The sequence below is a fragment of the Danio aesculapii genome, chromosome 19 (assembly GCF_903798145.1).
Source record: "Danio aesculapii chromosome 19, fDanAes4.1, whole genome shotgun sequence".
In the NCBI taxonomy this organism is placed as follows: Eukaryota; Metazoa; Chordata; class Actinopteri; order Cypriniformes; family Danionidae; genus Danio; species Danio aesculapii.
Window position 1 is genome coordinate 46,012,137 of NC_079453.1, and position 72,089 is coordinate 46,084,225.

The 72,089-nt window shown below is 35.1% G+C and overlaps 4 protein-coding genes across 5 annotated transcripts in view; 3 read left to right on the top strand and 1 right to left on the bottom strand.

Moving 5' to 3' along the window:
• Nucleotides 1-12,202, top strand: part of kiaa0319l (KIAA0319-like ortholog) — a 46,684-nt gene extending 34,482 nt beyond the window's left edge. Inside the window, exons 16-22 of the mRNA XM_056479741.1 lie at nt 2,090-2,228; nt 2,442-2,601; nt 6,020-6,162; nt 6,659-6,781; nt 6,868-6,958; nt 7,066-7,154; nt 9,413-12,202. Of these exons, the coding sequence (XP_056335716.1) occupies nt 2,090-2,228; nt 2,442-2,601; nt 6,020-6,162; nt 6,659-6,781; nt 6,868-6,958; nt 7,066-7,154; nt 9,413-9,609 (942 nt within the window). The 3' untranslated portion in view covers nt 9,610-12,202. The remainder of the gene's footprint in view (nt 1-2,089; nt 2,229-2,441; nt 2,602-6,019; nt 6,163-6,658; nt 6,782-6,867; nt 6,959-7,065; nt 7,155-9,412) is intronic.
• A 9,236-nt stretch (nt 12,203-21,438) lies between these two features.
• cap1 (CAP, adenylate cyclase-associated protein 1 (yeast)) lies at nt 21,439-56,438 on the top strand. Its single transcript, XM_056479445.1, has 13 exons — nt 21,439-21,547; nt 28,447-28,554; nt 37,055-37,155; nt 37,241-37,318; nt 39,565-39,708; nt 42,308-42,393; nt 42,788-42,893; nt 45,796-45,973; nt 48,737-48,909; nt 51,916-52,039; nt 52,116-52,198; nt 53,592-53,735; nt 56,094-56,438. Exons 2-13 carry the CDS (start codon nt 28,449-28,451, stop codon nt 56,175-56,177), a joined length of 1,407 nt encoding a protein of 468 aa, XP_056335420.1. The 5' UTR covers nt 21,439-21,547; nt 28,447-28,448; the 3' UTR covers nt 56,178-56,438.
• A 3,251-nt stretch (nt 56,439-59,689) lies between these two features.
• Nucleotides 59,690-69,353, bottom strand: ppt1 (palmitoyl-protein thioesterase 1 (ceroid-lipofuscinosis, neuronal 1, infantile)). 2 transcript variants are annotated; one of them, XM_056479469.1, is made up of 10 exons: nt 69,231-69,353; nt 68,791-68,919; nt 67,228-67,337; nt 67,021-67,148; nt 66,321-66,391; nt 63,736-63,838; nt 63,562-63,652; nt 62,764-62,862; nt 62,622-62,693; nt 59,690-60,089 (listed from the first exon to the last, which is right to left on the bottom strand). In XM_056479469.1, the coding sequence occupies exons 2-10, from the start codon at nt 68,903-68,905 to the stop codon at nt 59,967-59,969; spliced, it is 912 nt and encodes a 303-aa protein (XP_056335444.1). In that variant the 5' UTR covers nt 68,906-68,919; nt 69,231-69,353; the 3' UTR covers nt 59,690-59,966. The 2 variants fall into 2 exon arrangements, with proteins under 2 accessions (XP_056335444.1, XP_056335445.1); XM_056479470.1 differs by lacking the exon at nt 69,231-69,353 and adding an exon at nt 69,033-69,200.
• Nucleotides 69,354-69,801: 448 nt separating this feature from the next.
• si:ch1073-513e17.1 (sialin) overlaps nt 69,802-72,089 on the top strand; it is a 20,656-nt gene continuing 18,368 nt past the window's right edge. Inside the window, exons 1-2 of the mRNA XM_056479505.1 lie at nt 69,802-69,876; nt 70,071-70,129. The gene's annotated coding sequence lies outside the window, so the exon portion shown is untranslated. The remainder of the gene's footprint in view (nt 69,877-70,070; nt 70,130-72,089) is intronic.

Consider the following 72,089-nt stretch of genomic DNA (forward strand, 5'->3'; position numbering starts at 1 on the left):
GCCAGTTCTTGAACTTTTTGCTCAATAAAATAGTTAGTCGTCAGTATTTTCTAGTCCATCGTCTGTATTTACATTCACTCACTGGCAGCCAAAACCCACTATGAAGAGTGTATGCACTGTGACTACTTTTATATTGCTGATTAGCAGCTGGCCATTTCACTCTGTCTCGCGCTGAAGCCTGTCAGTGTTGTCGACCAATCGCAGCAGGCTGTCATCGGTCCAATCAGCGCAGATTAGCTTCGCGCTGAGGAGGGGTTTGGGAACAAATGAATCGCTGAACGATTCATATGGGAGTCGCTGGGATAATTAGGTAAAAATAAATGCAGATTATAAGACCATCAAAGTGTTGTTTGACCTTGCATGCATATTAGACTGTTGTTGGAGACCCTTACAACCTAAATATGACCCTATTTCATGTATAATATGGGCTCTTTAAGCATGTAAAATACCAGCTTATCAGCTTTGTTCACAGCACCAACTGATCAAAAGTTGTTATTCAGCACCACCTGCTGGAGAAAACTGAATGTGCATTTTTATTCAGTCTGCTGTTTTTTTTTTTTTTTTATTATACAGGTTTGTTTTATTCAGGATTATTTCACACAGCTAAGTCAGACTATTATGTTTTTGATATTGGAAATTACACAATATATTTACTCTTAATTAAATATTATTAATATTAAAAAAAAGTCAACAGAAAACATAAATGGTGAAAAAAATATGTAAATCATCCATGAAAAATCCAAATCGGCCCATTACAATTCAGCGTTCATAACTGTTCACAACTGTTGTTTCTATATAAGTGAGATTTTGAAGCAATTACTTTTAAATGTTTATTCTTTAAAAACTGCAGATTTTTATTTTATTTTCTTTTATTTCTTTTTATTTCTTTTTTTTTATTTTATATCTTTAAAAAAAACTGTTTTAGATTTGTATTTTATTTACATTTACATTTAGTCATTTAGCACACGCTTTTATCCAAAGCGACTTACAAATGAGGACAAGGAAGCAGTTTACACAACTATAAGAGCAGCAGTGAACAAGTGCTATAGACAAGTTTCAGGTGTGTAAAGTCTAAGAAGCAAAGCATTAGTAAATTATTTTTTTATTTTATTTTATTTTTTTGAGAGAGAGAGAGTACAGTTAGTGGTATCGCCAGAGAGGCAGTTAAGATTAGGAAGGAAAGTGGAGACTAAACAGTTGAGTTTTTAGTCGTTTCTTGAAGACAGCAAGTGACTCTGCTGTTCTGATGTAGTTAGGGAGTTCATTCGACCAACTGGGCAGATTGAATGCGAGAGTTCGGGGAAGTGATTTCTTCCCTCTTAGGGATGGAACCACGAGGCGACGTTCATTCACAGAACGCAAGTTTCTGGAGGGCACATAAATCTGCAGAAGTGAGAGCAGATACGAAGGAGCAAAGCCAGAGGTCGCTTTGTAAGCAAACATCAGAGCTTTGATATTGATGCGAGCAGCAACTGGCAGCCAGTGCAAACGGGTGAGTAGCGGAGTGACATGTGCTCTTTTGGGTTCATCAAAGACCACTCGTGCTGCTGCGTTCTGAAGCAGCTGAAGAGGTTTGATAGAACTAGCTGGAAGCCCGGCTAGTAGAGAGTTGCAATAGTCCAGTTTGGAGAGAACAAGAGAACAAGTGCGAATCTGCAAGATCGAGCAGTTCTAGAAATGTGCTCAGAGAAGTTTAGTTGGTCATCAATCGTTACTCCAAGGCTTTTTACCATTTTGGATGCAGTGATGGTTCCCCCATCCATCTGGATTGAAAAGTTATGGTGTAGAGTCGGGATGGCAGAAACTTCAAGCATTTCCGTTTTCGCGAGGTTAAGCTGAAGATGATCATCTTTCATCCAGTTTATATGTTGTTTATGTATCTTTATTGTTATAACTCTGTTTTATAGAATAATTATTTATGAACTGTTTTGCATTTTATTGAGTTTATGCCATAAAAGAGCAGTTGAAGCTGATTTGGCAATATACTCTAAAACTCTCTCATCTTTATGAGCGTCCTCCTCATATGTCTTATTACTGCATAAACTAACCACAGTAGTTGGTAATATGTGTGTGTTTTTTTCTCTTCCAGGATGTCCTGAATCACTCTGACCACCAGGCTGTGCTTTTTCTTGGTAATCTGGTGGAAGGGAAGTACAGTTTCACTCTGACCGTCACTGACAGTAAAGGAAAGACTAGCTCTGACGGTGGCGTTGTAGACGTTCGGCCAGGTCAGTGTGCTTGTAAAGGAGAATCAAATTAAAGTAGGATTTCTAATAACGCTTAGCGACTAGAATCCACACAGAACACCCTAGCAAATGCCTGTTTCAGAATTTTGCAACGGCAATCCCCACTCACATTTTCTTAGGGATCATCTAGTTTACAAAATGAACACCATACTCCGTACTGTAGATTTTGATTATTCCTCTCACGCTGTTCCTCAGATGTCTACGAGCGGGATTTGGTGGAGCTGATCCTGGAAGTGGCCGTGGCTCAGGTGTCCCGCAGACAGAAGGATATGTACATCAGGCAGGTCGGCGTCCTGCTGGGCGTCCTGGACAGTGACATCACCATTCGAGAGATTAGCGCCTTTAATGAGCACAGGTCAGTCCATCTTAGCGCAACTGCAGGCTTAATCACAGTGCTAAACTTAACACACCATCTCCACTGAGCTGATTTAATGGCTTCACTGCACTGAAGAGAAAATGCATGGCTACTTCTGATTCTTATTACGCACATTTATGTGACCCTGGTCCCAAGTCATGAGTGTAGATTTTTGGAAATTGTAATTTTACATTGAAAAGCGGGAAAAAAAACATCTTAATGCTGCATAAATAAGCTTTACATTGATGCATATGGTATACATCAACATATGCAAAACCCTCTAAATCCATCTCTTTTCTTGTAAACGAGCATTTTCTATCAGGCTCTTCTGATTAGGTTCAGAAGTTTCATTTTATAGGTAATGATAAGGTTATTAGCTGGTAAATAAAATAACTTTTTTTTAAAAATGTCACTTTAGACAATTCTTTGGCTTTTAACAAGGTAGATTTTCTTTGGCGTCAAAACCAGCTGAATCCACTAGTGCTTTTTATGCAAAAACCTCTAAATCCACCGATTGAGACAAGACAGTGTAATTAGCTGAAAAATCACTAAAGATGCAATTAGAAGTTATTTTAACAATCATAAAACACATGACACAAACCACCTGAAATGTAAAATATATAAATCTGTCAAGTACGTGGCGGTTCATTCCACTGTGGTAACCCCCGATAAACCAGGGACTAAGCAGAAGGAAAATGAATGAAATCTGTCAAGTAAGTGCATTAACTCAAAACACTAAAATTGACATTAATTAAATCTTAACAATCTGTTGTCATTTCTGATATTTGCGATTTAGATTTAATGTAAGTACAGCATTGTAAACACTGTAAACTAAGCTTGTTAGATTCAAATAACGTAGTATAAAACATTGTGAAAGATCAATATCTGTGCATTGTCCATTGATAAAGTTGTATCATTTATTGGAGTAATATAAATAATGTAGAGTTTTATACATTATATTTATCTTTTAAAACATAGCTTACATTAGCAAATAAAACACAAGGTAAGGCCTACTGGCCATAAAAGAGGATATCTCTCAGAAGCTGTTATTTATTCATCCTCGCCATACTCAAGGTCTTGGTCTCTTTTTCGTCTCTTGTTTATCCTCATAGCATCCATGCCGGATTAAAGAACGGAATATTATCTTTGTCTGTCATGAAATGGAGTTGCTGTTTAATGTATAGTATTCAAAGTAGCGCCGCTGCGCAAACAAACATTATGAATGCATGCTACACTTCCGACTGTACATTGTTTTTTTTTTCTTATGACTTTTGAGGTATGGGACGTTTTCATTTGCCATTCACTGACAGTCGGACAGGATCATCCGGTTCATCAAACTTCATCTTTTAAAATCGGAAGCGGAATAAAACAGTCTCCTCATAAAAGCTGGTGCATCACCGCTGCTACATTGAAAACTTATGATTCGATTCGTGCCTTCTGATTGGTTCTCGGAACATAGTAGCTTTTGCTGTCAAACAAACTGTTATTTCTGAATGTGCTGGCGCTGCGATTCAGATGATTTCAAGCAAAACTATTTGTTGAACATGTACTATGTGCATCAAGCATTCACTCAATGCCATTATCTCATTTTTGGCGAAAATGGTGTTTAGCAGCTTTTGCAACTGAACTCTTCATATATTGTTATAATATGACAATATTTGAAATTATGTGTTTAAAAAAAATCTTAATACTGAGAAAATCACATTTGAAGTTGGCTAAATTAAAATACACATTAAATCACAATTTATAAACATGGACATTACTGATAAAAAAATTTAGTTTTTATATATTTACAGTGGGAAATGTGCAAAATATGTTCCTGGAACATGAATTTACTTGAGAAATTTGTCATTTTAAACCAATACAATGTATTTTTGGATATTGCCAACAATATACCTGTGCAACATGAGACATTTGTTTAAAGGGCCATGAAACCCCCCCTCTTTCGGTTCAGTTCAAGTCTACCTCAGAACTTTAAAAAAAATGCTCCGAGTTGGCCGTGGAGCGCTGCGAGCAGAAGGGAGGAGTGGACGTGGCCAGCAGAGCAGGGGAAAAAAGAGTGGAGTGAACAACTGTTGTCAGTTGGCTCACAAAATAAGACACAAATCGTGAGGAGACGCATGATTTTATAGTTTACAAAGTTAAAATGCAAAGTAATTGTAATTTAATGTCCTGCTTCATTTGTTATTTCTAATTTCATATATACATAATCACAATTTGTTAAATCATTATAAAGAAAATCATGTTTATATAAACACTATAAATTAGAAGGACTTCTCTCCTTCTCAATCCCCGGGTCTGAATGCAGACACAGTGGATAGCAGTGCAGCAGGTCTCTTGCCCTGTCTATTTCACCCATTAACCCTGCAGGTAATCTGGAGGATTTTAAACATGGGCGAACACAGCAGCACGGATAGGTGATGTGTCTGAATGGTGACAAACTCTACTGATAAAAGACAAAGTCCACCATTCTCTTGGTTTAATAATCACTACTGAGAGTCCAAACACTGAAGAGCAAATCCAACGATGCGCAGCTCTACAGATCCCGAACCATACAAGCTAGTGGCGACAGCGGAGAGGGAAAAAAAACTTTGACACTAATTGGCGAAAGTGAAGAAAAAAAACCTTGAGAGATACCTGACTCAGTTGGGGACGACCATTTTAATTTCTCTGCTGACCAAATGTCTTGTGCACAGCTGCAGTCTCAGCGGCGGAGGCTGGAAGCTGGCCTCAGCGAAGACTCCTCTGTCCCTGGAGCGTCACAGGAATCAGTCTCATGTTCTCCACTCCTCCATGACCACCACAGTGGTCAAAACACAGCATGAATGTTCAAAATCATAACTCGTAAAATTCCATTTCTAAATTTGACCTTACATTTATGACAACAGTCCTTTCTTTTATGATCCAAATGTTTAAAATCTTGACTCAGAAGCTTCTTATAGTTAGTTTTATTTACATGTTACATATAGGACAATATTTTTTACTTTTAAAATTATAACCCAGAAACCTTGTAAAAGTTGCTTTATTGTACTTGTTACATTTACATTGAGTCTGTCAAATAAGAACAGGTTAAGTAGCCTTAAGATCATTGGTTTTAACCAAACTGTTCCAATGGAAGTAATTATGTTTTGAAGAGAGCTCAGGGTATCTTATGCGCCTCGGATCACCCATTGTATTCTGTGTTTCAGCTGCTGCCATCAGGACATCGTTTTAGAGTTCCTGTTTTCAGGACAAACAGAATTAGAAATTCTTTTATAATGGCGGCAACTAGGTCATTTAATCCAGCGAGGAGGGAGATGCATGATGTATGCTTTGTGGTAATAACTTGGTAATGTGTACATGGAGTTTCACCTGTGTTATGGCACCTTGCTGCAAAGTTATATCTGAGTTTATGACATTATTTTTTTTTCTTTTACAGCACTCGTTTGGTATTCCTGGTATCAGGAGGTCCAGGAAGGCCTCCATTAACTGGGCATAGTGTCGCTATGGAACTACGCAACAAATTTCGCAAGCAAAAAAACGACTTCCTCATCTTTAAGGTTCGACGGGTGGACACAGTTAGTGAGTATCCATCAAAATGCTCTAAAGACCCCTGTCACAAGACTGTTATGACGTGTTTAACGGTCATCAGCATCTTAAACCATTGAAAGTTTTTAATATTTCTCATTTTTATTTTTTTTAAATGTATGAGCATGTATTTATGTATGTATTATATCATCTGTGCATCAAATTACAAAAAACGAATTACTGCATGTGCAACGTGTTTTTAATCCAGAGCGTATGGGGACAGGACAGGAAATTATTCTCTCTTCTGGCTGCCGTTATTAGTCGCACACTATTTATTTTCCTTTTTCTAAAGTCTTGATAACATCATTGTGGAGATTTATTATTATTATTTCAGCAAGTATCATTGTAAACATGTATTTGTTGTACTTTCCTGTTCAATCCGCTCTAAATTAACCCAACTATGACGACTTCCGCTACTGAGAAACCCGGAAATGTGAAAAGGGTCTATTAACACATCAGTGCCTGATCTGACTGTCTGATCCTCCTCCAGTATGCCAGCTGAACTGCTCTGGTCATGGAGAATGCGACTCTTTCACCAGACGCTGCGTTTGCCACCCATTCTGGATGGAGAATTTGTTTAGTACTTATTTTGGAGACGCTGAGAGCAACTGCGGTGAGGAAAAGCTAAACTATTGAATATTTATGATTTATTTATTGTGCAGTCTGATGATCCGTTCATGTTGAATGTTTTGCTTTCAGAATGGAGTGTATTATATGTAACGATAGCATCGTTCATGATCGTGGTTGCCACAGCCACTGTAATATGGGGCTTTGTGTGCTGTTGTCAAAGGTAAGGGTTCGGAAGATGATAATATATGTATTTTTTATCGTGATTTGATTTTAGATTTTGAAAGGTTATTTCTGTTTTTGTTTCAATTTTGCATCTTTATCATACAGGCGAAAAAGCAAAGTGAGACGAAAAAGCCGTTATAAAATGCTGAACGAGGATGATCAAGAGACTATGGAGTTAAAGTTACCTAGGCCTGGTAATGAAATTGTTACTTTTAAACAAAGTATGTTATTATTTTAGGGTTGTCATCGCTAAATTGGATTTTATTTGAATAAATTACATATTTAATTGCGTATGTATATATATATATATATATATATATATATATATATACATACATACATGCATACATTTTTATGTATAAAGGTGGTGGATTTTTGTAGGAGTGTACAGAATGAATATACACTAATGTTAATTGTTTTAGCATCAGTAAGATTTTTATTTTTATTAATATTTTTATTTTGCATGCATGACTTAAATTGATGAAGAATTACAAGAAACAACCTGCATCTTGGTCTTCTTAAATATTAAGCATGACAACTGTTTTTAATACTAATAATCTTTGATGTATTGTTACTGAAGGATCGTGAGACATTGAAGACTGAATTAATTACTCTGAAAATTCAGCTTTGCATTATAGGAATGTTCATTCATTCATTTTCTTTTCGGCTTAGTCCCTTTATTAATGTGGGGTCGCAACAGCGGAATGAACCCCCAACTTATCCAGCACATGTTTCACGCAGCGGATGCCCTTCAAGCCGCAACCCAACACTGGGAAACACCCACACACTCACATACACTACGGCCAATTTAGCTTACCCAATTCACCTACAGCGCATGTGTTTAGACTGTGGGGGAAACCGGAGCACCCGGAGGTGCCAACACAGGGCGAACATGCAAACTCCACAAAGAAATGCCAACTGACCCAGCCGGGTCTCGAACCAGAGACCTTCTTGTTGTGAGGCGATTGTGCTACCCACTGCGCCACCGTGCTGCCCATTACAGAAATATTAAAACATATTAGTAAACATAATAAACAACCGTGTTTGTTGATGGTAAATGATAGTAATGTGGATAACTCTTTGTTAATGAATGCTACAGAATACTGTAGTAAAGTAAACTGATAAACTGTAAGAAATACTGTAATGCTAGTTTAAACTGTGGTGTATTGTGATGGTGTATAATTATAGAAACTGAAGCCTCTTGAATAAGTTGTTTATTACTACAGTAGTGTCGTAACACGGCCACAATATAATTGCTATGACAGTTTAATTCAAGTAATTATCTATAGTTTGGTTTCAAACACTATAGTATTTACAATAGTATTTGTTCATGTAACATAGCTTATACAGTATCTCTCTCTCTCTCTATCTATCTATCTCTCTCTCTCTCTCTCTCTCTCTCTCTCTCTCTCTCTCTCTCTCTCTCTCTCTCTCTCTCTCTCTCTCTCTCTCTCTCTCTCTCTCTATATATATATATATATATATATATATATATATATATATATATATATATACATACATATAACTCTATACAGTATCTCTCTTTCTCTCTCCATATATATACAGTATCTCTCTTTCTCTTCTCTCTCTCTCCATATATATACAGTACTCTATACAGTATCTCTCTCTCTCTCTTTCTATATATATGTGTATATATATATATATATATATATATATATATATATATATATATATATATATATATATATATATATATATACACAGTTAAAGTCAGAATTATTAGCCCCCCCAACACATTTCTGAACATAATAGTTTTAATAACTCATTTCTAATAACTGATTTATTTTATCTTTGCCATGATGACAGTAAATAATATTTTTCAAGACACTTCTATACAGCTTAAAGTGACATTTAAAGGCTTAACTAGGTTAATTAGGTTAACTAGGCAGGTTAGGGTAATTAGGCAAGTTATTGTATAATGATGGTTTGTTCTGTTGAAAAAATAAATAGCTTAAAGGGGCTAATAATATTGACCTTAAAATGGTTTTAAAAAATTAAGAACTGCTTTTAATCTATCCGAAATAAAACAAATAAGACTGTCTCCAGAAGAAAAAAATATTATCAGACATACTTTGAACATTTCCTTGCTCTGTTTGGGAAATATAAAAAAAAAAAAAATAATCAAAGGGGGATAATAATTTTGACTTCAACTATATATATGTTCAATATATATTCAATATGAAGCAAATATACTTTAGTTTCGTAGACAGCTCTGCTCTCTTCATGATATAAGGATCATGCCCAACATATGTGCTAATTTTCTATTTATATCTCCTTTGAAATATGGTATAAGTCGCAAAAATACAGACTTTCCTCTCTCTCTCCCATTAAGTTTTTACTTCCTGCCCTCCATCTGAATTTAGCACCTCATCAGAACCACATGATTGAAAACAACCTATTCTCCTCATCCTGCTGTTGTGTGTTCCTCCAGGTCGACTGAAGTCTGTTCCAGCTCCCACGTCTTCTGCGCTCATGCACTCGGACTCTGATCTGGAAAGTGACGACGGTCAAGCAGGAATCCCCTGGTCAGATCGAGAACGCGGGAAACTCCTTCCACCCCAAAACGGATGTCTGCGTAACGGCCAGGGTCCGCATAAACCTAAAAAACCACGAGAGGAGCTGCTTTAGCGCAGCTCCCGTACTGCACCAACACACTGTATTCACCCCTCATCCGGCACGTGGAGGAACTGCAGGACTTCAGGAATGGATTGAAGCGCAGCCCTGAGCCAACATGAAAAGGCATTAAACCCGACAGGTCAGATCTGTAAAAGCCTTGCAACTCGATAGACAATGAGAATGTACCTGCTGTAATGCAGAGATAGTGTCCGGTGAGTGAATATCTGAGAAACGTGTCAAAAACTGAGCCTCCTCACTGTCATCTTCCTATGAAGCTTCCTGCGCTGCTAAAAATGGTTTTCTTGCTTTAGTTTTCGTCTTGTTTCTAGTCCAAATATCTAACAGATCTTAAATCAAGAAGCATTTTTTAGACAAGTAAAAACTGTTGTTTACTTTTCAGAAATAATGATTCCAAATTAAATGAGTTTAAGCTAAATTATCTCCCAATGAGGGAAGAAAAATAGCATTGTTTTTGGTTTACTTGAAGGAGTGTTCATAAGACTGTTATCAAACCTTTATAATCATGACATGACAAGTTGTGGATGTGATTTAATGCATGCTTATGGCAACTGCCCTAAATGTCATTCAGTTATGACATTTTAAATGCAAAGATGACATTGTTTGTTATTAGTGTTGTCACGATACTGGAATTCGGTACCGGTCGGAACTGAAATTTTAAAAACGTCCATTTCCCGCTAACATTTGAGCGCTGTTGAACGCATTCTTAAACAGCGCCTATTTGCCATTGTTTTTGCCATTTGCCAAACAACTCGCCTCTGTTTACTGAGTGTAAACACAGATGCAGGGACACTGGAGCATTTTAAAGCAGCAATTTATTAGTGGATCGCTCGTGTATCAGCTTATAGACAAACCAGCTGGTTGACGTGACTTTGAAATGCTCCAGTGTCCCTGTATCTGTGTTTACACTCAGTAAACTGCGGTGAGCTCAGTGAACTGAACACAGCCAATCACAGTCATTTCTGTTAAACACGTGAACACAACGGCAAATCAGCGCTGTTTAAGAACGCGCTCAAATGTTAGCTGGAAATGAGCATTTTTAAAATTTCAGTACCGATTGGTAAATAATTCTATCACAACTCTATTTGTTATGTCAACTTGACAAACAAATACATCACATCCTGTTTTTGACTTTGTCATGACTACTTGACATTTCCAAGATAACAAAACTTCCCATAAATCTGTCATGAAGCCATAATAAATGTGTCACGAATTTTATAACAGCGTCACTAATATATATTTTTGACCTCAATTACAGTGATACAAGCTGAATTTATCATTAAAATGTCATTAAATATTAATGACGCTGTTAAAAAGTGTTTGACAAAGTAATGAGACATTTCAATTGTTCGGTACCAATTGATACTGAAATCTTAACATTTGAGTGCTGTTGAGCATGTTCTTAAAAAGCGCTGATTTGCCATTGACTTCAACAGAAATGACTGTGATTGGCCGTGAAGTTCATCAGTTCACCGAACTCACCGCTGTTTACTGAGTGTAAACACATATACGGGAACACTGGAGCATTTTAAAGCTGCGATTCATCAGTGGATCATTCGTATGTCAGCTTATAGACAAACTAGCTGGTTGACGTCACTTTGAAATGCTCCAGTGTCCCTGTATCTGAGTTTAAACTCGTTAAACTGCGGTGAGTTTGGTGAACCGATAACCTTCACAACCAATCACAGTCATTTCTGTTTAACACAATGCATGTGAACACAATGGCCAATCAGCGCTGTTTAAGAACGAGCTCAACAGCACTCAAATGTTACCGGGAAGTAGATGCTTCACATTTCAGTATCATGACAACCCTATTTGTTATGACAACTTGACATTTCAAGTTGAAATGACTGTAATCATCTCAACAGAAATGGCTGTAATTGGCCGTGAAGGTCATCAGTTTACCAAACTCACCCCAGTTTACAGAGTGTAACCACAGACGCAGGGACACTGGAGTATTTTAAAGAAGCAGTTCATCAGGGGATCACTCGTATGTCAGCTTATTGACAAACCAGCTGATTTTTGTGGCTTTGAAATGCTCCAGTGTCCCTGTATCTGTGGTTACACTCGGTAAACTGCAGTGAGTTTGGTGAAATGATGACCTTCACAGCCAATCACAGTCGTTTCTATTGATCATGTGGACACAATGGCAAATCAGCGCTGTTTAAGAATGCACTTAACAGCACTCAAATGTTAGCGGGGAAATAGACTTTTTAAATTTCAGTATTGAGCTCCAGTATTGTGACAACCCTATATGTTATGACAACTTAACGTAAACAAATACATCACATCCTGTTTTTGACTTTGTCATGACTACTTGACATTACCAAGACGGCAAAACTTGTCATAAATCTGTCATCAACATGACTGTCATGAAGCCATTATAAATATCTCATGAATTTTATAACAGCGTCATTAATATATATTTTTCACCTCAACTAGAGTGATACAAGCTGAATTTGACTTAATTAAATATTAATGACGCTGTTAAAAGTATTTGACAAAGTAATGACACTTTTAATGAGACATTTCGATGACAAATACAGTGAAAACATTATCAGAAAAATATTCATGACACGTATATATTATATTACATTACTAAATATTATTATATTATATATTATGTTATTATATTATATACTATTGTATTATATACTATTATATACTATTATATTATATTATATTATATTATATATTATGTTATATTATATACTATTATATTATATTATATTGATTTGATCATATTTTTGTAATGTATTTGTGTATGTAAAGTTGTCATAACAATGTCATATTTGCATTTAAAATGACATTACCGAGCGAAATACACTTAACGACAGATAAAATTAACGCACACAAAAAATCCCATTTACTTTCCTGACTTGTCTTGTAATGATTATAAAGGTTTCATGACCAATGAAAATCTAGTAAACACCCCATTCAAGTAATGCAGGGGTGTCCAAAATCAGTCCTGGAGGGCCGGTGTCCTGCATAATTTAGTTCCAACTTTCTTCGACACACCTGCCTGGAAGTTTCTAGCATACCTAGAAAGAGCTTGATTAGCTGGTTCAGGTGTGTCTTATTGGAGTAAACAGCGGCCCTCCAGGACCAAGTTTGGGCTGTTACCAAATTAATGTTTATTTTACTTACAGATTATTTAGCTTGTTTTAAGAACAAACTTCTGACTTATTATGTCTAATAACAAAACTATATTTCTCATTTGACTTGTCTAGATATAAAATGCTTCTTAATTAAAGTATTTTGACACATTTGGACTAGAAACAAGACAAAAACTCAAGTAAACAAATCATTTTTTGCAGTGTGATCTGACAGGTATCCAAACACTGCCTGTCACGTCTGTTCATTTGTATATTTTTACATGATAATAATGCAGAGAAATGCACCCCAAAAACGCCATGTATGACTGCATGAGAAATCAAGATTTTTGTTTCTACCTTCTCACTTTTTTATGGTTTGCATGTATTGAAATGTGCGTGTGCTACTCTGCTGTATGTCTGGGGTGCGTTTTTGCCCCTTCGAACACCAGCAAACGTGACGCCTGCAGCATTAAAGCCATGATAGTCAAGGCTTACTGTAATTTTAAGAATGGAAATCGTACACTGGAAACCGCATTGGGTGTTGCACTATAGAGCTAGCTGCTAGTTTCCCCCCCCCTCTGGTTTTGATATTGAATATAAACAGGACGGGGTCTGGCTCGCTCAAACTGGAATAGCCACCAATTCATAAATCATCTTTTGTTACGCTTGCCAAAAGCATTGTGCTCTCTTTGGCTTTCTGATGATCCCTCTTGTCAGAAATCGTCATTTAGTTTCGTTAGGAAAAGGCTGAATGTTATTAATGACGTGTGTGAGATTTATTTTTCTGTTTCCCCGCTCCCATCGGAGTCTTGCACATTTTGAATGCACAGGGGAAATGAAGGGATTTTTTAGTTTTAATTCATGTTTTCTGTTTGCCTTCGGATGTTTTTAATGAAGAATTCCCTGTTTCATTTGACTTGTCTAATTCGAGTGGAATAAATAAAAAGGAATATATTTACAGCTGACCTTTTGTCATTGGATAAAGAAGGAAAGACAACTAAAATTATTTATTATAAACACTATTTAAATAGCTTTTCCCTGTATATTATCACAGTGGGGGAAATAAGTACTAAATACGTCAGGTTTCTTCCTGGGAATAATGTTCCTAAAGGAGCTGTTGATATAGCCTTTAACCAGATTTTGATAAAAACCCAAACAATAGAAACATAAAAATAAAACAAAATAAATCTGAACAATAAGTTATGTGTAATAACAATAAAATGACAAGGAGAAAGTGCTAAACTACTGAAATGTCTTGATATAAAAAGCTTTTTTTTGGTGACGGCAGCTTAACGACCCCTCTCATATGGACAATGAAGGCACATCCACTGCTCAGGTGTGAGTTTTTCACAGACTTTAACAGAGTGTAAAAATCTTGATGCTTCTGTGGGTCTAGTCTATCAAATCTGAGCTTTATTTTGTATTTTTTAATTGGATTTGGGTCAGGTGATTGGTTAGGCCATTCTACAGCTTGATTTTCTTTCTCTGAAAGCATTTGAGAGTTTCCTCGGCTTTAGATCATTGTCTTTCTGAAATGTCCACCCTGGTTTCATCTTCATCATCCTGCTAATGTAGATGTTGGACTGAAGCAGCTAATACTCATTTACAATGATGAAGGGCAGAGGGTTGCTGAAGAACTACTAAGAGATTTCACCTGCTGTCTGAGCTTTCACTGCCTTTCTACACCTTCCTTTCTTTATGCATTCAATACTTCTTCCTTGTGTCATTTTATTTTATTACATATAACTTTATTTTAAAATGAATTAGCTTTGTTTTCTTTGCATATATGGATTTCTTTGGTTGTTACTAACATCGGGTGAAAATTTCAAGTCAGCGGCATCTTTAGAAATATGTTTGTATGAGAAAAAATAGTGACGTGTTCAATACTTATTTCCCTCGCTGTATGTGTCCTGTTAAACCTTTTTTTTTTTCTAAGCAAAAAACATTTAGACTGACAGACCATGGCCATGATTTGCAGAATACACCCTGTAAGATGTCATTCTGTGTAGCATCAATGTATTACAAAACATCGTATCACTTAATCACTTGATGACCACATTAGTATAACATAGTCATTAATTGTCATTTTAAATCGTTATGCTTTTCCTCTATCCAATTGTTGGCAAAACATTTTGATCACTTATTCTTTCATCTATTTTAGTACAAGTAGCATATATTTAAACACAAGTAGAATAAATGTTTTATTTTCACATAAATATATCTTGTTAGACTGAATGACGGTGGAATATTTGACCCATATTCAGACACAAACATTACATGACACATTGAAGACAGCTTTCTTACATTTTAAATAGTTTTCTGTGTATATAAAAATCACTGCTGTGAATTTGATTTGATGCAGAAATCATAATGGGACGTCTCGGCTTTGATTTCTGTTTTGTTTGAAATTTATTATGCCAACAAAAAAAGCCTTTTCTGCTTTTTTAATGAGACCAAATTAGATGCAATCTGCCTATATTTTTTATTTTAATTATTTAACCTTTTTGTGTCTAAAATTTATTCCTAAAACAAGTGTTTATCTTCTGACTGGATTTTCATTTCGAGATTAACATATATATATTTTTAAAGGGACATAATGAGAACTTTAAGGTGTCTTTTTTACAGTGAACTTTAAAAAGTTAAGGTTTTCTTTAAGGGTTATTTTGTGTTTGTGTGTATTTATGTTACTGTAAGTAAATGTAAGATGCATTAAAAAAATGTGTGACAGTAATAGTGTTGGAGATGTACAGCACACCTTTGAAAACTGTCCATTAAAGTTCACCCAAAAATTAAAATTCTGTCATCATTTACTCATCCTTCGCTTGACACAAACCTGTTTTGAGTTTCTTCTGTTGAACACAAAAGAAGATATTTTGAAGAATGCTAGAAACGGGTAACCACTGACTTGCATTGTATTTCTTTTCTTCCATGGATGTCAGTAGTTACTGGTTTTCAGTATTCAAAATATCTTCATTTGTGTACAGCATAAATTAAAGTACTCATAAACGGTTATAACCACTTAAAGGGTGAGCAAAGAGTGAGTATTTTCATTTTTGGGTAAACTATCTCTTTAATTGAAGCTTAGTGCAAAAAAAAAAAAGCTGTCACTTTTTTCAGAAATCAGAAAGAGCTTTATTGCCTGGTATGTTCACACATACGAGGAATTTGTTTTCGTGACAGAGCTTCTACACTTATAATTCAAAAACTGGTACCCATTGATTCCCATAGTATTTTTATTTCCTATGGATGTCAATGGTTACCAGTTTTCAGCCTTCTTCAAAATATCTTCATTTGTGTACAGTATAAATGAAAGTAACTTTGTAACTACTTAAAGGGTGAGCAAAATAGTACATTTTCATTTTTGGGTGAACTACCCCTTTAATTGAAGCTTGGTTAAAAAAAAAAACAGTCACTTGTAATTCATAAACCAGTAACCATTGACTTCTATGGTATTTTTATTTTCTATGGATGTCAATGGTTACCGATTTTTATTATATATATTTTTTTATTTATTTATTTAATTTTTTTTTTAAGCTTTCTTCAAAACGTCTTCATATGTGTACAGCATAAATAAGAGACTCATAAGTTTTGGAACCACTTAAGGGTAAGCAAATAGTGAGTAAATGTTCATTTTTTTTTATGTCAAATGTCCCTTTAAATGAAGCTTAAAATAAAAAGTCGCTTGTAATTCCATGCACTGTTTTTGCAGATCAGAATTGTGACACACCAACACTTCCTGTTTGGGCAACGAGGATCTGAATCTCATATTTATCTTCCCCCTCGGGCTCCAGAAATACTTCAGAACTGCCAGTGTAGACAGGACAGGAGGAAACTGATAAGTATTTTTTCCCCAAGTAAAAGATGAAAATATATAAAGAACATTCAGGAGAAGATTATAAAAGAAGGAAAACACGAGTCGCATTATCTGTGTGCAAAGAGAAAACAAACATAAATATGGGTAGGTGTTATAATAATATAAAAGTGTTTACACTCGCCGGCCACTTTATTAGGTACACCTTACTAGTACCCAGTTTGGATCCCTTTTTGCCTTCAGAACTGCCTCAACCCTTCGTGGCATAGATTCAGCAAGATACTGCAAATATTCCTCAGAGATTGTGCTCCATATTGACATGATAGCATCACGCAGTTGCTGCAGATTTGTCGGCTGCACATCCATGATGCAAATCTCCCGTTCCACCACATCTGAAAGGTGCTCTATTGGATTGAGTTCTGGTGACTATGGAGGCCATTTGAGTACAGTGAACTCATTGTCATGTTCAAGTATCCAGTCTGAGATGATTCGCACTTTATGACGTGGTGCTTTTTCCTGCCGGAAGTAGCCATCAGAAGATGGAGACACTGTGGTCATAAAGGGATGGACATGGTCAGCAACAATACTCAGGTAGGCTGTGGTGTTGACACGATGCTCAATTGGTACTAATGGGCCCAAAGTGTGCTAAGAAAATATCCCCCACACTGTGAGTGAGCCTGTGAAAATTGTAGCCTCAGTTTCCTGTTCTTAGCTGACAGGAGTGACAACCGGTGTGGTCTTCTGCTGCTGTAGCCCATCCGCCTCGAGGTTGGACATGTTGTGTGTTCAGAGATGCTCTTCTGCAGACCTCTGTTGTAACGAGTGCTTATTTGAGTTACTATTGACTTTCTATCAGCTGGAACCAGTCTGGCCATTCTCCTCTGACCTCTGGCATCAACAAAGCATTTGTGCCCACAGAACTGCCATTCACTGGATATTTCCTCTTTGTAAGACCATTCTCTGTAAACCCTAGAGATAGTTGTGCTTGAAAACCCAAGTAGATCACCAGTTTCTGAAATACTCAGACCAGCCTGTCTGGCACCAACAACCATGCTACGTTCAGAGTCACTTAAATCCCCTTTCTTCCCCATTCTGATGCTCGGTTTGAACTGCAGCAGATCATCTTGACCATGTCCACATGCCTAAATGCATTGAGTTGCTGCCATGTGATTGGCTGATTAGAAATTTGTGTTAACGAGCAGTTAGACAGGTGTACCTAGTAAAGTGGCCGGTAAGTATATATTAAACACATTACAGGAAAGCTATCGTGTCAACTGATAGAAGTTCTTATAATAACAAAACTCTGACACGATTTTTGTTGTACACGATGTGGACATGAACCCATAAATAGTGTTTGAAAATTAAAATAGAAAAAATACAGCATTTTCAATGAGATAGCTGAATCATAATTACGTTATTACGTCACATTTCGTCATGGCAAACCGAAGGAATCCTGCATATACTGTGCAGTTATAACAATAATGTACAAGTGTGTACGAATAAAAACAAAAATCTGATCCGTTGTCGGCGCCAGTGGTGTAGTGTTAGTGTGTCAACACATGCACTCCGGTGCTCACGACGACCTGAGTTCGATTCCCACCTCGCGGTCCTTTGCCGATCCTTCCCCTCTCTCTGTTTCCCACGCTTTCCTGTCAATAATCTCTACTGTCCTGTCAATTAAAGGTAAAAACCCTGAAGAAAAAAAAATAATAATAAAAAATCTGACACGTTTAGTTGTCAAAGATTTGAACAGAAAGTCGACCTCAATGAAAAAATGTAGTGACTGAACCCATAAATATTAGCGTATGGATAAAAGATTTGATAATATAAATAAAAAAATAGCCTATTCAATGAAACAGACATAATTACAACTCATAATTACGTAATTATGTCACATTTCTTTATGGCAGACCGAAGGAATCCTGCACATAATGGGAGCCATTCCATCTGGCTTATATATACTTCTGAGAAACTGTGGATGTTCTCCAACAGTTAAAGTTACAATTTCCCTTAATCCCTGTCAAATTAGTTTTTTGGAAGAAAGAAACAAAAATCACAAAATAAGATCGCTATTTCTTGACAATCTAACGTCTACTCCACACAGTATCTTCTTTTGGAAAAACCTTTATGATAATCTTAACTGGGAGAAAATCTGGTCACTACAACAAAAAATCTTTCTCACAATTAAAGTAAAAGAGGTTTCTTTTAAACTGATACATAGACTTTATCCTGTCAAGAAATTTAGACAAAAGTTTGGAGTTGACACAGACTTGAGCTGTTCGTTTTGTGTGAATGCTGATGAAACGGTGGGACATTTTGTTATGGTCACGTCATTACGTTCAGGAGTTATGGATTAATATAGATTTCTTCATTAAGGTGAAGATTCTGCCAGAATTTTCTATACAAATGAAAATGATTATTTTTTGGGTATTTAAACTCCACAAAAGAAAATAATGTTTTTTAAATCAATTTAATTATTTTCTTAAGTAAATTTTACACTCACAAATGCAAATTCGCAAGTGGTAAACCTGCCTCTGTGGTCTTCATTAAAGATATGGAGAGTTATATAAAGTTGATTTCAGGATCGTCTAATAAGAAAGCTTTAAAACTGTTAAAATATGCTCTGCTTTTAAGATCTTCGTATAAGTAACCTTAAATTAACCCTTGTATTTGCAAAAAAATCTTTTTTTTCCCTTTTCTCTTTATCTCTTTAGTTATCTTCATCTCATAAGTTATTTTTTCATTGTTTTATACTGTACTGTACGTTTTGTCAATGTCATTTGTTGATTGATGCTGTAATTTTTGTTTTATGTACTGTTATGAATGTACGTTCCTGGTTTCAGCAATAATAAACAATTGAAAGAGTAAAATAAGGAATCCTGCACATACTATTAATTGGCTGGAGTGTGTGCAATCATAACAATAATATACAAGTGTGGATAAATAAATAACGGGGAGGAAAGCTATCTAAACCTAACCAGAGTCAACTCATATAAGTCCTTCATGTGTGTCCTTAAGAATCTGACAGGCTTTTTGCTAGACCGATTTGAGTGTAGAAATGTAGGGACCTTGATTGAGAGTTGTGGGCCAAATATATATACCAAACCTGTATATATTAAATTTGCCATGGGTAATTTCCTAATTAATTCGCTAATATTTGAAAATATCTAGAAAACGTTGCTTTAAATCGTATTAACTAATGCAGCATCATTGGTAATATTTAATGATGAACTTCACAACTCTCAATCAAGTTTGCTTTTTGGCCGTTTATAGGAAAAAGTTTGGGCACCCCAGATGTAGACGTTCGTTTTCTGCTGGAGATACTGTTGCCCTAAAAAACTAAATAAAATAAATGTGAAAAACATATATAAATCTTGCATATATCTTAGGAACGGTTTAACAGAAAACTCTGGCGGTTTTAAAACCTTGACTTTTTCAAACCGCGGTAAACCTTGACACCGGTCATCGTCACATGCCTACATATGACTTCTCATTAGCATTAGTAAACCAAAGGGAATGGCTTTTGCCACAGAGTTATACTCTTTATATTTAATAGGGATTGACCATCTTTCCATAACATTTTTGTAAGAAAGTAAATTAGCTGATTGGTGTAAAATTATAGAAATTAATACCTTTATCTGTCCAATTTTGGAATTTTTGTCCAATTTTTTCCGGTTAACAGTAATATAAGAATTATGCCACAAAATTGCTTTTTATAAATATGAAACTTTTTTTTAACTAAATTAATAATACATATCATCGTTTCTACATCCAATGATTTTAAGAGTTGACAGGGGAATCAAATAAGTGTCATAATAACTGATGCATATCTCAGATTTCACTTTAGAAATATTCATTCATTCATTTTCTTTTCGACTTAGTCCCTTTATTAATCCAGAGTCGCCACAGTGGAATGAACCGCCATCTTATCCAGCATATGTTTTACGCAGCGGATGACCTTCCAGCTGCAACCCATCTCTGGGAAACATCCATACACACTCATTCACACACATACACTAGACCAGTGTTATCCAACCCTGTTCCTGAAGGCACACCAACAGTACACATTTTCAAGCTCTCCCTAATCAAACACACCTGAATCAACTCATCAGAACATTAGAAGAGACTCCAACACCTGAAGTGAATGGGTGAGATAAGGGAGATATCCAAAAATATGTTCTGTTGGTGTGCCTCCAGGAACAGGGTTGGGAAACAATGCACTAGACAGACAATTTTAGCCTACCCAATTCACCTGTACCGCATGTCTTTGGACTGTGGGGGAAACCGGAGCACCCGGAGGAAACCCACGCGAACGCAGGGAGAACATGCAAACTCCACACAGAAACGCCAACCAGCGACTTTCTTGTGAGGCGACAGCACTACCTACTGCGCCACTCCATCGCAAACTCGATACAAAAAAACTGTAAATGTGGGAGATGATTTAGCAAATTTCTGTTTGTGTATGTAAAACTTTGCCAATAAAACAAAGAGTTTAACAATATATTCAAGACATTTGTTGGATTTGTTTTCATAATAAAAAATAATGGCTTTTAATGTAAAATAATAACTATGTTTTGTCTTTTAAAAAATATATTTGGCTAGATCCTTCCAGAAATTGTTTATAAAACTGAAACTTAAGCACTTTCATAATTACGTAATTACGTCACATTTCCTCATAGCGGACTGGAGGAATTCTGCACATTAAACTGCATCATATCAGCTTATCTCAATAATGTAACGTTCATCATAACAATGAACAATTTCATTCTCATTCTTGAATCTTCCTGTTCCTGCTTTTCTCTTTTCATCACTCCATCACACACACTCCTTCTCTGTCTCTCTTTCTCTCCTTTGTCCTTATAAGGAAGTGGAGCAGTTGGTGGAGTTTGGGCGGAAACGGCGCGCAGTGACAGCTGGGAACTTCAACACGCTCATACAGGAAGAGAACGCAGACGGAGAGCCGAAACACACCCATTCAACATCCCAACTAAAGCAGCACCACCGGAACATTATTCACACGGCGACGGTAAGCGGAACACACCGAATGCATTGTTTACAGGATCAGATATCTGTGTGGAACCACTTGCCGGCGGAAATCTGCGCAAATCATGACAACTGAAACGGGCATCGCTCGCTATATGCTACAATACGTGCATAATACATACTGTGGGATTAGGCTTTGTATGTTTATCATATATGCGTGTATATGTGTGCACATTTCATATAAGCACTGTAATGCGTCGGTTGGAAAAGTTCCTTATCTTGCAGAGCTCAGCGGCTGTGATGGGAAGTCGGACTCTCTTCTGCGAATCGATTCCTTTGAACACTTCGAATTGTTAAACGATTCTTTGGTGGCTGTACGTCATTCTCGTTTCGTGTTTATATAATTAAGTCATGAATGATTCAATTCGTTGTGTTTTAACTGGAATTCAAATCTAACCCATTCGTTATTTTTGGTTTCCGTTTCTGAGGTGATTAGGCTGGAGAAACCGATTCAGTTCAAGTAATAAAGCTATGTTCGGTTTAGCCGATTCACTCGAAGATCCGACTCAAATGAACGCTTGAAATCGCATAGACAGCGAATGTAGGAAGTGGGGCGGGCGTCAAGTGCAGGAAATCTAAACACAAGCTCGTCAAGGACGATATATTGCTTCCGTTTTCAGGTTATTTTCTATAAACAGTCGCTTTTTATTGTGTGAACGAGCTCGCGAGCGTGTCGCCCCTGCTGGCCTGATTATTCAGTCAAATCACATCACATCAAATCTCTTGGCTTGACTCTTGCCTCGTATCCTGTTGCAATCCAATTAATGGCTTGATTTCCTGTCAAGAAACACAGTGAACGTTTATTGTGTCGCGTGTTTTTTTTTCATTTTTATGAATGTGGCACAGCTCATCCTGCGCTATGCCGAGAATGGATGTGATCTGGCCTAGTTTTGAAGCGTAAATGACCTGTTTTTGTGTCCAGAAGCACAGCTTGCACCAATGTACTTGGGGTTTGAATGTCGCCTCTGAATACACTGTAGTTTTATCGTGTTTTGTGTATCTTTAGAGTGTTTCCTACAGAGTTTGGTGCAGGTGTATTGCAGAGCTGCTGTACTAAACTGATGCAAACTATTGCCTTCAAGGGTCAGTTCACCCAAAAATGTAAACTCCTTTACCTTTTGATCAAACTCAAGTGCTTATACATCTTTTTTTATTTTTTATTTCTTCCTTCGGTTAAACAAAATCAGATATTTTGAAAAATGTTGTAAACTAAAAAAAGCATTCATTGAACATGTAATTCTATTGAAGTCAATGGCTGTTTCTTTGTGTTCCTTTGTGTTAAACAGAACTCAAACAGGTTTTTATAAATGAAGGGAGAGTCGATGATGGCAGAATATTTGGGTGAACTATGCTTCTAAGTCTGTCTTAACGCTCTAAAACCGGGGTTTTACACCTAGTAGAGTTAACGTCAAAGTTCTGGCCTTTTTCCTCTGAACTGCAGATTTATTTCTTGCATTTCTAAGTAAAATACTTAAGAGATATCACCTTATAAAATTCATGTTTTTCTCTTCAGAGCAGTATATCTTGCAGTTCTGATTTTTTTTTTTCAACTAAATTTGTGTTTCTATTCTAAATAGACATTAACTTATTCTTGAATAGATAAAATTAAAATAAAAGCAAAATAAAACAGCAAAATAAAAGTTGTCAGACATGCGAATAGTTAAAATTGCTTAAGTTCTGATGCAGGAATAGGCTTTTATCAACACCAACTAACCCCCAAAAATATATTTTAATAATAAATTTGAAGTCAACCCAAATTGATCATTTATTTAATGATTTTTCCTTTCTAAATGGTTGATAACTTTAATAACATTTATAATCATTTTCAAGAGCATCTGCAGATCTAGATGGCTGTTTCTGGAATATTTAATGCCTCCTTATTTGTGTGTTTTTAGTCTGTGAACACCAGGATCCAGTCTAAAACAAGGCAATTTGACTAAACTTATTTGAATGTGTATATTTTCTTACAATATGGGAGAAAGAAAAATGGCGAAGAGAAAATTTGACTCTAGTTTGACTCCAGTCTGCATTTGCACTTCTGCCAGAGCTGCTATCTGTATTATATTTGGCCAAAGTTGGCATTCTGCTCCGTGTTTGTATGATTCGCTCATATGTTATTATTTCTTTAACAGTGAATTTGCATCTGTGATTTCTTATTATATATATTTTTGTCCTGTGTTATCAAGTGTTTTGTTCATTACAGTTGCCTGAGTATTTGAAAACAGCCACAGTAGGGCTGCACAATATATCGTTTCAGCATCGATATTGCAATATGTGAGTCTGCACTGGTCACATGGCAGAATCTACAATATCAACTTGGGATTTTATTTATATATATATATATATATATATATATATATATATATATATATATATATATATATATATATATATATATATATATATATATATATATATATATATATATATATATATATATATATATATATATTATATATATATATATATATATATATATATATATATATATATATATATATATATATATATACACAGTTAAAGTCAGAATTATTAGCCCCCCTGAATTAATAGCCCCCCTGTTTATTTTTTCCCCATTATCTGTTTAACGGAGAGCAGATTTTTTTTTCAACACATTTCTGAACATAATAGTTTTAATAACTCATTTCTAATTACTGATTTATTTTATCTTTGCCATGATGACAGTAAATAATATTTGACTAGATATTTTTCAAGACACTTCTATACAGCCTAAAGTGACATTTAAAGGCTTAACTAGGTTAATTAGATTAACTAGGCAGGATAGGGTAATTAAGCAAGTTACTGTATAATGATCGAAAAAACTATCGAAACTATGTATAACTATCGAAAAAAAAAAAAAATTTCATCTGTGCTTGAATTTGTTTATTGTATGTATATATATTTTTTTGATAATTTTGTAAATTTTATACAAAATCATGCCAACGATCATTCAAAGTAAAACAAGGGCTGTCCTGATAACCGCAATATTGTAATACCACGCTATTGTCAAGCCAACCGCAAAGGAAGCATCACAAAGGAAGCAGAGTTACCACAAAAACCGCATCATCATCTTTACCTGCCATCATAAGATGTATACTTATGATAAAATAAATATTTGTCCACTGATGTGCTATAAATGCAATTTGTGTATGATTCAAATAATTTCAATCATTTTTATAATCAAAAGCGATATGTTTTGCGTATCTCCTGTTTACAGAATAGGAAGTGAGGTGAGGAAGCACCAAGCTGTGCCTCCCGTCAGATTGTGCAATCCCTTGCAAACTGGGTTTAGTGCGTAAGAGAGAAAGTGCGTCCCAAATCGCATACATGTGCACTATTCTGCGCCATTTTGTAGTATAAATAGTGTAAGAAGTGCGTTCACACTGAAAACTAGAAATAATAAGTGCACTTTAAAAACCCGGATGATGCACTCATTCAACCGGTAAAATATAGTGTGCAATGATGGACACTTCACGCACTCAACAGTCGCAGCTTTGCTCACGTAGCAGAAGGGGCGGAGCTTTCAGGCACACATGTTGGATTACTTAATAATTAAGTTCTTTTAGGTGTAACAAGTTTTAGTTGTTTATTTTAGAGAACAAGAATGGAACCGTACATACAGTACAAGTAATTTCCTTCCCATGTTAATATAATAGAAATTTTATTACAGTACAAATAATTTCCTTCATGTTAATATAAAAGTAATAATAATAATAGTAATACTTGTACTTGCCATAAATCAGGGCTGCCCAAACTCTGTTCTGATGGCCGGTGTCCTGCATAGTTTAGCTCCAACTTGCTTCAACACACCTGCCAGGAAGTTTCTAGTATATCTAGAAAGAGCTTGATTAGCTGGTTCAGGTGTGTCTAATTGTTTGGAACTAAATTCCGCTGGACACCGGCCCTCCAGGACCAAGTTTGGGCACCGCTGCTATAAAAAAAATAACTAAAACTTGTTAGACCTAAAAGAACTAAGTTTATTACTGAAACAGTTGTAAATTTAAGTTTGTCAAACTTAATTTATTTAATTGTAACAAGCCAAAGTAATAAAATAAGTTTATATTTTTTACAGTGTAGAACTTAAGTGTATATATGCACTCACACTATAATCTGCTGTTTTACACAATTGAACTCCATATAAAAGCCAGAAACATTTTTTGCCTAGGCCTATCTAAAGGGTTAATGCTGTCAACTGGTGATCAACAGTAAAAATGACACATTTTACCTCTTCCCAACCGGGAAAACCACCAACAATCAAGGATGCATGATTATATGGGGTCACAGCTTTGCAATCAAAAAATGTCATTATAATGGTAGTCAATGGGGCAAAAACAGCCACCAACATAATGAAAGGGTCAATCTGAACAATACACTAGAGTTAAATGCTAGTAGTATTTGATCATGCACTCATCATAAACTACACTCCTAATCGTGTCGTTCTACAGCTATAATGCAGTTTCTGAAAAATTGTAAGTTATAAATACTTGGAATTTTCTCTCAGGAATTGGTGCAACAAACTCTCATTAGTGATTATGGGCTCATATGGAGACCTGTGCATTATTTCCCTGTAGAGTCATTGAGGGGAAAGGAGAGAGCGAGCGAGTCAGTGAGCCAGATTCATGGATCAGGTTTCTGTTATGTAATGTGTTACCTGTGAGTGTGTGTTAATGTGAAGGGGCAGTAAAAGAGGGACTCGCCCTTTGAAAGTTGCCCAAAGAAGGCAAACAACATCTACTTCCTGATTATTGCATATATAAATTGAGAGTTTAGCCATAATTTTGCTTTTCACCAATTGCAGATTTTTTCCTTCAGCATTTTTGTGCGACATGTTAAGACACGTCCTGCATTCTCTTCATAGGCTTTGGTCACATTCACTCAGTTGTGTTGTGCTTTATTTTTAACTTTTTTGTGAGTGTGTACTGATGGTGTTGATCTTGCTAAAATTATTACTTTGAGTAAGGACGTTTACCCTGCACACTCACTTTTTTTATTATCTTGCCAGAAATATGATTCAGAAGGTCATGATTCACATTCATTAAATAATTGTTTTGTATAATTTTTATTTTACATTCTTCAGGTGATACAAATCAGACATTTGGGCACAATGCCTTCCTCTGTGTGTGACAATCGCAAAGTGAAGTTTCATAAACTAATTTCGAGAGGAGCATGTGATATGATTGAGCACGCTGGCCACTCATCTGTAATCAGTAATAATCCAATCAGAGTGATCCTAGTTTACTGTAAATGGATCATTTTCTCCCTACTGCTCTATCTTCATTTGGAAGAATCCCCCCTTCCACCCCATCTCCTCCTTTTCCTCCCTTTTCTAAAGGGGGAGCTCTCGAGACCTACCTAATCTCGGATCTCCTGATATGCTTATCGACCGGGCGGGAGCCCTGGGCTCAAATATCTCCGAGCTCAGGTTTCTCTCCTGGGACAGCATGCCAAACCTGCTTCATACGCCAAGCATATCTAAGTGGGAACTCTTGAAATCTAGATTAATTGAACATTTTAACTCCATTGAAATGTAATGAACGATTATTTTATTTTTTGTTTATTTAATTTTTTTTGCCCTCATAGTTCACTGACAAGTTTTGTGCAGTAAATATGCTCACATATTACAAGTTAGAGACTTTTGAATGAACGGTGCATTACTTTTAAAAATTTTTAAATAATTGAGGGAAACGCACACTATTCACCATCTATGATTATTTATTGAACATCAACATTAAACAACTGAAATTAAAACTCACTGCCTAAAACCAACAATCACTTTTTTTTCTCATAAAAATATGAAAATAGTCGGCGCAATAACCTAGTGGTCAGTAGCACGTCAGGGCGTCCCGAGTTCGAATCCCGGCTCGAGGACATTTCCCTACCCTACACCCCCCCCCCCCCTCTCTCTCCAACTTTGCTTCCTGTCTAAATACTGTACTATCTAATAAAGGCAAAAATTAAAAAAAAAAAAAAAAAAGTGAAAATAACTTTTGGAAACAAAATAAATACTTTTAAATGTAAAAAATATTATAAATAAAATAACTTTTATATTCTGTAAATATTATTTTAAACGGTGCATTTCTTGAGTCTTCTGTAAACAAATATTTTATGTAAATAATAACTTCTAATAAAAAATATGCTGTCTCAAGGCAATATCTGGCGCAGCTTCCAATCATCGTCAATGTAGTGCAAATGTGCGAGGTGTAGTTAATTTTTTGAGAGGTGCATGGGTACCAACCATACTTGTGCGTTCAACACAGAAGTATAAATCAGCCTTAACAGAGCTGGGTCATGTGATGCCAAGCCCTAGGCTTACAGTTGGGTTTATGCACTTCTACATGATTGTTAGCCAACTGTTATTCCCCTCTGGTTTTGGGAGTAATTTACAGTTATGGTTGGGTTTAGGGGGTAGGGAATAGGTATGGATTATATGGGTTAGTATGGATGTTCCAGGATCAAAATAGATTTACTTGGCAAAAATCATGAAGTGCTTATAGTGATTATGTAATAATATGCATGCATAAATATATGATGCACAAATAAGAAAAAGATTAATATGATTATTAATAAGATGATGAAAGAAAACCATTACGTAAAACACACAACAGTACGATCATTCAGATGGTTTGAAATCATCGCTCTTTAATGAAAAAAAGGCTTTATTAGCATGAGAAATGTATTGCCAAAGCATTTCTAAGGTTTGCTTTAAAAAAAAAAAACATCTGTCTGTCCATAGGCATGTACGTACATAAACACAGTAAATAGCAGTAGTTTAAAAACAATTAGAATAAACTGTACATTTAACAATCACCATTTTAGGATAAAACGATAATAATAATCCGTATATTTCCAATGATTCATTTCTAACCATCTCTCTCTGCTCAGGCATGGCAGATCTGGCGGGTCTAGTGCAGCGTCTGGAGGTGGCTGTGGGCCGTCTGGAGTCCATGTCCAGTTCTGGCGGTGGAGGCGGCCCTGCTGCTGGATCTGGAGGTAATAACAACTTCTGTCTGACGATAATTAGTGGCGCTTACAAACTGACTCTAAAACTTTGCTGTTTAAATGGTCTGTCCTGTCTCAAATCTCTTATCCAAGATGGCGCCGATGACGATGGCAGCCTCCGTGTTGTGCTCTGCAGTAGTGTTTGTGTTTTTGTTAGTTTGTCCTGTCTCGAGTCATTTTCCTACAATTAGTTTCACCAGAGACGAATTGTTGGACATTCGGGCACATACACCACCGAATATTTTTCCATACCTGGATTTATCTGATGTTCTGTTGGACATCGTAGTCGGCGGAGCCGCAGTGCTACTCAAACGCTTTCAAGCGCGCAGACGAGGAAAGCGTGCCGGCGCGCTGGTGAAACTCAGACAGCGCAGATTTTGGACCGCGTTGCCTAGCATCCATCTAGCAAATCTCCGCTCTCTACCCAACAAAATAGACGAACTCATCCTGCTCTCTCAGACAAACAGGGATTTTCTGCATTCAGCTGCTCTGTGTTTCACGGAAACCTGGCTGAACGACACCATACCGGACAACGCGCTTCACCTGCCGGGCTATCAGCTGTTCAGAGCGGATTGCGACGAAGAATCAACGCGGAAATCACGCGGTGGCGGGACGTGCTTTTACATCAATGAAAGGTGGTGTACAGATGTAACAGTTTTAAAGAAGATGTGCTGTCCAGATCTCAAAGCACTGTTTATTAACTGTAAGCCTTTTTACTCCCCGCGCGAGTTCTGCTCGTTCATTCTCGTCAGTGTTTACATTCCTCCGCTCGCGCACGCGAGTCTGGCGATACAGAAACTAGCTGATCAGATCACGGTGTTAGAGCAACAACACCCGGACTCTGCTTTAATCATTCTCGGGGATTTTAACAAAGCAAAACTGTCCCGTGAACTGCCAAAATATAGACAGCATGTTACATGTCCCACAAGAGAAAGCAATATTCTGGATCACTGCTATACCACAATAAAGGATGCATACCGCTCCGTCCAACGAGCAGCTTTGGGACACTCTGACCATTGTTTGATTCGTCTCATTCCAACCTACAGGCAGAAACTGAAAACAGCCAAACCTGTATTAAGATCTGTGAAAAGATGGACTAAGGAAACAGAGCGGGATCTACAAGCCTGTTTCGACCTCACTGACTGGAGTGTTTTTGAAGCTGCTGCAAACGATCTGGATGAGCTCACAGAGACTGTAACATCTTATATCAGTTTCTGTGAAGACGTGTGCATTCCTACCAGGACTCAACTCACATACAACAATGACAAACCATGGTTCACTGTAAAACTCAGACAGCTACGTCAGGCCAAGGAGGTTGCTTACAGGAATGGGGATAGGGCCTTGTATAAGCAAGCCAAATACACACTGGAAAAGGAGATCAGAGTCGCAAAAAGGAACTATTCTGAGAAACTAAGGAGTCAGTTCTCTTCCAGCGACTCAGCATCCGTGTGGAAAAGTCTGAAAAACATCACAAACTACAAGACACCATCCCCCAGCACTGTAGACAATGAACGACTTGCAAATGACCTGAATGAGTTTTACTGCCGGTTTGAGAAAACCCCCCACACCCACTCTGAACTGCTCTTCACGCCACCATTAACACCTCCACCACCCCCCGCCTTCCTCATACCTGCCCTACAGTTTAACGAAGACGAGGTGCGCCAGGTCTTCCAGAAACAGAAGAGGAAAAAAGCACCAGGCCCAGATTTTATAACACCAGCCTGTTTAAATCCTGTGCTGACCAACTGGCCCCCATCTTCACCCTGATCTTCAACAGATCACTGGAGCTGTGTGAAGTGCCCTCCTGCCTCAAACGCTCTACCATCATCCCCATCCCAAAGAAACCCAGACTTACAGGACTAAATGACTACAGACCAGTGGCACTAACATCTGTGGTCATGAAGTCCTTTGAAAAACTGGTGCTGGCCCACCTGAAGGACATCACTGAACCCTCACTGGACTCTCTTCAGTTTGCCTACAGAGCAAACAGGTCTGTGGATGATGCAGTAAATATGGGACTGCATTATGCTCTGCAACACCTAGACAGACCAGGGACCTATGTGAGGATGTTGTTTGTTGACTTCAGCTCGGCGTTTAACACTATCATCCCAAAACTTCTCCTGCCCAAATTAACTCAGCTCTCTGTGCCCACCTCTGTCTGTCAGTGGATCAACAGCTTCCTAACGGACAGGCAGCAGCTGGTGAAGCTAGGAAAATTCTCATCTAGCATCCGCACAATCAGCACTGGCGCCCCCCAGGGGTGTGTCCTCTCCCCACTGCTCTTCTCCCTGTACACGAATGACTGCACTTCAAAAGACTCCTCTGTGAAGCTCTTGAAGTTTGCAGACGACACCACACTTATCGGCCTCATTCAGGACGGTGACGAGTCTGCTTACAGACAGGAGGTTAAGGAGTTGGCTGTCTGGTGTAGCCACAACAACCTGGAGCTCAACACGCTCAAAACAGTGGAGATGATAGTGGACTTCAGGAGAAACCCCCCTGCTCTCCCCCCACTGAGCATCATGGACAGCATTGTGGCAGCAGTGGAGTCATTCAGGTTCCTGGGTACCACCATCTCTCAGGACCTGAAGTGGGACACTCACATTGACTCCATTGTCAAAAAAGCTCAACAGAGGCTGTACTTTCTTCGTCAGCTGAGGAAGTTCAACCTCCCAAAGGAGCTGCTGAAACAGTTCTACACCTCCATCATTGAATCAGTCATCTGCACATCAATAACTCTCTGGTTTAGCTCAGCTACTAAATACGACCTCCAAAGACTACGTCGAATAGTTCGGACTGCTGAGCGAATCACTGGTACAACCCTTCCTACTCCCCAAGAACTGTACTTATCCAGAGCGAGCAGAAGGGCTGCCAAAATCACTCTGGACCCCTCACACCCAGCACACTGCCTCTTTGAACTTTTACCTTCTGGTCGACGCTACAGAGCACTGTGCACCAGAACAGCCCGACACAGAAACAGTTTCTTCCCTCAGGCAATCCATCTCATGAACACTTGATGATAATAATTGCGAAACCAACATCACTACTTGCTATACACTTTTATACACATATACACTTATTTAACAACACACTTTACATGCCAATTTGCACATAACAGCTGCACATATAACGTTGTATATAGTAATAAACACGTACATACACTTGTCATCTGTATATTTGCACTCACTACTTCTATTTTTTTAAAATATATTTATTATCTGTTTTTTGTCCTGTCTCTGTTATCCTGTTGCCCTGTAGAAGCTTTGTCACGAAAACAAATTCCTAGTATGTGTGAACATACCTGGCAATAAAGCTCTTTCTGATTCTGATTCTGAAATTATGCAGTTAACTGAAGGTGGATGTGCTGTAAGTTTTTAGTTTGTGGCATTGCTAAAAAGCCTGTCTCAAAGTGACCAGGGTAGCATAATTAAAATTGTACTTTTGTTTAGCTTAGACTTCTAAAGATAAGCTTTATATAGTCACTGTGAAGATCATTTAGAGGTAAAATACTGTTAAACACTAAACCAGGGGTCTCCAAACTTGTTCCTAGAGGGCCGGTGTCCTGCAGATTTTAGCTTCAACTCTAATCAAACACACCTGAACAAGCTAATCAAGGTCTTACAAGGTATTCTTGAAACAATCAAGCAGGTGTGTTGAGGCAAGTTGGAGCTAAACCCTGCAGGGACACCGGCCCTCCAGGACCGTGATTGGTGACCCCTGCACTAAACAATGAAATCCAAGACACTCAAAGTAAGTGAAAAAATGAAAAAACCTTTTAATAATATTTTTATTAATATTTATTAGAGTGTCTTGGATTTATGATTTCGTTGTTTATCTTTATGAATCCCTTACCCAAAGAGCACCGACACATTAACTACCCCTGAAGCACTTTTTGTTTGATTTTGGATTTAAACTATTAAATGTTGTTAGTGAACATCCCTACACTGACCCTATGGCTGACTGAGAGATGAGTTTGTAACTGTGTGCTGTGTGTTTTCCTCTCAGTAACAAAATACACACTAAAATAACAGCGGTGGGAAACGTTACGGTTTTTAAAAAGCGTATATTTTTCAGAATCAGAAAGAGCTTTATTGCCAGGTATGTTCACACATACGAGGAATTTGTTTTCATGACAGAGCTTCTACAGTGCAACAGGATTACAGAGACAGGACAAAAAACAGATTATAAATATAATTTTTAAACTAATTGTAGGAATATGACTCGAGACAGGACAAACTAACAAAAACACAAACACTACTGCAGAGTACGACACGGAGGCGGCCATCGTCATCGGCGCCATCTTGGAAGTTTTGTGTGGTTCTTTGCACAAGCTGTGCATTTGTGCCCTTCAAGCGAGTCATATAATGTTTATGTATATCACTTTGTATCAGAGATGGTTTTAAAGCAAGCTTTATAGTATTAAATGTAGTTTTAATTCGCATTGATTTAAAATTGTGTTTCAGTAAATCAGCCCTCCAGGTCGTATATATATTTACACTTGTGCATGGCTGGTTTTGCACTTTAAAAAACTACTTTTCTCAACTTTTTCTAGTCATCCCAACTTGCATCAGTCAACCTGACTAAAAATATTTAACTTTGTGTAACTTAAATTTAGTTAAAGGGCACATAGGTTACCCCTTTTTTCATATTTAATAAAAGTCTTTTGTGTCCCCAGAATGTGTCTGTAAAGTTTCAGCTCAAAACACGCATCAGATTATTTATTATAGCTGTCTGAAGTGTCTATATTATAGCTGGAAAAAAGGTTTTGCTGTTTTTTTGTACTGGCCCTTTAAGGCTAGTCCTCCCCGCCCACCGTTCCCACGTGCCTGTCAGCAATCGCCGCCCTCGGCTGCCTCAGGAAGCAGATCTCACATAACGTGTGTGAGAAATACTACAGTAAGAACTTTAACAATCAGTATTTGATGCATTTTTTTGTCGCGTTGCAACAATGAGTCACACACAATGTCATTACAATGTTCACGCATACACACAGCAAGGACACAAATACATAGCGAAGACACATATACATACACACACACACACACACATAGCGCAGACATACACACACAGAGAGAGAGAGAGACAGCGCGTTATGCTTGGCACTCGTTTTGCACGCATATGTGACATGATATTGGTAATCTCCACTGCTGTATGGATATCTGTTATGTTAATGTACAAAATAAACCTGATTTAACGTCCACAAACCGCGATTAAAGCGTCTTCTTTTATAATTGTTCTGACACGCGGCTGTGCTGATGAAGTGAATCGCTGTAATTCATTACACACATGCTCTGTTTTAAAACATGTTAAACTTGTGAAACTCACTCTTGAACACGTTTGATGATGATTGATGATCCTAGCGAACTGAACACACCTTTTATTCCCGGCTGCTTTGCGCTCGTCCTCTCTTGATGATATGATTATACACATGACTACCGGACAGGCGCTCAGGTGTCAATCAATTCAGTGGGTGGGGGGACCGCACTCCTACGTAAAGTTGCGGTCGATCTGAAAACCGCTCCAATTGGTCCACCGTTTTTTTGTTGTTAAATTTGAAGAAGAAAAAAAGGACTGGGTGTGATTATTTCACCCCAATATGTCGGTCTATACACTTTACTTACACACATTTCTGTCCAAACAGCTTGAAAAGTCGATTTTTCCCCATAGGTGCCCTTTAAAACCTGATTCACTTATAAAAAACAAGTTAAAGTAACACAAACTAGTTCTGGGCAAAAGTAAATCACGATTAATCGCATCCAGAATAGAAGTTTGTTTTAACATAATATTAACATATTTTCTGGGTTGCACACTGAAGTTTTTTTTTTTTCTCCTTGTAATCATATGCGAAAAATTCATCACGTAAACAAGCACACTGAGTCTGCTGCGTATTAATTAATCCATTATAAAAAAAACACAAAACATTTCTAACTTCAAGCAGTGATACTTTTGTTTTCCTCTTTTCTCCAAAGTAAAAAAAGAAAGAGAAATGGGCTGCACATTGTGTTCATCCAATACTAGAGGAAGGAGAGTTCTGCTCATTATCAAAGAGCTGCGCTGGATTACCCCTAAGTGTAGTTAAGGAAATCAGTGGAATTTTGATTGACTGCTGGTGATACTTCACACATTCACGTTTGTAAACAAATCTTGACTGGCAGTAGACATTCTAATAGATGGCAACCCCATTGACGTGTCGAAGCACGTACCGAAAATAGACCATGCTTTCTATTGTAATGTTTATGAGCAGTACATCAAATGTATGGAGACACACTATAGACTTTAAAAGATGTGGACGAAAAGATAGTATCCGTGACGTCACTTATTGGTTTCTGAAGAACGCAAAAGAAGCTACCAGTAGGTGTGGCCAACCGTCGCCATTTTGTTTGCGCATTATCGCACCAACCGGGGAATACCAACAAGGGCAAAGAGGTGGAGCGTAAGCAGAGCTACAGACGCATGCTGGCATTCTTGCTTAGACGGGCTTTCCTATGGGAGAAACGCTTAATACTTCATTATCTGCGACTCGTTTGTGTTCTGAACACTTGTGCTTGGTTGTACACTATATTAATAAAGTGTTTAGGCTTTTAAAAACACTGCTGTAATACATTGAGCCACCAAGCATTGTCCTTATGACGTTTTTCAACAGCAGGGAAACGCAAATTACTTCCAAACACTTCAGATATAGTGTGTGTTAGTAAATGCAAGACTATTGATGAAATGCAGGTATAACACTATATGACAACGCTTCAGATGACTGTTCTAGAGCCTACAGCTAAGCAATCTGTCAGATTCTGGAGTGCTTTACAGGTCTAAAGAAAAATATAAATGATCTTAAATAAAACAAATACATTTATAGATAAAGGTTATTGTGTGTATTATATGCATTTATTGTGTGTATGTGATACACTCATACAGAAAAAAACATACAAAACTATTTTTTTACATAGATATTTATATATAATTTGTATCAAACACATGTATTTTATTTCTAAATATGCATCTATTTTATAAAATATTTATGCCTGTGTGTTTTTATATATACATAATATACACAGTATGCACACTTAAATTATCAAAACAAACTTATATTTTTGATGCCCAGCGCTAATAAAAACATCTGTTGTGATTACTTTGTCATATATTGTGTAATTTACAGTGTGAGACTGAACTGAGGACATACAGATTATCAGGTTAAAGTAGGCGAGGCCACTGAGTCACACCCACTTACTATCTAATCACCTTTGGACCAATAGGAGTTAGAGAAGTGTTTAACTTCCATAATTAGCTTTTCTAGAAAATTTGTCAAGCTGACAAGCTGTTTTAATCTCCCAAAATCAACTATTTGGTTTTGTTCTCGACTTCTAGGAAATGACGCCACACCAGTTGATTCTTCAGTTTCACTTGAACGATATCAGGGCCTCAAGTTACCATCTTAGCGGTCACTTTTGCAATCATTGTGAAACTCTACCATTGTGACATTTTGGGTGCTTGTTTCTGACTGTTGTTTTGTGTCATGATTAGGGCTGCACAATACATCATTTGAGCATCGATATCGCAATGTGTGTATCCCCAAAAGTCACATCACAGGATTAGATTATTTATTAAATATTAAAACAAGGATATTATTATTATTATCATCATCATCATCATCATTATTCTTCTTCTTCTTCTTCTTCTTCTTATTATTATTATTATTATTATTATTATTATTATTATTATTATTCATATTATTATTATCATCATTATCATCATCATCATTTTTATTATTATTATTATTATCATCATCATCATCATCATTATTATTCATATTATTATTATTATTATTATTATTATTATTATTATTATTATTATTCATATTATTATTATTATCATCATTATCATCATCATCATTATTATTCATATTTTTATTATTATTATTATTATTATTATTATTATTATTATTATTATTCATATTATTATTATCATCATTATCACCATCATCATTATTATTATTATTATCATCATTTTTATTATTATTATTATTCATATTCATATTATTATTATTATTATTATTATTATTATTATTATTATTATTTTTAATGATTTATACAATGATGACCATATTATTTTATGTTTGATGGTTCAATTTCTGTACCTGAGTACTGTTAGACTCTCCAGAATACCATAAAGTATATTTATTTAAAGTATCATTTTAAAGTATAGTACTTTAATACCTTAATGTTTATTTTATTTTATCTCTGCTCTTTTTTTATATGCTTGTAATTTATTTTAATTTATGCAAATGCACGGCATAGAAGAAGACTTGAACTATCTAAATGAATGAAATTTTTCCAAACAATTCAATTGATCCTGTGAAATTATATTAATTATTAAAAATAATAATATTAATTATATTATATTACATATCGCAGGAAAACAAAATATCTCAATCTCAGATTTTTCCAATGTTGTAAAGTCATAATGATGCAACTGCTCTTGTTTCTCTTCTCTTCAGCGGTGGGAGTGTATGTTGAAGCCTATGACGGCCTGATCTCTGGTCCTTTGGCTCAGTACTTTACCCTCAGCCAGAAGATAGGGGGTGATGTCCTGAAGCATGTACGTAATGCGGTGTGATTTATAGTTTCTGAACACTGGTTTGCATTGATAACGAGTGGACTCAGTCATTGCTTCTGTGTTATAGGCTGAGATGATGAAGCAGGCCTTTACCAGTCAAAGACAGCTGCTGGCCACTGCCTCCTGCTCTCAGAAACCCTCTGATGTGAGTGTGATTTAACTGCATTGTGTTGCATTGTATAATAAAGTATGAAGTACTAGGGCTGGGCTATATGATAAAACTCAGAGCTAGATACAAGTCATCTCATGTCCTTATATGTATAGATGGATGAATACCGTACCATTTCTGTATATTCAATTAATTAATAGTTTATATTTAAATTGACCATATTATATTGACGTTATTTCTTTCCCCGTTTTTAATGTATATACTCAGAAATGTGCTTATTCATATGATCATATTTCTGTCTCTTTTTCTTAGAACTTCAGGGCAAATGTTTAATAAAACAATTAAAACATTAAATATTAAATTATTAAACACTTTTCAAAAACTAATGATTGAAGGTGCAATATAAAATAAAGAAATATTGCTTAATAAAATACTAGATGTAAACATATTTTCAGGATTGCAACATTATCACAATGCTCATATTCATGTCTCTGTAATAGTGTAATATTGCGCACTTACAAGTTATGAGAAAGGATTGTAATACTGTGTTTTGTGACACCGCAAAATAAACAATAGGCAACTGTAGAGCATAATATGAAATGATAAACTTTAGTTTAAAGCAGGGGTTCTCAACCGGTGGGTCTCAGCGATCCTACAGGAGGACCGCAAGCTTAAAATTAACTCAATATTATACTGTCATTTTTGGATTTCGTTATTAATATGCTATATTAAAATGATCGAAGTAATGAGCTTTCGCCTGTTCTCTGTTTGATTACTTCAAACTCTGCAAAAACAGCCTCATGATCACGTCTGCAACTAGTACACGTCAGTCTGTTCATTCACAAACTATGTGTGAAGTGTAAGTGAAAGTCTCTATTTGTGTATTTATGTGTGAACTGTTTAATATATCCACATAGTTGTCCAAATTAATGTCCTGTGAGTGTTTTATAACAGACGCGTACCCGTACAGGAGGATCTAGCGAGGCTCAATGCATGGGGTTTCTGTCATAGAATGTAAAATAAACTTACAAATGAGCTTCAGATGCTCTTTGGCAGAGCTGTTCACTGTTCCTGACAGTGATCTCCCAATAATATCCAGCTGCAAACTCAAACGCCATCAAATCGACGCATTTCAACAGATTTAGGGTGTTTTACTGTACTTTAATATGTATTAACCTGTATTTAATAGTAGATATTCAGTCAGTACAGTTTAAAGCAGAAGCCTCAGCTGGGTCGGTTGGCGTTTCTGTTTGGAGTTCCGCTGGAAGGGCAACCGCTGTGTAAAACATATGCTAGATAAGTTGGCAGTTCATTCCACTGTGGCGACCCCTGATTAATAAAGGGACTAAGCCGAAAAGAAAATGATTGAATATAATATAATATATTCTAATACTTGTTAATAAATAAAGGTTTAAATGGGCATTTCACACAAACATTTTAGAGAAAATGTCAGACAGGTGGACCTTTAAAAATTGATCTGAGAAAGAAGTTGGCCCCACAGTGAAAAAGGTTGAGAACCCCTGCTATAAAGTACTGTTAAAGATGTTTAGGTATGGTATTTATTCGTTTGGATGTGTATTATACACAGCAAAGCTGCATCTATTTGATTAAAAATACAGGAAAAGTAGTAGTACTGTGAATATTTATTACAGCCTTTAATTTATAATGCATTTAAAATGTAACTTATTTCTGTAATGCAAAGCTGATTCATTTGTTTTTGCATCCTAATTACTTTAATCTTCAGCGTCACATAATCCTTCAGGGAATTATTCTAATATGCTGCTCGAGAAACTTAACTTTTTATGCAAATATTATTTATGTAGAAAGAGGTTGCGCTGCGATTATATTTTTAATGGGGTTGTACATTAAGGATTATGACATAAAATTTAAAAGATCAGCCTTTAATTGATGTATCTTTTATTTATTTATTTATAATTTATTTATGTATTAAATTTTTATTTATTTATTTTTTTATGTATTAAATTTAAAAATAATAAATATTTATTATGTTTATTTATTATCTATTTGTTTATTATATATTTTTTAGTTATTATTATTATTTAGTAAATAAATAAATACGAAGTAATAAATATTTACTTTGTATTTTTATTTTTTAACATATTAAGTGCCTTATCTGTCACTTTTAATCAGTAAAATGCACCCTTGCTGAATAAAAAAAAAACAGAACCCAGACATTTTTGGTTAGTGCATCTACAACCAACATCATTTGAGTCTTTATTTTTTTTTCCTCCCCTCTTTCCTCTGTTTGCGTGTGCGTGTAGCCTGCTCTGACCGCTCTGCTGGCCCCCGTGTCTAAAGCCATCCAGGATGTTCAGGCGTTTCGAGAGAAGAATCGCTCTTCTCCTTTCTTCAACCACCTCTCTGCGGTCAGTGAGAGCGTTCCTGCCCTCGGCTGGGTTGCCATGGTAAGACTGTATTTACATTTTTCAAAATGAATTGATTATGGGACTTTAATGGTTGTTACAATAAGGCAAGGGTGTCAAAATCAGTTCCTGGAGGACCGCAGCTCTGCACACTTTAGTTCCAACTCTAATTAAACACACCTGATCAAACTAATTGAGTCCCTCGGTCTTGTTTGAAACCTACAGGCAAGCGTGTTGAAGCAGGGTTGGAACTAAACTGTAGGGCCTTTAGGAACTGAGGGGCTACGAGGGGGCACAGCCATTTAAATCTTTTTGGCTCTAGACTTCTGGTCTCATTCATTTCCATTCATTTTTAGACATTAAAAACAGCTCGTTTTGCTGCTTGATGTTGCAAACTGGTGTTTTCTTATTATATTATTGTACTTTGTGTATTCATGCAAACATTTGTTTATGGAGCAAGTAGTAATATGGTAATAATATTAGTAATAATAAGGGATACAGCTGTGGCCAGAAGTTAACAAGAATCATTTATATTATTTATTAAATCGTTTAATTGTATTTTATAAATGTCTACACCTACCCTAAACCTAACCATCACTGTAATGTAAAAAACAGTAATTATACCGAGTGTTATTTATTAATTTACCCATTAAATTTTATTAACATCGACCCCAACCCTCGCTGTAATGTAAAAATAATCAGTCATTGATGTACAATGTCACAAATTATGCTATATTGATGTGGGCATCCGCAGCTGTATCCCATTTAGATTTTACCGACTTTTACACTAGCGAATCAGTTTCCTCATTCTGAGTTTTCTTGCTGTGACAACATTCAGTAGTATCTGGGTTAAAGAGACTGTTTGCTTAAAAAAACATGTTTTTAACTTGCTCTTAAAAGTGGATTAATAAAATTCAAATGCTATCAGCAATTTGAGACTGAAATTGCATAAACAGCAGTGCTGTGTGATATTGAAGTGAAATGTGATATTTCATATGCAATAGTATATTTAAAGTTGTGCTTGAGTGTATATAAATTATAGGTGGGCATAGATAATTAAAAAGGCATAGATAATTTTTTTAAATCTAGATTAATCTCACTGCAAACTTGGATATAATCTAGATTAAAATGGCTCATTTGAATTCTGCCCAATAATGATTAAAAGAAAGTCTTTTGAGAACGGGTTTCTCAAGCCAGGTGGCGCTTTAGACCAGAGGCTCATCTCCTGTTTCCAAAATGCATCACAAACTGCTTGAGAAACTGTTCTACTATGATAATTGGTGCAGAAAATAAATTATGTTCAATAAGATGTACTTGTGTTTAATAACTGTTTATTCAGTTAAACATGAATTGTGAACTGTAGGCCTACATAAGCTCCAAACAGCGGAAAAAAAAAAATATATATATATATTTTTTTATAACCTTAATCCGACTAAAGTCATAACTGAACTAAACAGAAATGGAATTAAGACGTGGAGTATGCATATATTAGTGGCATTATTAAAGTAAACACCGCAATCAAACTATTACCGTAATGTAGGACTTTTCACCATATTTTCCGACTAGATCCACACACACAGCTGTCAGTAAAGGACCGCACAAACACACACACATGGTGAAATGCGTAAGTTTTTTCTTTCCCTTTGGTGTGTGTTATTAAATTCCATAACACTCTCACCAGTCCTTACTCCTTATTTGCGTCTAACACCCCAGTTTTATCACGGGGGCATGAATGAAATGTTCATGAGTGAATGTGAAACTGCCGAACTGCAGTTAAAGTCTTGCATGAAAGCACTTCACGTAAACACCTTAATTATATTATTGTCTATTTAGGCAAATAACTAGATTACAGATGTCCATGTAAGCGTAGTCAATAGTGTTTTCGAAGTAAGTGAAAGATCCAGAAGGGCATCCTGTGGATTTGATTCTGAAGGGCACGTTTTTTGTCAGACGACTCACCAGTCAGGTATACATCTGCTCTTAAATATCAAAGTGAAAGACATCATAGCTTGCGTAGAATAGACCCAGCTCCCAACCCAACTTTGAGAATAGACTAACGGCGCTTTTTTTTTTATCGTCCAATAAGAGACTCGTGTTAACGCAGCACGTTAACGCTAATAATGACCCACCACTAATATAAATGCAATGAATCTTTCTTAAACTTACAAACTTTATAATTTATTGTGGCTGAATGCTTTAAACTGGCTTGAAATGCTCAGAGTCACGTGCAAATTATAAACTTTTAAATTTTTTTATTAACTTTATGGCTAAACTTTGCAATGACTCCACAAATCATGTGTGTATAATCACAACTCACCATTGCAGGTCCTGTGATTTTAGTCACAGTCTTCCTGATACTGCGATACTGAAACGAAATATATTATGCAGCCCTGGTACACTCTGCTTACTAAGTTATTACAAATGAGGCTGCCAAATTATCTGGAAAATGTGGTCATCACTGCCAGAAATTATTCAATTGTGTGTTAACAGAACAGGATTAAGCGCTAAAAGGTGATCTGCCAGCCAAAGTTGGCTGAAGTGTGTTCAACTTTCTAAGCTTTGGTTTGTTGATGTTCCCTCATACAGTGTATGGCATCTGAAAATGACTCACATTTTTGATTCAACCTTTTCAATGTGTTAGGCCCCAAAGCCTGGCCCCTATGTGAAGGAGATGCAGGATGCGGCCATGTTTTACACAAACCGTGTGCTCAAGGATTACAAGGAGAAGTACGTGTCTGTTATCTGAACACAGCGTTTCTGTACACTAGCAAAGTGGCATGTTAATTATTTCAGTCACACTTTTATATAAGGTTTCATTAGTTATTGTATTTACTAACATGATCTTATTATAAATAATACTTTTACAGCATTTATTAATCTTAGTTCAACATTTACTAATGCATCATTAACATCCAGATTCATGCTTGTTATCCTTAGTTGATGCAGAGTTAACATGAACTAACAATGAGCAACTGTATTTACGTTAATGCTAACTAACATGAACACATACTGTAATACATGTATTGTTCGTAGTTTGTTCATGTTAGTAAATGCATGAACTAATATCACCTTATTGAAAAGTGTTACCATTATTTTCCCATCTGCTTTGTTTTCTTTTTAGGGATAAGACTCATGTGGAATGGGTCAATGCTTATGTGTGCATTTGGACGGAGCTGCAGGGTTACATCAAGCAGCACCACACCACTGGACTGAGCTGGAGCAAGACTGTGAGTCACATTCATGTTCAGTTTATCCTGCATTAATACAGTTAAAGTCAATATTATTCACCTTCCTGTGAATTTTATTTTCTGTTCAAATATATCCCAAATGATGTTTAACAGAGCAAGGAATTTTTCACAGTATTTCTTATAATATTTTTTCTTTTGGAGAAAGTCTAATTTGCTTTTTCAGATAGAATAAAAGCAGTTTTTTTCTTTTTATATAAAACCTTTTAAGGACAATATTGTAAGCCCCCTAATGGCCCATTTCCACTGACTGGTACGGTACGGCTTGGTACGCTTTTATAGCCGTTTCCACTGTCAAAAGGTACCAAAAAGCAAACCGTACCATACCACTTTTTGGGTACCTTTTCGAAAGTGTACCTAGCACAACAAAAGGTTACCAAAAGGCGGAGCAAGACGCGCAGCTGAACGCTATTGGTTTACAGAGATGCATCACTAGCGCGTGCACAAGCTAGGAGAATGAAAACAAAGGAAGTGGCATTTTTAAATACACAGCCGAGACGTTTCACTGTAATACTATATGCATATAATAACGAGCCATGGTCGACCCTGAGCTTAAAAAAATCTTGTCGTCATGTTGATGAACAGCCACAAAGCCAAGGAGGAGGAGCAGAATCCACCATGTGCCCCATCGTTGTTTACAAGGTTGTCGAAAGCGCAATCGGTTTCACTTTTCAAGAGAGCTCACTGCATGTCTATATTTAAAATAACGAACTTCTTAAGCTCAAATTAATAGGGTGCGCGTGATTATTGAAGTGCCTCTGACATCTGATCCGATCCTGCGAGAGTGAAGCAAGAAAAACCAAAAGAGAAGCCAGAAATAACAAAGGAGCAAATGATTCTTTCAGCAACCTAAACATGAACAAACTGCCATGTTTAACTATTATACGGACTAAATGTATGCTGTGTGTAGTTCTTCTGTAATTGGTAACATATCGGAGACTGTAAGGGGCTGTATTTGTTCATATATGTTGCATTTAATTAATTGCAGATGTTACAGTAGGTTATTTTTTCATCATTGATCTGCTGTTATAATCAAATCATGTTCATAGAAGGGTTAGTAAAACATTTATACACAAGTATTTATGTGTATGAAGCATCAGTTTTGTGAGAAGTGCTTCTCATATGATATGTGAACGACCCGTACAGCTTTACTTTGACATTTCCTCGAGCGAGAAGGACGCCGACTGAAACTTTCTGTCGTATCCACGCCCCATTGGTACACATTTGGCTGTGGAAACGCAAGCCTGATAAAAGTGACCCGTACCGTACCACTCAGTGGAAACGGGCCATTAAGCAATATTTTTTGTTCCCTGATTGTCTACAGAGCAAACCATAGTTTCCTAATTACTCAAACATGCCTAATTCACCTAGTTAAGCCTAGTTAAGCTGAATACTAGTATCTTAAAAAATATGTAGTGAAATATTATGTGCTGTTATGGCAAAGATAAAAGAAATCAGTTATTAGAAATGAGTTATTAAAACCAACTAAACTTCTCTGACCACATTTCTAGAACTGCTCGATCTTGCAGATTCACACTCTATAACATTAGAAAGGTCCGACCCTTCCTATCTGAACATGCAGCTCAACTCATCGTTCAAGCTCTTGTTCTCTCCAAACTGGATTATTGCAACTCTCTACTAGCCGGGCTTCCAGCTAACTCTATCAAACCTCTTCAGCTGAATCAGAACGCAGCAGCACGAGTGGTCTTTGATGAACCCAAAAGAGCACATGTCACCTCGCTACTCACCCGTTTGCACTGGCTGCCAGTTGCTGCTCGCATCAAATTCAAAGCTCTGATGTTTGCTTACAAAGCGACCTCTGGCTTTGCTCTTTCGTATCTGCTCTCACTTCTGCAGATTTATGTGAAATCACTTTCCCGAACTCTCACATTCAATCTGCCCAGTTGGTGGAATGAACTCCCTAACTACATCAGAACAGCAAAGTCACTTGCTGTCTTCAAGAAACGACTAAAAACGCAACTGTTTAGTCTCCACTTTCCTTCCTAATCTTAACTGCCTCTCTGGCTATACCACTAACTGTACTCTCTCTCAAAAAAAAACTTTCATTACTAATGCTTTGCTTCTTAGACTTTACACACCTGAAACTTGTCTATAGCACTTGTTCACTGCTGCTCTTATAGTTGTGTAAATTGCTTCCTTGTCCTCATTTGTAAGTCGCTTTGGATAATAGCGCCTGCTAAATGAATAAATGTAAATGTAATTGTAAAACTATTTTGTTTAGAAATGTGTTGAGAATTCTTTCTGTTAATCAGTGTAGTGGCAATTTTCTTTAAGGTTCTTTAACTCTCTCAGTGGTCAAGAAGACAAACTCTTACCCAAAGTGTCTTTTAAGGTTTTATTCTTTGCAAAGAAGGTCACACAATTATACATCAACGACAGTTTCTGCAGAGAGTGAGACGCAGAAACAGTGCGTTCTCTTTTATCTAGTTTGTAATACCCACAAGGTCATCAGTGACATACAGTGAATCACAGTTACATCAGAGCTCAAACTTTATTTTTGACCATCTACATTTCAGCCTTGCATCCCATCCGAACATATAGTTTGTTAAATCACCATGTACCTATCCAGATCTTGTCTGGGGATAAACAGATGTTAAAGTGGTCACACTTGGTATAATTTAAACCGTACACTCATGGAAGAATAAAATGACAGACCTTAATAACTAGAACAAATGAGTATATCAAATAACTATAAGATGAATACAATTAATTTCCACCTCAACAGAAATTAGGGAAAAGTATACAGGTGGCTAATAATACTTCAACTGTATATACAGTGTAGATGTAAAATTCATATTGTGTACATACAATTTATTAAATATATATTTTTAATCCTAAATATTGAGCTGTTTTTGTTTTTTAGGGTCCCGTAGCTGCAGCTGCTGGAGGAGGAGCCCCGAGGGGAGGAGCCCCAGCGCCGCCTCCTCCAGGACCTCCTCCACCCCCAATGGATCTGGATAAATCATCAGGCGGAGACTCCGGACCGACCAATCGAAATGCTCTCTTTGCCTCTATCAACAAGGGAGCCGACATCACTAAAGGTAATACAGCTTTATATACAGTTAAAGTCAGAATTATTAGCCCTCCTGAATGATTCGCCCCCTGTATATTTGTATATAAACGTAATACTTTTAATAATACATAATTCTTTTGATTTCCTTTATCTTTGCCAAGATGACAGCACATGGTATTTTACTAATATTTTTTAAGACACAGCTTAAAGTGACATTTAAAGGCTTCACTAGGTTAATTAGGTGAAAGTTAAGGTAATTAGGCAAGTCATTGTATAATGATGGTTTGTTCTGTACACAATCGAAAGAAATCTTGCTTAAAGGGGCTAATAATATTGACCCTAAAATGGTATTAAAATTGTACATGAAATGATTGTAGCTGAAATGAAACAGATTTTAAATTCAAAAGACTTTCTTCAGAAGAAAAAATATTCTAGGAAATACTGTGAAAAATTCCTTGCTCTGTTAAATGTCATTTGGGAAATATTTGATAAAGAAAACAGAAATTTACAGGAGAGCGAATCATTTTGACTTCAACTGTAGTAGGACAAAAGCTTGTGATGCTGCAAAGAGCTTTCAGTGGCACTTTAATTGCTTTTAAACATGATTGAGGTTTGACTACTAAAGCTTTATTGGGTGCTTTTGGCTGATAGGAAATGATGCTGTTTGTTCTGCTTGATGTGCTGTAATGAAAGCAACAGTAAATATGAAAAGGTCACTGAAGTCTTCATAGTTAAATGAGCGGTTGGGCTTGTTTTCAAATGATACCTGTCTTGTGGACATTATTATTGTTGTTATTATTATTATTATTATTATTAATATTATTATTATTGTACAAAATTAATAACAGCAATTATAACAGCAGTAATAATAGATTTATTGGTTTATTCTTTTTAAAATAGGATTCTAATATCAGTAATAAAATCAATTAATTTAGTTTGAGTAATTTTATATATTTTTGTATTATTTATTTATTTATTTATTTGTAATGTATTTATTTATTAGTATTACTATTTATAATAGTTGTAATAACAGGTACAACAGTTTTATTATTATTATTGTTAAATTTAGTAATAGTAATTAGAATAGAATTTAATAACTAGTGGTAACTATTAATAGTTGTCATAAAAATATTATTTGTTGTTGTTGTTGTAGTAGTAGTAGTAGTAGTAGTAGTAGTAGTAGTAGTAGTAGTAAATGGGAACAAACGTGACAACAAATTATTATTATATTTTTTTATAAATTAGCATTACTGTTATCTTTATTAAATAGGCAATTATAACTGCTCTGTAATTGTAGTTAATTTAAAATGAATATATTTTGTATTTATTAATTTTGTTTGTTTTTACATATTTTACAAAGTGCAGTTGGTGATCTGCCTCAATGCTAACTGGTTAGCATATCTTTGAAACACAGTCCCTCCCCTGCTGTCCAAAGCCACGCCTCCTGAAATCACGAACGAGCACACCTTAAAGATAACCACAGGCAGCCCACTAGATCATGTCATTCGACAGTTGGAAAACTTTATGGTATTTTATAATACTACAATTCTGAACCAAAAACTGTAATATATCTAGCACGTTTTCAGGTGTGTAGCAAGCAAAACTTGTCATAATGTGCAATATTTCACGCATGCAAGGATTGCTCGTGCACTTTGTCCTAAAGCCACTACTGTATGCTTAGTGGTTGGCCGGCGGCGTGCAGGAATTACACTTATTACTAAGCCATACTTGCATGCTATTTCTGATCGAATATTCAAAGTATAGCATGGTAAACGATATAGGTAGCACGTCACAGGTTATCATTGTTCAAAAATAAACCAATGTGAATATAAAAGCAACTTTACCTTAGTAAAGCAGGCTAGGCAGAATAGCGATGTTTGCTTATGTTTTGTTGTTAGACTAAGATTTCAGTGGCTGATCAACACTTCTGTGCATATAACCCATTCGTAACGCAACACAATCTACATCTGCTTTGTGTGACAAATAGTTTTAAAACAGAACCTTACCTGTCTAAAAGAAATACTTTAGCCATGGTGTTGTCCTTCCTCCAGTGTGCAAAAGTAACTCCAATATTGATTCAGGAGTTTCAAAAGTTTTGATTCAGCATTTGATTTTATCACATGAATGTGCAGCATGTACATGCAAATGGCGGATCTGCATGAACGAGTGCCCAGTTGTACAAATCTACATTTGTTGACAGACAGTTTGGGCTACTTATCAGAATTATGGGAATTATCAGACTGAACAATTTTAATTGGATGAACATTTTTTTTTTTAGTTCAATTCAATTCCCCTTTATTTGTATAGCGCTTTTACAATGTAGATTGTGTCAAAGCAGCTTCACATAGAAGATCATAGTAAATTGAAACTGTCAGTTCAGTTTGTAGTGTTTAAGTTCAGCTCAGTTCAGTGTGGTTTAATATTCACTGCTGAGAGTCCAAACACTGAAGAGCAAATCCATCGATGTGCAGCTCTACAGATCCCGAACCATGCAAGCCATTGATGACAGCGGTGAGGAAAAAACTTCACCAATTGGCGAAAGTGAAGAGTTAAAAAAAACCTCGAGAGAAACCAGGCTCAGTTGGGCTATTGGAATGTGAAGAGACTTTCAACCTGCACAACAAATGTTTCTGAAGACAATCACCTACTGCACCTTGATTTATTTATTTTTATTATAATAAAGATTGATGGAGTACGTTTTCCATGTTATATTCCCTTCTCTGTGCCTGCATAGAAGATAATGCAGACTTTGGTGTTTCATTTACCTCTGTGCCTTTTAACTCTCCTGCAGGCCTGAAGCATGTGTCTGATAACCAGAAGACTCATAAGAATCCTGAGCTCAGAGGTCAGACAGGCCCTTCAGTGTCCGGCCCCAAACCCTTTACCCCACGGCCCACAGCCACCGCCAGCCCAGCCCGCTCTCTGCCCCCTGTGCTGGAGCTGGATGGCAAGAAATGGAAAGTGGTAAGTGAGCTAAATAAGACTATAATCAGCTCTCGGACATTCTTTCTATCTCCGGCTCAGCTGAGTTTATAAGTGCATATAAATAAAACTACTAAAAAATGTGTTGAACTTTGCTAGCATAAACAAACCTAAACTAATGTTGCGTCCCAATACACATGCTATCCGCTCTAAATAGTATTTGAAAATAGATTTACCTTAATTCACACTCAAAGTAGACAAAAGTAGGCATGGACTGGTTTAAGATTCTGACATTATCATAACCTTGGATAAAAATATTACAGTATTGTGATTACTTCCCTAAAATAGGTTCTTTTTGAAATGTCTGGGTAAAAAACACTAACTTTCCCCCCCATTGAACACTATAGATGCTTGTATATACAAATATCCAAATTATATACACATATTTTGGATCTTCAGAGTAGCAACGTGCGGTTAGCGCATCCCAAATTAGAGGTGTCATAAGTTAAGCCTGATAGGGCCTGGGCCTGACAGAATTGGACCTGAGCCCAACAAGTACATTTTGATTGACAGCTTTTTAAAACTCAGAGCCCGTTAAAAGCTCGACATTATTCAAAGGTGCACATGCACACAACTCTTTGCCTTTTTTCAAGAATGAGTCGTTTATATGTGTTTTAACATAATCTATTCATAACAAACGTAGGCTATTCACCTTATTCTCCGCGTACGAGTGGGTGGAGCCATTTGAATCATTTTGGCTCGAGACTTCCGGTCTCATTCACTTCCATTCATTTTTAGACGTTAAAAACAGCTCGTTTTGCTGCTTGATGTTGCAAACTGATATTTTCTTATTATATTATTCTACTTTGTCTGTATTGTCAAGCAAACACTTGTTTGTAGAGTAAGTAGTTTGACCGTTTTCTGCCGTTTATTATTCCTAGTCATTTCTCCCATTGGCAGCTGAATCGGAAGTTCTAAAACAATCGCAAAAATGAGCGCACTTCCCCATTGAAGAATAAGGTCAATAGGCCACTTGGAAGTTAGAACAAAATGTAAAATTAGTCCACTGTAACATCGTAACATCTCAACACTCCAAGTAGGCATAGGTATATACACTTAGCCTTTAACTTGGCCAACACACCACTAAAATAAGTCTTTCCTAACAAATTAAATTAAAATAAATTCTAAATTATGACGGATATTTGGCAATAATGAAATTAAGATAAAGGCTCTGCTGGATTTTTCGCCACTTCTCTTCACAATCCGGCCTTAAGGCGACGGTGAAGCTGAATAATAAAAGAATAATACCAACATTAGCCTGTTCAAATCAATTCAATTCACCTTTATTTGTATAGCGCTTATACAATGTAGATTGTGTCAAAGCAGCTTCACATAGAAGATCATAGTAAATTGGAACAGTGTAGTAGCCTGTCTGTCTACATTGTGGATTTATGGTTTAATTAATACTTATTTATAAATTGAAAAGCCTGATTGCAGTCAAAATTCACTCTTTTTGACCTCTCCGTCATTATTTGTTTCACCTTTGCAGGGATGGATTTTAATGTTGTAACAAACGATTTGATTACTTTTCTCGAGCTAATCGAAATGCATCACATGACTGTTCATTTACTGCGCAAGCCCAAGCCCGGCCTGACCCCATCTAAAATGATAGAAATGAAGCCCGAACCCATTGGGTCCCTTCTAGTTTGGGCAAAAATCTTCAGCTCTATTCTAAATCATAGTATGTTGAAATGTGCAATCCAAAGTCACTTGGAAGTGCAGATCTGTGTGTATGTAACAGCTAATATTACCCACAATACATTGTACATCGGACTTGAATTTACTCACCCTCAAGGGGTTTCAAACCTTTGAATTTATTTTTTTCTTCAATTAAACACAAAATAAATTATTCTGAAGAAAGCTGGAAACCTGTAACCATTAGCTTCCATAGTATTTGCTCTTCTTACAATTTTTGATAGGAAATGAAATATTAAAAATTTGGATTATGTGACGATATGATTGACAGGCCACGTTACTAAGCAACATAACGATCCATTAATAAAATAATAGTACAGTCTCAAAGCTTGCATACTCTTCTGTTATGCAGGCAAAAGTATATACATTTTATTTTTGTGACATCAGACCATTTATTTATTATTCATTCATTTTCTTTTCGGTTTAGTCCCTTTATTAATCAGGGGTCTTCACAGCGGAATGAACCGCCCACTCATCCAGCATATGTTTTACACAAGCGGATGCCCCACCTGTCACTGGGAAACACCTATACACTCCTGCATTTACCCTTATACACTACGGCCAATTTAGCTTATCAATTTCCCTACAGCGCATGTCTTTGGACTCTGGGGGGAACCGGAGCACCCGGAGGAAACCCACGCCAACACTGGGAGAACATGCAAACTCCACACAGAAATTCCAACTGACCCAGCCGAGACTCAAACCAGTGACCTTCTTGCTGTGAGGCAATTGTGCTACCCACTGTGCTACAGTGTCGCCCCTTTATTCATCATCATTATTATTATTATTAGCCACAGCCATATCACCCAGCAGCGGTTACTCACTGAAGCTAAGCAGGGCTGAGCCTGGTCAGCGCTTGAATGGGAAACCACTTGGGGAAAAACCAGGTTGCTGTTGGAAGGGGTGTTATTGAGGCCAGCAGGGGGTGCTCAACCTGCGGTCTGTGTAAGTCCTAATGCCCCAGTCTAGTGAAGTGGACATTATACTGTTAGTGAGCACCGTCTTTTGGATGTGACGTTAAACCGAGGTCCAGACTTTCTGTAGTAATTAAAAATCCCATGGCACTTCTCGTTAAGAGTAGGGGTGTAACCTTGGTGTCCTGGCCAAATTCCCTCCATCGACCCTTACCCAATCATCCCATCCACCCAATTGGCTCAATCACGGTTTCTCCACTCCTCCAATAGCTGGTGTGTGGTGAGTGCACTGGCGCCATTGTCCTGTGGCTGCCATCGTATCATCCCCTACCCATTATTTAACCAGTTAGCTAAAGTTGTTTGTCTTTTTCACATTCAGGAAAATCAGGAAGGCGCCCAGAATCTGGTGATCAACGACACAGAGCTGAAACAGGTGGTTTATGCCTTTAAGTGCAACAACAGCACTTTACAGGTGAAGGGGAAGATCAACTCCATCACTCTAGGTAAGGATACACACCAGCAGCATTAATCCACTGCTTCTCTATTGGGCTGCAGAGTAACAGTGCTGTTTCTATGCAGATAACTGTAAGAAGATGGGGCTCGTCTTTGATGATGTTGTGGGAATTGTTGAAGTGATCAACTGCAGAGATGTTAAAATCCAGGTATGTATTATTAGCACTTTGTTCTCCTGTAGGTGTATGTGGTGAGTGCAGGGGATCTGAAAATGTCTTTTTTGATATAATTTTTAACTTGATACACAGGCTTTTTAGGGTCTAATTTGAAGTATTTTAATATTAAACATGTTTGCGAGGTTTTTTATCATGCTAGACATTTGACTACATGTGCCACAATGTCATTTTTCCTGAAAGGTAAAAGGTGTTCATAGGCGTTTAATTTTTTTCTTCTTTTTTTTGACCCAGCTTACACTGTGGAGAAAGTAATCAATTAATTTAACATATTAGAAAAAAAAATCTATTTTTATATATATATTTTTCTACTTATTTTATCGCTTTATTTATTTATACAATATTTCATTAAATTAAATGTACAACTTTGTTTAAATCCAACGTATACATTTATTTTTAATCACATTTCAAATAATCAAATTTATTTGAATCCCATTTAATCACATATTTGATTAATTTTACAATTATTTAAAAATAATTTTTTCAAATTTTAGTTTTATTTTAAATCCAAATTTATTGATTTTTGTTTTCATTTTTTATCTTAATGTGGTTTTCTCATTTAATTTAACTGCATATTTTAATTTAATTATATTATTTATAAAAAAATTAAATCCTTGTTTTTAATATATTAATTTGTTTTTATCTAAACTTGCATGGAGCCCAGATTGAACTATAAAAATGCCCACCTTATGCGAGGGACTCCCTTCATGAAAAGACATTTATAGGTGTTTCTTTTTCCTTTTTTTCCTGTTTTTGGCTAATAATGTGGAGAAAATAACCAATGAGTTTAACAAGCCATTAGAAAAATATTCCTTTTTATATATTTCTACTTATTTTATATTTATTCTATTTATTTTATTGCAGTATTTCATTAAATTATACAAATTTGTTTTATACATATCATTAATCAAACTTCAAAGAATTTATGTGAATCCCATTTAGTCACATATTTGTTTAATTTTATAATTATTATTATATATAATTTATTATTTATAATTATTATTATATATAATTTTTTATTAAATATTATTATATTTATTTATATGTGCCTTCCCTTATATTTTATCTTAAAATGTGGTGTAATTTAATTGCATGCTTTTATTTTAATTCAATTATTTATTTATTTATTTATTTATTTATTTATTTATTTATTTATTTATTTATTTATCCCAGTTTGAAAAACACTTATGTTTCATTTAAAAATAATAATAATAAAATCATAATCATTAATTACTTTCTTGACTTCTCAATATTAAAGTCCTAATTTATTTTAATTGCTTTAATCTCCAGATTACCTTTAGAGTATCAGTCCTGTCTGTTTTGTGTGTGCTCTTCATTCTGAGTGGTTTGTTGTCCTCTCACTGTCCAGGTTATTGGTAAAGTGCCAACCATCTCCATCAACAAGACCGATGGCTGCCACGTGTACCTGAGCAAAGACTCTCTGTCGTGTGAAATCGTCAGCGCCAAGAGCTCCGAGATGAATGTCCTGGTGCCCAACAAAGATGGGGAATTCGTAAGTAGCGGAATAATTCATCTATGAGTAGTGCTGGATGGTGTACTGAGCTTGTGTGATATTTCAAGCATTTTGTATGAACTATATCAGTGTTTCCCAACCACGTTCATGGAGGACCACCAACACTGCATGTTTTGGATGTCTCCTTTGTGTGTCACATCTATTACAGATCTTTCAGTCTCTGCTAATGAGCTGATGATCTGAATCAGGTGTGTTTGGTTGAAGAGAATGTGCAGTGCTGGTGGACTTCCAGGAACGTGGCTGAGAAACATTGCTATAGAAATATTGCTATATTTAATAGTTTATGAGCGCATATGAATGTGGAAAAATGCATAATATGGTTTATCCTAAGCACACGTTATTTTAAAGTGTTTGATGTAAAACATTAAGTCAATGTACTGCAGACTGCTAGACTACTAACACTGTTAAATGTGCTTATGATGTGGTGTTTTCTTCTGTAAATGTTAGAAATGAATCAAAATATTTCCATGGAGCTTCTGTATTTTGAGTTTTCAAAAATGAATTATGCTATTATGCTAAATTGTTTGACAAAAAAAAGGTCTGCAGAGCAAAAATGTATCACTATTAATGGCATCCTATATATATATATTTATTTATGGGTATTTTTTAATGGGTATGCGTCTGTGTATATAATGTTATTTTATTTATTTTTATGGGTATTTATTTATTTTTGAGTATTTATTTATTTTTATAGGTATTTCTTTATTTATGTATTTATTTATTTATGGGTATCTATTCATTTATTGATGGATAATTTTTTGGGTATATATTTATTTATTTTTGGGTATTTTTTTTATGGGTATTTTTATTTAATTTGTAGTATTAATTTATTGATGGGTATTTTATTTATTCATTTTTTATGGGTATTTATTTATTGGTATTTATATACTTATGGGTATTTATTTATTTATTTATTATGTATATGTATGTGTGTGTGTATATGTATATGTATATGTATGTATATATATATATATATATATATATATATATATATATATATATATATATATATATATATATATATATATATATATATATATATATATATATATATATATATGTGTGTATATATATATATATATATGTATGTATATATATATATATATATATATATATATATATATATATATATATATATATGTATATGTGTATATGTATATGTATATGTGTGTATATATGTGTATATGTATATGTATATGTGTGTATATATGTGTATATGTATATGTGTGTATATATGTATATATGTATATGTATATGTGTGTATATATGTATATATATATATATGTATATGTGTGTATATATGTATATATATATGTATGTGTATGTGTATATATATGTATATATATGTATGTGTGTGTGTGTGTGTGTATATGTATGTATGTATGTATATGTATATATATATATATATATATATATATATATATATATATATATATATATATATATATATATATATATATATATATATATATATATATATATATATATGTATATATATATATATGTATATATATATATATGTATATATATATATATGTATATATATATATATATATATATATATATATATATATATATATATATATATATATATATATATAAAATTTATTTTTATTTTTTTTAATTATTATTATTTTTTAAAGGGTATTTGTAAATTTATGGGTATTTATTTATATATTTGTTTAATTTTTTTTCTAGTTTTTTTGTATTAAATTTCTTTGTTGTTTATATTTAGATATAAAATGTGTATATTTTATTTATTTTTATATATTTATAGAGAGAGAGAGAGAGTTTATTTTTGGATGTTTATTTATATATTTGATTTAATTTTTTTTTTATAAATTTTTTTAGGTAATTATTTTTGTTTAGTTATAAAATGTGTATATGATGCAAATTATGTTTAAATATCTATTTTCCAAAATAGTTTTTTTTTTTTTTCAATTACATAAAGATAATATTATTTTGGATGAGATTTTTAAATCTCACAAAAAATACAAATAATAATCCTAAATAATAAAATCATACAACATAAAAATATAAATGTTAATGTAATTTGTATTATAATTGGTAAAACCAGTTTTAACTGATAATGAAAATTTAACAAATTCGATTGTCATTTATTTGTGTCTGAAATTAATCCTGTAAGCAAATTGATCCTGGTTAGATGAAAATAAATAACTTGTTCATTAATCAGACACTACTATTGCATCTAAAAATAGCTGCCGATGTCTCCAGGTCAACACAAGCTGTTTTTATTATCAGTATTGGAGGACAAAGTATTATATTACACTAAATCCTGTGACCGTGGGTAATTGCTCATGCTTCTGTTCTCTCCAGACTGAGATCCCAGTCCCTGAACAGTTCAAAACCGTATGGGACGGCAGTAAACTGGTCACCACAGCCACCGAGATCGCCGGATAAAGAGCTGCTGTGCGAAAAGCCTCCCCCCCCCCCCATGCAGTGTCCAACCTGACTGACCGACCAGCTTAAACTACACTGTACAAGTCCATGCCAACCGGTCAACTCTCCTAGCAGCCAATCACAGCGGCTACAGCAGGCTGAACGCTCTCTCTCCATTCAAACATTAGCACTTGAAAACCGATGCCAACCGTTGACGTGTTTTCATATGTTCGTTTTGATGTCTTGCAGCCATAATAAACAAAATAACATGTGAATGGCCAACATGAGGAAGCAAGTCATGCTTTTGTTTTGCCCCTCTCCCCTTTTTTTCTGTGCATTTTTCCCTTTTCTTTTTTTCTTTAGATTAAAATGTTTTGCTTTTTTCCCCAATTAAAAAAAATGTAAAATCTCTCTTTTTTTGCTTTTTTTTTTTACAACTTTTTTTGCTTAATTCTTTTTTTTTCTTAAGATTTTTTTTTGCTTTTATTCTTGTTTTGTTATTTCCCATTTTCTTTAGTTTTTTGCTATTTTCCCCCTTTTTTCATTTTTTTCTATAGATTTTTCAGCTTTTCCGTCCTTTTTCTTTCTTTTTTTCTTAATATTTGTTTTGCTTTTTTTCCCTTTTTTTCTTTAGATTTTTTTTTCTTGCTGCTTTCCCTTTTTTCTTAAATTGTTTTTGCCTTTATTTTTTGCTTTTCCCCTTTTTTTGGCCTCTTTAATTTTTTTGTAATTTTCTCCCTTTTCTTTCTTTAGATTTTTCTGCTTTTATTTCTTTTATTTTTTGCTATTTTCCTCTTTTTCTTTGGTATTATTATTTTTTTTGCTCATATTTTATTTATTTTTTTGCTATTTTCCTCTTTTTCTTTATTATTATTATTATTATTATTTTTGTTTGCTTATATTTTTTTATTTTTATTTTTTGCTATTTTCCTCTTTTTCTTTATTATTATTATTATTTTTTGCTTATATATATATATATATATATTTTTTTTTTTTTGCTATTTTCCTCTTTTTCTTATTTTTTTTATTTATTTTTATTTTTTACTATTTTCCTCTTTTTCTTTATTATTATTATTTTTTTTGCTTGTATATATATATATTTTTTTTTTGCATTTTTCACTTTTTTTTTCTCTCAGATTTTTTTTTTGCTTTTTTATTTTGTGCATATCTTTTTGCTTTTTTATCCTTTTTCTTTAGATTTATTATACTTATTTCCCTTGTGTTTTGTGCATTTTTCCTCTTTCTCTTTCTTTAGTCTTTTTTTTTCTTCTCTTCCCCTTTTTTTTTTTTTTTTGTTGTGCTTTTTTATTTCTGGTCAGGTGGCCGGTGTTTTGGGGGCTCACCGCGTTTTCTGTTTAACATATGCAATTGAGATCTGAAGCACACAAACATCCCTCTTCAAAACACCAATGCAGACATTTACTGTAATTCTTCCTTATTTTTTTATGATTATAATATTTTCTAGGGATAATTAGAATGAAGATTTGTCTCAAATCTAGAGGATGAATTGGCGACTGTTTTACAATCATGACACTGAATCAACATGTGGTTGCTTTAGGAGTTCTCTCTTTTCTTCATTGTATTCCAGAGCACATGCACATTCCCTGTAATATACATAAATATATGAGCATTCCGTGGTTTATGGGTGGATAAAATCAAGCTCAAACTGGGCTTGTGGTACTGTTCATGTCTGAGCGTCTGCTGTACAGATTCTGGCTTTACATGACTCGTGTCCACCTCTTGCTCATGCTTAGACTAGTTTAGGCTTTAATTCCAGACTCTTAATCTGTACTTTACATCATGTTGAGCCCACGAGGAGGGAGTTTCTTTTGTATTATTTGTCTTTTTGGTTTATTTGCTCTTATTTGGCTGAGGATTAGTACTGGAGAACAAGCACCATTCTAATTGTTGCAATAAATAACATCACTTCTTCTGAGACTTTGACGTGATTTATTCAATCTAATTCTGAAGCAAAATGTCAGCTTCTTGGATTTTATGGTGTAACTTTGTATTGTTTTTTTTTAAAGAAGTAAACCTTTTCATCAATTATGCATTAAAATACAATAGTTTTGTAAAGATAATGGAAGTACATTAATGAATTATTGAATGGCACTAGTTGGAAAATATTATTAGCATTTTCTTGCATTTATAGTTTAGTGTGTTTAAAATGTTTTAATGCTTTTCAGTGTGTTACATTTCCAAAACTTGCATTTTTGCAAGCTATAACAGGTATAATTTAATCTGTGAAAACATTTCACACCATTTCATTACTAAAAATACAGCAGTCCATATTTTAAAGTGCCACTAAATTAATATTTGCTCAGTGGTTAAAATCTAACGTTGAATATATAGCAAGTTATACTCAAACTTTGCCATTACTGGTAATATATATATATATAGAGAGAGAGAGAGATTTGTAAAATCTTACAAAATGATAAATTTGAAATATTTGCCATAAATAAAGATATTTGGTATGACATTAAATAATAAATTTGTAAATGTGAATCAACATCTATCATAGATTTTAAAAAATCCGTATGTTCTGAAGTTAACGCTGCTGCTTATATTTCGTATGTATTTGGGACTCTTATTTTGAAGGCAGCCATGAGCGGCCATGGAGCATCTTGTCTGTTTTCAGCTCGTCAGAACGCTAAAGGCTGGAGAGGTGGACTAGAAATGTTTTCAACACCACTATAAGGTCTGTCGAGCTGTTTATTTTAATAATCTAACCTGTATATGGAGAAGTTTAGTGCGTACATTTTAAAATGAGGCAACAAACTCATTTACAATATTATTTATAAAGTGGTTTGATGTGCTTTTATGCATCGTGTCATATCAGCTCTTTCTGTGATTTTTCTGAAGAGAAAGTCAATGAACTTCACAAAAACCGTTTATGCAGAGGTTAAAATTAAATCCTGCCTGTGTTTTCATACAAGTTTAACCCACAAAATACAGCTAAAAATACAACTTGGCACCTTTTGTCAGGTGTAATTAATTTAGCCAATGTTTCATTCCTAACACAGATCAAATATTTCGTTTGTGAAAAATGTATTAATTAGTAAATTAAATTTATTAAAAAACATTTCTATTCATTAACTAGTCCATATCATGTTTAAAAATTACACATTTTATGTTCAAGAAGGAATTTTAATACACAAAAAAGTGTTATTTATTTAAACCCAATGGTTGAGTTAAAAAACATTTGGTGCTTTGTTGGGTTATTTTTAGCGTTTATTGGGTTATTTATTAATAACCAGTTGGGTTAAAAATTTTGAATTTCAACACTCAACTGATTTAACTCGTAGATATTGACATTAGATATCCCCTACCTTGTTGTTGTCTATTGGAAGGAATGCGTCAACATAATATACACATATATCTATGATCTGGAGTATTCCCAGTGGTCATAATGCAATTTGTTTTTTAAATTTAAAATATATTTGTCTGAAAGTATGTTCATTTCTGACTGCTTAAAATTTGCCTTTAATATAATAACTCTTTGACTTGTAAATAATGACCAACACAGGGCACAGTTTTTGTAAGCTATATTTTTATTGCTCAGCAAAAATGACCTAAAAAGAGTACTTAATTACTATAATTAAAACCTAAATCTCAAAGTGAACCTGATTTCTTTGTTCCATTAAATCAGATAAAAGATCAGTGCAATAAAACAAGCAAGACTGGCTTCATTTCTATACGAGACATCACATATGTATCAGAGACCGTAGTTACGAACATGCTGAAATCAGATCATGAAAGCACTGAGCGCGTTCGCGTGCAAACTCTTATCGGGAATAAGCAAGTGTGTTTTTAGAGTAAGTAGGCCAGCAGGTTGTCATTAAACCACTCTCTGGTGAACTGCAGATGATCTCCTTCAGAGGCCAGAAACAAGAGCTTCCCTGCTGAATCCATCGCTGCCAAACCCAGACGATCCTACAGAAATAAACATTTTATAAGACTTTTAAACACATTCATTTGACATTTTACTACATTTTGCACAAAACTTGCATTAACACTTTACAGTAAGGTAATTCATTCATTCATTTTCTTTTCAGCTTAGTTATCAGGGGTTGCCGCAGCGGAATGAACCGCCAACTTATCCAGCACATGTTTTACACAGCTGATGCCCTTCATACTGGAAAACAGTACGGTAATATACATTTTAAACACATTTAAATTTGACTACCTATTAGTAAATGTATATTTTCTAACATAAACAGTAAACAAAATCGGGCTGGGCGATAAAATATTTATCGATATTTATTGACCGAACACCATTGTCAATACTAATTAAACAAAAAGATTTGGTATGAAGCGCTGAAATGTGGCTGACAAGCACGTCACGTGTAAGTTAGTCATTTCCAATTGAGGCTATAGTGACTTGCACGACACATGTATGAAGGGAGCAATGCGCACATGTTGCCTTTTCCAGGCGCCCCTAGTTGAAAACATCTCAACTTTTCCAAGAGCTCAAAGCCCATTGTAATAGTCAAGGAAACCACATGCTTGTGCTTGTCACTTTAGGTCAGAATAACCACACATGCCAAAATGAGTGCGGTGGCTAACAGCAGTGAGGAGATTGATGTTGCCAGAGTGGCTTTTTGGTTTCTTTTCTTGTGCATCCCAGCCACTAGCTCCCCATCTGAAAGAGTTTTTAGCATAGGGGGTAATGAAGTAATCCAACTTCACAGTTTTTAATGTTCAGATGTATTTGATTAATGATGGCTGGTTCCTTTACTCTAAACGCTCAGATTTGATAATCAGTTTTGTTTATAGAGTTTGAGGTTTACTGTATCAATATTATTCACACCTTACAGATGTTGATCTACCTTAGTTGCACACGCTTTGTAACATTTTATTAATCAAGTATAAGAGTCTCTTTAACACTAATGTTTATTTTATTATGAAGAGATCAGATATTTTGGTTAATTATTTTAGTTTTTGACTAATAAAACTATTTGCCTTAGTAATGTTAGTAAAATAAAATAAAGTGGTTAAATAAACAAAAATCCTAATACTCCTAAATGTATTGTTAAAAATATTCAATAATTATTGATATCGAATGATATGAAACGTGATATTGTGATTTATTTTTATTTTTTGCAATATCACCCTGCCCCAAAAACAAAACATTTATTTCAGTATTTCATCTTTGTTAATTATAGTTAATGAAAATAGTTGTTCATGGTTCTTGTTAACTCAGAATGCATAAATTAATGTTAACAAGCATAACTTTGGATTTTAGCAATGCATTAGTCAATGTTGAACTATGATTAATTAATGCTGTACATGTATTGTTCGTTATTAGTTTATTATAGTAAATACATTAACAGCATTAATTAGTGGAACCTGATTATTATAAAGTGTGATTGATTTACTTTTACCTTTTTCTTCACAACATTTTATAGAATAAAGAGTCCAAGAATTATTTTAGTTGATCAATTATTACATTTCCTAGTTTTTAATACATATGTTGTCATAAATTATTATTATTATTCTATACAGCTATGGAAAAAAATGAAGAGTGGACTTCTCAGATTATCTGGATTTAAATATTAGTTTGAGTAAAATGTTAAGACTTGATTACTATTTTAAAAAAAATAACAACAGCTGATTATTTTATACAAAAGCAATGCTATAAATGACAACATTTATTTAAAATTTGGAAGAAATGTCATGGGTAGTTTACAGATAGATGGAATGACAGATAGATAGAACAACAGGTGGGTGGATGGATGGATGGATGGATAGAACAACAAATGGATAGGACGATAGATGGAGGGATAGACGGTTAGATAGAACGACTGATGGATGGAACAACATTTGGATGGATGGAATGACACATGGAATGGTCGATAGATAGATGGATAGAATGACAGGAGGATAGACAGATGGAAGGATGACGGATGGATGGATGGATGGTACGACACATGGATAGGATGATAGATAGACAGACAGATAAAACGACAGACATAGATAGAACGACAGACAGATAGATAGAAAGGATAGATTGATGGATGGATAGAATGACAGATGGATGGATGGATCAACGAATGAATGGAAGGAACGATAGATAGATAGATAGATAGATAGATAGATAGATAGATAGATAGATAGATAAACGGAGAGATGGATAGACAGATCAACAGAGAGATAGACAGATAGATATACCAATAGATAGATAGACAGATCGATAGATACAGCAACGGACAGACAGACAGACAGACAGACAGACAGACAGACAGACAGACAGATAGATAGATAGATAGATAGATAGATAGATAGATAGATAGATAGATAGATAGATAGATAGATAGATAGATAGATCAACGAACAGACAGACAGATAAACGGAGAGATGGATAGATAGATCAATGGACGGACGGACGGATGGATGGACTGACATTATACTTTTAGGTTTGTAGTTAAATGTTAATAATTAAACAGCCTGTAATCATGAGTTTACCTCTTTGTATATAGGGCTTTCTTGCAGTGTTTCCAGTTCTTCAGCTTGACCAGCTTTATAAAAGCCAAACCACTGTCAAAGACAATTCAGTTAGAAAGAGCTCAGACTTTCTATTTCAGTCAAGCGAGATCTCAGATTTCACCTCAGAGTCCACAGGATCAACAATAGAGTCCTGCAGGAACTTCACCATCACAAACTTATTCAGAGACATCAGATTCTTCTTGTACGTCTCATTCACCACCTGAGAGAACACAAATACAGTCATTTACCACTTATAATTACAAGATATGATGTAGTACAGTCATATCATGAAAGAGTGCCATTTTCCCAAATTTTGGCACATAATCATTATTATAAATATGATACTGATTGTATACAACAGTTCAAAAACAAGATCATACTGAGCTACATTTAAGATTTAATACTGATAGTTTTTTGTTTCGCCAATGAAAATAATTACAAAGTCAGAGCAGAACATTTGTATGTCACAAAGCAACACTGTGGTAATTCATTCTTAACAGTACTTGGGTAACACTTTAGTTTAAGTCACAATCACAGTATTAACCAACCAAAAACTTACACTACTAGCTTAATAAACCACTAGTGAGCAGTTTATTAATAGTGAGTAAGGTAGAAGTTGGGTTTAAGTTTTGGGTAGGATTAGGGATGCACAATAAGGTCATACTTTGTAACTGCTAATAAACAGTTAATATCTTAATAATAGGCAGGGCCAGACAAAATCTGCAGAAATTTCTGCACAGAATTTTGTAAAGAAAAAAAAATGTGGATTTATGCAGAAGGATTTTGGGAGTATCATAACTAAAAATGCAATATATGAAATTAATATGAAACACACAACTGTGTTTAAACCCCTTATAAAAGTGATTTCTGCTCCTTTAATATATCATTCAATATCACGCATCCCAAATTTCGCACTCACCCGCTCTTGATTGATGTCAGCAAGGAAGAGGCTGTATTTTTTATACAGGTCATCGTTGAGAGGATCGTGCCAGTATTGCGCCTGAACTAAGCTGGAATAAAATCACAATGAATGTCGGTTATAATCAGTTTAGTATTTGTGAAAGGGAGAAGCTGAAATCAGTCATGCACGCACTGTTTCTGAACAGCGTCCGTGTAAGCGCCCGAGTTGAGCTGCTTGCGGATCCAGTCGCAGATATGAGAGCTTTCACCAGGACACCGAGGAAGACCATACACTCCTGAGAGGAAGAACAGGAGGGGGAAAAAAACAGCAAGACATATTCAGAAGAAAAAAAGAGATGTGCGACTCTTGCATTCGTTACTGTGATACTTTCAATCAGTTGTCACATGTATCAGGTACTATGATTTGTTTTACACTACAAAATTGTGATTTGTGAAATAAAATAAAAACATTTACACTTTTGTTCAAGGTAAAGTAAAAGTAAACACTTCTATAGTCTATAATAATAAGTGAAATTTATTTAGAAACTATTTTCGAGAGGATGACATGCTTATGATTGACCACAGCTGGACCCACATCAGCTAATGCATGAATTACCAATCAGACGATTCCTAGGTCACTATAAATAACCACAATCTTCATACCACAGTCATATTCGTCTTGAAGAATCCCCCCTTCCTCCCCTATCCCTCCCCCCTTTTTCCTAGATTGGGCGGCATGGTGACCCAGTGGTTAGCACTGTTGCCTCACAGCAAGAACGTCACTGGTTCAAATCCTTACTAGGCCAGTCAACGTTTTTGTGCGGAGTTTACATGTTCTCTCTGTGTTCGCGTGGATTTCCCTGATCATAAGTAAATTGACTAAACCAAATTGGCACCATAGTTGAGTTCCTAGCCAATAGTATTTTCCTTCATAAAGCAAGTTCGTCATTAGCCACTAATAAGCGGGGGAGTTCCTGAGATCTACCTGAGCTCAATCGCTCTTCTCGCCCTGCAAATGGGAGGGAGTCCAGGGCTCGAGGATCTTTTGAGCTCAGGGCTCTCTCTCTCTGGACAGCATGCCAAACAAGCTTTATATAATTAATCATCAGCTAAGGTGTAAGCTCGTGAAAAGCTTTCCATTTTAAATAAACACTTTCTATTCAGTTGATAAGCCTGAAATTTTAAGAATTTAATACAATGCCAATATAACAGTTTTTAAACATTTGTAAACAGGGTTTGTACAGGTGCTGGAAATCTTTGAAAACGCTTGAATGTTTATCTAGTGCTTACATTTTGGATCAAGTGCTTAAAGTTGAAAATGTACTTGTGTTGCTTTTGAAATTATTCATCTTAATAAATAGGTAGTAATTAGCGCTGCTCGATTATGGGGAAAATCATGATCACGATTATTTTGGTCATAATCGTAATCATGTTTATTCAAAACGATTATCAGTTGAAGTCAAAATAATTCGCCCTCCTGTGTATTTTTTTATATAAATATTTCCCAAATGATGTTTAACAGAGGAATTTTTAACAGTATTTCCTATAATAGTTTTTCTTCTGGAGAAAGGCTTATTTGTTTTATTTCGGCTAGAATAAAAGCAGGTTTAAATATTTTAAAGCCTATTTTAATAGCTCTATATTATTAGCCCCTTTAAGCAATATATATTTTTGATTGTCTACGGAGGAGACTACTGTTATACAATGACTTGTCTAATTACCCTAGTTAAGCCTTTAAATGTCACTTTAAGCTGAATACTAGTGTCTTGAAAAATATCTAGTAAAATATTATGTGCTGTCATAATAGCAAAGATTAAAGAAATCAGTTATTGGAAATGAGTTATTAAAACTATTATGATTAGAAATGGGTTAAAAATAAATCTTTCCATTAAACAGAAATGGGGGGGGGGGGGAGGGTCGCTAATAATTCAGGAGGGCTAATAATTCTGACTTCAACCTATTTTCCTCCCTGTAAATAAGGTAAATAAATACAATAGAATAAAAATATGAAACAAACTGTGCTTTAAGCATCTTTACTGTAGAAAATTTTTTTAATTATAGCTACAAAAGTCCTTCAGTCAAGAGCAGTGAGGGGTTTTCTCCTTTTGTTGTTTGTTTAATAATAAAAGCAGTCGGCAGCAGGAATATTGAGCGCTGTCAGTTTAAAAGCAGTGCGGTTTAGATATGGTTTCTCTTTCACATGTCTTTTGATTCTCAACTTGTTTGTTTATTGCACAAATGAAGGTTAATATGAATAATCACTAAACACAGCGCTCTGACACAAATGTGCATGTATTTGACCATTAAAGCTCTCGCATTAAGATGGCTTTAGAGGCTCTGCTTGACTCAGAGGCTAAATGCGCACACACACAACAGCATGCGATCTCTTTTGCACTTTTAAAAACATGAATGATTTGAATGTACATCAGTGAATGATGCACATCACGTGCAGCAAACATTACATTACAGTACATACTTTTAGTAATATTCACCTTAAAACTGAGCTTTGCAGAGCAACAAAATGTGTACAACTAGAAAGGGGGCGGTATATGATGCAATAATAGCGATAATCTCGATTAATGGTTTTTCATAATCGTTAGAAGTCCAAATAGAAACCAAATCCGAATTTGATTAATTGCACAGCCCTAGTAATAATTAACTTATTATTATACAACTTATACGAAGCAAGTCTGTTCCTCTGAACTGCTCAACATTTTCAGGAAGTAATGATCTGTTTTCAGGAATTAACTCAAGGTCGGGGCACATCCATCTGATTACCTTGATGCTGTCCACCGACAGAGATGAGGTTTCTCATTGGTGGATCTGGACAGCGCTGCGCCACCGCTCGCCTTGTGAAAGAAATAACACAGTACAGAGGTGAAACAACATGATTATTCACCTATAATATTGCTGTGCAATTCAATTTCAAATTCGGCCTCCAACGATTATGAAAAAGCAATAAAAATTATGAACAATAACAATACAATAATAAACAAGTATTGTAAATGCATGCAAATATTTGTCAAAATGTAGCGCTCATTGATTATAAACCCTCATTTGTCATGTATTAAAAATGCACGAGTAACAGTACATCAAATCCATGCGGCTCTTAAAGTGATAGCGCCTTATTTTGCTGCAGCCGACTGTTTATGATTGATTATTAATTAAACAATAAAAGACACAATCACTCACTGCTCTTGACTGAAGGACTGTTGAAGCTTTAGGAAACATATAAACAAATCAAGTTTAATTCTTACAGTATGCTTAAAAACAGTGCGTTTCTGTTGTATATATTTATTCTTATTTTATTCTTTTCAATACAAATTAATAAATGAATATATAAAAGAAAAATGTTTGGTTGTATAGCCCACATAAATCATAGTTGTTTTAAATAATCCTGATTACAATATTGACTTTTCATAATCGAGCAGCCCGAAATATACTATATATAAGCTGATTTGAATTATTAAGCACCTACAGAAACTGTGAGCCCTGTGAAAAGCCCATCGCATTGTAGCCTCCCTTCAGTTTGGGGTCTTTGGCCAGTTGATCACAAACGAAAGACACCTGCTTATTAACATCCATTAAGAAGCCATTTTCTGTGTCCTGTAAAAATAACAATACCTCCATCACCTCCATCTGAAAGGCCAACAGAAATGCTGAGAATGCTAAAAACCCGCTCTACCTCAAAAACAGATTTGCCGATCATGAGGGAAAGCACATATATTCCTGAGACTTCCTGCTCCACCATCTTCTTTATCGCACCCATACTCAGAGGATTACAACAGCTGTCACCTGAAGAAAAAAAACGAGAAAAACAGATTATTTATGTAATTATCCTCATAGTAAACTCAGTAGACAGTGTGTGTGTGTGCATGTGAGTGTGTTTTAAACATGTTTCTATAGGTCATTTTTTACAAAAATAGCATCTTGCTCATTTGAGACGATACACTACCTGACAAAAGTCTTGTCGCCTGTCCAAGTTTTAGGAGCAACAAATAATAACTTGACTTCTAGTTGATTATTTGGTACCAGAACTGGCCTATATGAATGGCAAAGGCCTCTAGATTACACTTATTTTACCAAAATAAAATCTGATCATGCCTTGATTTTTTTAATGATTTCATTAGGACAGTAAGGTCTGACTTTGCTTAGACAAAAGTCTTGTCACTTAACAGAAATAATGTCCAGTATAGAATATAAAGTCATGTTGCAGTGAAAACAGAATGAATATTGTGTATGACTCCATCATGAGCTTGGAGGACTGCATCCATACATCTCTGCAATGACTCAAATCACTGATTAATAAAGTCATCTGGAATGGCAAAGAAAGCGTTCTTGCAGGACTCCCAGAGTTCATCAAGATTCTTTGGATTTATCTTCAATGCCTCCTCCATCTTAATCCAGACATGCTCAATAATGTTCATATCTGGTGATTAGGCTGGCCAATCCTGGAGCACCTTGACGTACTTTGCTTTCAGGAACTTTGATGTGGACTGAAACTTGACTGATTTCTGTGGGAATCCATGGGTCCATGCGGGTTCCAATAGGTCTTCTGCGGTATTTGTAATGATTTGGATGCTGATCGACATTTTGCCACTTTTCCAAATGATCAACTAGAAGTTGTTATTTGTCGCTCTTATGACTGGGATCGACGACAAGACCTTTGTCAGGTAGTGTACAATGTTTTATTATAGACTCTTCAATGTAATGTTTGTAGTCATTAGTTGTGTACTACAAAAAAGCATAATAACTGCAATAAATATCCAGACTTTAGTGTTACATAGTTCCTCTCAAGTTATACTAATGTGACCACAAAACTAGTCCTAAGTTACAAGCGTATATTTAGCCAATTTTTTCCTTTTATACCAAAGATCATTCGAACATTTAGTAAAGATCTTCTATTTCCTACTGTAAATATTTAAAAACTTAATTGTTGATCCATAATGTGTATAGCTGAGCACTTCATTTAGACATTTTAAAGACAAATTTCTCAATGTTTAGCTTTATTTTGAACCCTCAGACTTTCAAATAGTTGTATCTCCACCCAAATAGTGTCCTATCCTAAAGTATACATCAATGTAAGGTGTATTTTTTCTGATAAAATACACTTATTATGCTTAGGTTTTGTGGCCCAGTGTCACATAAAAACACTGAATGACAGAATTCATTGTAATAAGTGTCTTCAGTAAATCATGTATGATTCAGTGCTATATTCAGTATTAGATTAAAGTGTAGTGTTTCTCACCCATGCCATGCCAAATCACCAGAGGAACTGTGCCATTAGATGCCCATGATGTACCACACAATAACAGCAGACATCCAGAGACAGACAACAAACGAAAAGCAGCCGATGGAGCCATTATTCAATCTCAATCTAACAAAACAAGAGCAAAACATTAACAGAAAAACATTATCAGGAAGGGAAAGCGCTAAAATCAGGAAGTGAATTAGTGAAATGGTGATCGCGGCTAATTTCTGTGGTTTTACCTTCACTTTTAAATGTCAAAAGCAGCTTTCTATGGTGCACAAACTTATTTAAAACCTGATTCACAGCTGCATAACCATACACGTCTCTTATCACGTCCTTTCTTCAACATTTGCACCCGGAAACATCGATGTTGCGATGCTAAGAATAGCTAGCAAAACACTCAACAAAACGCATAAACAAGATAAATATGTACTTACAGTGAGAACTTTTTGTTCATTCAATCACATGACAGTCAGAAAACGCCACTCATGTAAAAAAAAATGCTGTTTATGCCTGCAGATATCAGACTTATAAGTCATATATCTTAATATCTTCACGGAAACAGATACAGTCAGTCGATCCGGAAGGTATATATGTTACTGTTTCCAATTGCAGGAAGTGTAGATATCATGTGATCAATACTTTATAGTCAAAAACACGAAAACCGGGTCAGGGACTGTTTTGACATGTAAGTCAACTGAAATGCCGATGATTCCCGGTGTATTAAACGTTTATCTATTATAGGAGAAATAAAAACGGGTTCTTAAGGCCATGAAGGAGTCGAAAGCGAATCATCATCTTTGTGAAGCATCCAGAAATAATAACATATGTCTGTGAAGCATCTTGATGGTAAGAAGATCTTCAAAAACACCAAATATCATACTTTGTATTTGTCTAAATACATTTTTTGTATAAATATATATGTAACATATAAATGTAAACATATGTCTTTCTAATATTCCTCTTTTCAGCTGTTTTTCACTCTTATATTTCTTATTTCAGTCTAGTAAGAAAAGTAGAAGAACTCTAACATTATCTTGATGTATGAAAGGAGTAAACATCTCATTTTGCTTCAAGATTCAGGTACAAACTGAAAAAATAAGCTACCTGTGATGCTCTTGATAAGATGTTGTGAATTATGTTTATAACATCATAAGTCAGCTGATCAGTCCTGTTAACCTTTTGTGCTGGTCATTTGTTATTCTCGAATGCTGTCATGTGTTTAAGTTATATCTTAGACATTGTGGAAAGTTTAAAACCTATGTTATATGTTACAGTGCACATTTATAAGGTGCTAGGAGAGGTTTGGGCTTCCCAGTAGATGCAGATAGTCTGAGTGAGTATTTCTCTTTATTTCTAAGCTGAAAAATATTGTTATTTGTTTGATTAATCATTTAACGGGATATGATATTTAAATATTTACGAATGTGGAGATGCCTATTAAAGGGATAGTTTACATAAAAATGTACATTTCCTCACCTTTTACTCACACTCAGGTTGTTTTAAACGTTTATGAGTTTCTTTCTTCTGTTGAACGCAAAACAAGATGGTGTGAAAAATGTTGGGGAAAAGCAGCGAATGACATCCATAGTTGTATTAACATACTATGAAATTCAATGATCCGTTGTGTATAAAAGAAAAAAGAATTCAAACAGCTTTGGAACAAGTGGAGGATGAGGAAAATGTCCCTTTAATGGTATTTGATAACAAGAAACATTGACATATAATATTGTAAATGACAGAATTATGTAGATAAGTTTGCATATATGCAATATAAGATATTACCTAAATTGCATTAATCATATTTAATACTATACAGAATAAATTAATAAAGTATTTCATTATGTAAATAAATTATTTTAGTCCAAAATATATATATTTTATGCTATATTTATGTCATATATGTTATGTTTTATGTTATATATGGATGTATAATTTAGCTATGTATGCATACAAAGCAAAATGTTTTGCTATTTAACCTATTTTTACACTGAATGGTGAAATGTCCTTTTAATGGTGTCCATCCTTGTCAAAAAATCCAAAAATCAAACAAAAAGTGCTCAAGGGTAGCTTAAATAATGTGTCGGTGCTCTTTGGGTAAGAGATTCATCAGAATAAACAGCAGAAATCAATCAAAGGCACTCGAAAAATGTGGAAAAATATTAAAAGAAGAAAAATTGTAATATTTTTCAATATTTTTTGAGTGCCTTGGACTGATTTTTTGCTGTTTGGCCCTTTTAATAGTATTTGATAACAAGGAACATTCACAAATAATATTGGAAGTGACATAATCAAGTGGATAATTTTGCATGTATGCAATAAAAGATATTTCCTGAATTGCATTAATCATATTAAAGACAACAGACTAGATGAATACAGTTATGTTTGTAAATGAATGAATAATATAAATATGTCAAATAAATAAATATGTGAATAAATGATTATAGTCCAATATGTAACTTGTTTTTACACTGAATGACATTTCTGTAGGTGTATTCTGTAAATCATGGCAAACTGTAAAACTTAAACAGGACACATTCTTAGTTTAGTTTAATTTAATTCATTATTAGAGTACGGGCAGGACGGTGGCTCAGTGGCTAGCACTGTGGCCTCACAGCAAGAAGATCGCTGGTTTGAGTCCCAGCTGGGTCAGTTGGCATTTGTAGTCCAAAGACATGCACTATAGGTGAATTGGAGGAACTAAGTTGGCTGGAGTTTTTGTGTGTATGGGTGTTTCCCAGTACTGGGTTGCAGCTGGAAGGGCATTCACTGTGTAAAACATATGCTGGATAAGTTGGTGGTTCATTCTGCTGTGGCGACCTCTGATGAATAAAGAGACTAAGCAGAAGGAAAATGAATGAATGAATGAATGGACACATAGCAAAACATAACCTGTTTTTACACTGAATGACATTTTCTGTAGGTTTATTCTGTAAGTCATGGACAAAATGTATGAAATATGAAACTTAAATAGGACACATTATTAGTTTAATTTAATTTAATTAATTTATAAAGCATGTTCAAAACAACGGGGGACTGTATATAAAAAGAAAACAAGAGTGACAAAGATCCAGACATAGAAATAAAAACATAAGACTGCTGAGTATAGCATATAGGCAGACCAATAAATCAGATGTGAAAATCAACAGATCCATACTTGTCAAATGTTAAGGAAAACAAGCAAGTATTAAGAAGAAGCTTACAAGCTGGGAATAAGGGGCTGTTTTAGGTTGATGTATTTTTTATGGATTTTTTTTTTCAAATATATTTTTATTAAACATTTTTAGTACAAAAAC

Bases quoted from the DNA above. Each gene is read 5' to 3' on its own strand.
- cap1 (XM_056479445.1), top strand. From the start codon at position 28,449: ATGGCAGATCTGGCGGGTCTAGTGCAGCGTCTGGAGGTGGCTGTGGGC. The intron at 37,319-39,564 runs GTGAGTGTGATT...GTGTGCGTGTAG, and splicing joins GCTCTCAGAAACCCTCTGAT to CCTGCTCTGACCGCTCTGCT. The intron at 52,040-52,115 runs GTAAGGATACAC...GTTTCTATGCAG, and splicing joins GATCAACTCCATCACTCTAG to ATAACTGTAAGAAGATGGGG.
- ppt1 (XM_056479469.1), bottom strand. From the start codon at position 68,905: ATGGCTCCATCGGCTGCTTTTCGTTTGTTGTCTGTCTCTGGATGTCTG. The intron at 62,694-62,763 runs GTGAAATCTGAG...TGTCTTTGACAG, and splicing joins TTGATCCTGTGGACTCTGAG to TGGTTTGGCTTTTATAAAGC. The intron at 60,090-62,621 runs GTAAACTCATGA...TTATTTCTGTAG, and splicing joins AAAGCCCTATATACAAAGAG to GATCGTCTGGGTTTGGCAGC.